The sequence below is a fragment of the Chenopodium album genome, chromosome 24 (assembly GCF_948465745.1).
Source record: "Chenopodium album chromosome 24, dcCheAlbu1.1, whole genome shotgun sequence".
Lineage (NCBI taxonomy): Eukaryota > Viridiplantae > Streptophyta > Magnoliopsida > Caryophyllales > Amaranthaceae > Chenopodium > Chenopodium album.
This window is the reverse complement of record NC_137857.1, coordinates 34,352,922-34,425,010: the sequence shown is the minus strand read 5'-3', so window position 1 is coordinate 34,425,010 and position 72,089 is coordinate 34,352,922. Positions and strand designations below refer to the sequence as shown.

The 72,089-nt window shown below is 35.7% G+C and overlaps 4 protein-coding genes across 4 annotated transcripts; 2 read left to right on the top strand and 2 right to left on the bottom strand.

Annotated features, from left to right (window-relative positions):
• The first annotated feature begins 25,075 nt into the window (after positions 1-25,075).
• On the top strand, positions 25,076-30,204 carry LOC145612156 (tryptophan synthase beta chain 1-like). Its single transcript, XM_081667529.1, has 5 exons — positions 25,076-25,441; positions 25,923-26,279; positions 28,077-28,510; positions 28,992-29,086; positions 29,533-30,204. The coding sequence occupies exons 1-5, from the start codon at positions 25,166-25,168 to the stop codon at positions 29,826-29,828; spliced, it is 1,458 nt and encodes a 485-aa protein (XP_081523655.1). The 5' UTR covers positions 25,076-25,165; the 3' UTR covers positions 29,829-30,204.
• Positions 30,205-33,325: 3,121 nt separating this feature from the next.
• On the bottom strand, positions 33,326-35,044 carry LOC145612031 (transcription termination factor MTERF8, chloroplastic-like). Its single transcript, XM_081667409.1, has one exon. The coding sequence runs from the start codon at positions 34,921-34,923 to the stop codon at positions 33,781-33,783; it is 1,143 nt and encodes a 380-aa protein (XP_081523535.1). The 5' UTR covers positions 34,924-35,044; the 3' UTR covers positions 33,326-33,780.
• A 10,697-nt stretch (positions 35,045-45,741) lies between these two features.
• On the bottom strand, positions 45,742-52,750 carry LOC145611712 (polyadenylation and cleavage factor homolog 4-like). Its single transcript, XM_081667064.1, has 7 exons — positions 52,231-52,750; positions 51,803-51,904; positions 51,031-51,294; positions 49,273-49,953; positions 47,730-48,641; positions 47,014-47,567; positions 45,742-46,464 (listed from the first exon to the last, which is right to left on the bottom strand). The coding sequence occupies exons 1-6, from the start codon at positions 52,519-52,521 to the stop codon at positions 47,040-47,042; spliced, it is 2,778 nt and encodes a 925-aa protein (XP_081523190.1). The 5' UTR covers positions 52,522-52,750; the 3' UTR covers positions 45,742-46,464; positions 47,014-47,039.
• A 5,492-nt stretch (positions 52,751-58,242) lies between these two features.
• LOC145610910 (uncharacterized) lies at positions 58,243-60,366 on the top strand. The gene has a single exon (XM_081666172.1). It carries the CDS (start codon positions 58,243-58,245, stop codon positions 60,364-60,366), a length of 2,124 nt encoding a protein of 707 aa, XP_081522298.1.
• Positions 60,367-72,089: the final 11,723 nt, after the last annotated feature.

Below are 72,089 nucleotides of genomic sequence, written 5' to 3'. Positions count from 1 at the left end.
CATACTCACCATTGTTTGACAAAAATACCATCATTCATAATTTTCTTGATCTCATTATTATAACTTCTGTAACATGTGTCATAAAATAGTAATTATGTTCCTTAAGAAATACTCTACTATAGTAGATAAATACTAATATAATGTGCACTTGGATTATTTATATGGACAGGCAGTGAATTTATTTGAATTATTTCTACCATTTGATCTAAGAAATTGCACCCATTATAAATCACAAGTTAATCCACAAATGATCTACTGTGCTGTTATGTACGAAGTGTAAGAGCGGCACTTCTAAGAATGAATTATTTAGTAATACACTTATGATTGGATTAATACATAAGATATACAATGGTTGGTAACAAACTACAATTGACAAATGCATTTAGTTCAAGCACAACATATAGCAACAAAAAAATAAACAAATTGAATTGAATTACATCAGAAAATCTCAGCTGAGTTAAATGTGTTGTGCTGAAAATGGTAAATCTTGTAGCTGTCTGGTAAGTTATCCCTAGGATGGTATCAAATTTGGTGGTAAATAAATTTGTATTGGAAATAACTAACATCATGTGGGTTGCAAGCTAAGTTAACGTAGTACAACAAATTTATGTTATCGTATACTACTAGTCTACTACTACTAAATTAAACATTGCATCATCTGAAATTTCGTTCTTAAAAAACTATGCTATATAGAGAAATTTCAACTATTTCATCCAAGAAGCATAATATTCATATCGTTTTTCATATTCAACTCATATAAGTCATGGAGAAATCTAATATGTACAAATATTAGAATAATTATATAAGATTAAATTCGCACAAGCACCTCAATTAATATAATAAGAGGGTAAAAAAATCAAAGTGAATAAAAAAATCAAGTCTTTCTAAGCTAGAATCCCAGTACAAGAGCTAGGGTTTGTTCAAGATCATGAAATCATTACTCAAAGTCAAACAAAAAGGCAAAAAAAACGCAAATTTCAAGACAAAAATCATGGTCCTACCAATTACCATACATTTCAAAACAAAAAAATTTTAAAAATAATGAAAGTAAAAAGGTGAAAAATGTACCTTAAGTTAAAAAAAAAATGTTGAATAGCTGGATAATGTATGTATGGAGCATGCAACGTAACCGCGTAGAATTAAATAGGGTAAGAAGAGAGAGAAAGTGAGTGTATTGTACAACTTACATACATAAACCTAGCAGACTGTCTCTTTGACAGACCTTTATAATTTGTTCAGTTCAGAGCAGCAGCCACCTTCCTACATTTACTTTTTATTTTTATTTTTAATTTTTTTTTTTGTAAAAAAAAAATAAAATAAGTTTGGACCAAAATATATGACAGCCAACCAATTGTAGTAGTTTTCATAAAGAAGTCATGAATATAATTAATACTACTAGTTTGTAATTTTTTTTTTTTATTTTATTTATTTGTTGTTATTGATTGTGCTTGACATTGATATATACTGCCATTAGGCTTACATTAGTTGCATACTACAATTTTGGGCTTACATTAGCTGCCCATAGGCTTAATTTTTTTTTTTTTTTTTTTTCGTCACAAAAAAATTTCACACAATTTCAGTTAATTTTCATATAAGTATATTTCCAGACTATTAAATTGTACTCATAATAAGGATTATCTTACTACAAATTATAACTAAAACAAGTTTGCATAACGTCTAATATATTTAGATAGGATAAGCGAAGTTCAAATAAGTAAAATTGAAGTAAATGGAACACACCCTGAATAATGCTTTTTTTTTTTTTTTTTTTTCTTTTCAACTTGTACTCCTCGTGTCTCAATTTGATTATTACATGAAGGTTTGCAAAAAGGTTTAGATGATAAGTTGTCATTTGCTTATCAATTGTATTTTAATTAAATCATATACGTAGTAGATGTGGTAAAATATAGTGGAAGATCATTTATCTAATGAGAAGATATTAAACACAACTTTTGGTAGTATTAGGAAGAAGAGAGTCTATATATACCCTATGCCATTAATTAAAGGGAGTGTGACAACTAAATTAGGACAAACAAAAAAGAAAGAGAAATTCTCAACGGTAACCCCCAATTTTTGCTACGCACCAATGGTAACCTCCCCTTTTTTTTATTATACAAAATGACCTTAGTTAAAAGTTTCATCTCACTCATAACCTTATTTCATTAAATATTAACTATGGTTAAATTTATAATTAAAAACTCAAAAAATTAACTCAACCACCAAAAATCAGCCGCCACCCTGCTCAGCCACCATCTCCCTTTCCGGCGACTACCCCAGATTCTTCCGACCAGGCTCCTCGACCGCCAGAGACGCCGCGCCAGCTCCACCTCGACCACCTCCAAGTCAGATTCCCAAACCTTCTCCCACGACCCACCCTCTCTCTCCTTCTCACCGCACCTCCCTCATAAGCCCACGCACAACCATTATCACCACCAGCCAGCCACGCTACCTCTACCATCGCAACCACATTCATCGCCCAACCCACCAATCAGTCACCTTGCCTCTAGTGCAGCCCGCAACAACCACCTTACACACCATCTTGGCTAATTGTTCAAATTCGTACAATGTAGAATGGAATTGGAAGAACCCTAGAAATTGGGGAAAATCTAATAATTGACAATTGTTTGATTTAAGGTTAGAAAAACACATTGTGATTGAAAATAAAGGACAATGGAACGAATTTAAGCTTTGATTGCTCAATTGCGAACTTAATTTGAGTGCTTTTCAAAAAAAAAAAAAAAAAACTTAATTTGAGTGAAAATGGTGGTTGCAGCGGGAAGAGGAGAGAGACGGAGGGTTGTCGATGGGGTTCGGGTTCTGGTAGGGCTGGGGTAGCGTCGCTGGCGGGGGGAAAGGGGAACCCTAGACGCTGGCAGAAGGTGGTGAACTGGTGGTGGGGCTGGCTGGGTTGGTAGTTTTTCTTTTTAGTTTTTTTTTCAAAGATAACCATAGTTAGTTTTTTTTTAATTAATTAACTCTCATTAATGTCATAAATGAGATGAAATTTTTAGTTAAGGTCATTTTGTATAATAAAAAAAAAGGGAGGTTACCATTGGTGCGTAGCAAAAGTTGGGGGTTACCGTTGAGAAATTGATAGTTCAATTATGGAGGGAGTGAAAATTTAGAATTTATTAAAAATCGTACATTGAGTAATGTTATTAATGCTATACGAAGTAAGGGCTTGTTCACATAAACTGAACTGAATTGAATTGATTGGAGCTGGACAGAACTGAATAGAGATGTAATGAATAATTTATTAGACAAGAAAATTGGGAACTGAATTGAATTGAACTAAACTGAAATTAAGCTAAAGTGAACAAGTCCTAACTCTTTATTATTATTATTATTTTTAATATTCTTATATACTTTGCAAAGTTGCAAATTTTGTTTTATTATTTGGAATTTAATTAATCTTGTTTTTGGTTTAATCTTTTGATCATGTAAAGTAAAAAGTTGAATATCAAAAAATTCTCGTGAGTTTGTAATTGTTGTAGACTCGTAGTGAATCACTAGTGATTTTCATTGTTTTTGGATAAGTGTAATGTTGGGTTGTAATTGATGAAATTACAGTTGAGATTTGACTTTTTTTGTTGTTGTTGTTGATTGCACGTACATTTGTATAACTTAATAAATGAATGATGAAATTATTTAACTAGAAGACAATGCTCCTAGAAAGCCCTATGTCATCCAATGACACCTTTTTTTTTTTTTTTTTTTTTTTTTTTTTTTTAAGTAAATGATGTAATTGCGAAATTACATGTCCCTGGCTAGATCATCTGATTCAAACTTGAACTACATCAAACATGATTATTATTTTACTGTATCTTATTTATAGAATATAAACAAAATATGTCGCGAGCCGGCTTGTAGTGATTAAATATATTATACAACTAAGATTATTGGAATTTAATAAAAATTACTCTTAAATAAAGTAGATTCCAATATAGCATATTTACAAATTTTGTATGCGGTTGAGCACATGATGTGGCAAGGATTACTTATAGGGTGTTACTGATGTGGTCAGGGGTTACTTGTAGGGTGTCACTGGTCAAGGGTTACTTGTAGGGTGTTATTAGTTTTGATCAGAGGTTACTTGTAGAGTGTTACTGGTTTGGTATGGTGGTTCTTTTGTAACCCCTACAAGTAACTCTTGAATAACTAACTCATACAAGTAACCCCTGAATAAGTAATTCATACAAGTAACTCCTAAATGAATAATACTTACAATTAACTCCTCACAAAACCAAAATTCCTATTATGCATCCTAGTGGCAAGTGCACCTAGAGAACGAAAATCTTCATCTGAAAAAATGTAACTATAGGTGCATTATTAGAGTTTCATGTAGCTAACAATGATCAAACTAAAACTTGGAGGAGATCGAGCCACTTCTAAGTGGTAGGCGCCCATCATCAACGAACTTAAGTCAGGGCCAACAACTTTGTTCAGACTACAAACGTGCAAGTTAATAAGCCCATATTGCGGCGATTGCTTTCTTTATTCATAACCTCGATCTATTATACTTCGTATATACATTAGATCCAAGGTTATTTCTTGCTCATTGAGAAAAATGTAATGTTTTTGTTTGCTCATTCGAACAAATTAAATCGGTAGAGGTAGAAAATTAGTCTTGTTTTAGACTTATGGGATTGCTAGTAGGATTGTTACGTTCAGCTAGCTCGTGTATAGTTTTAGGGATTATTACATTTTTTACTATAATTTACCCATATTGAAATTAGGTCACCCTATAACAATGTGTATTAATTCAAACTTGGCTAACTAAATTGTATGATACAAAAAATGTTAAATATTTTACAAAATACTACAGCTAGTTCTAACAAAGTTTTGGTTATAAAAAATCAACCAAGTAATTTATTAACTATAGCCTTTAGGCCACCATAATGTTACACTAGTATTTTAAATTTTAGCTAAGGTCATATATGTTTATAAATCTTAATATCTTAGAATGAATATTACCTAACCAAAACCATCCGAGATTCCGAGCAAAATCTGTAATATAGAGATGTTTGTAATATCCAAATTTCAATGTAAATCAGCTGTTTTTAGACAATTCAATTTTGTAAGATAAATTCACCAAATTTAAAATCAATTACTTAAACCAATAAGCTTAAGAAAAAAAAAAAAAAGGCTTAAAATTTGATCCATTCCTAGGCAGTAAACGTCACCTAGAATATACGAGTATTGTTCAATTTAATATTCCGATCCCTTGAATATATTGTAATCAATTATACATCAAAGTATGAAAAAATGTTTCTTGGTACACAATATTCCTTCAAAAAAAAAAAAAAAAAAAAAAAAAAAACACTTAACACAATAGACAAGATGTATAGTTAAACACTTAAACTTATTGGGCCTTCATATTTGATAATTTGGATTCATGTAAATAATATAATAAAGAAAAAAGCCCAATAATAGTAGTTGGACTAAATCATATATACTAGAAAACAACTTAGGCCCGGCCCACAACTCATAGTGTTACATATATAGTGTGCTATATTTGAGGCTAATTAGGTAAGACGTGAAGACATTTATTCCAAAGATGATCACTCCTATCATGCATTCTAGTATACGTCTTATTCATATCTAACTCATCAAGAATATCATCCACAATTAGATCGTTACAAGTCTTCCCCATCCGAACCAGCTGCTTACAACACTTGGCCTCGAAATGGACCTCGAAGAAATCGTTGCTTAAGATCTCTGCTGCGCAATCTAGGGTGATCTTAGACGCGCACATCATTAGTGCTGGATCCTTGGATGGCTCAGGGGCGTAGATGATATCTGAGTCGGGTGCTATGCCATCGTCAGGGGCAATGTCGAATTCTAGGATATCGGCTTGAGAAGCCGAGGGAATGGTCAGTAGGATTATGGTAATAGCTAGGAATACTAGCATAGTTGATCTTGTTGCTGCCATTTGTTGTTGTTCTTTTTTTTGAGGAAATTATTTTTTATCCTTATTATGTGGTTATGTATGTAGTGTACTATTATATATATAGGTGTAACGGTTACACTAAATTACTTAAATGTTCATACGTTACATTTAAATTGGCACTACATTATATAAAGACAGACAAATTCAGTGTCATTTATCAAGCTAGCACATCCTTTGTCCAACGTTTTGGGTACCAATATAGTACATGCTATTTATATTTCTATTTCTTGAAACAAGAAAAATGTTTTTGTTCATTTATTTATCAAAAATTAAAAATTAATTTGAATGTTGAAGAGCTATATATCGAAATAAATGTCATTTATGCTAGCCCGATTGTCATTTTCTACCTAAAAGTAGAGCTGATCACAATAAGCCCGGCCCGATTTGGGCAGAATTTTCCGGCCCGACCCGATTTTAAAACAAGTTTGGACGGATTTGGGAAATGGATTTTATGCATTTTTAGTTGATTTCATTGACCCGAAAAGCCTGCATGGCCCGACTAGTTTGGGCGGATTTGGGCACATATTTTCCGGCCTGAAGCTTGGCCCAACCCGAGAATTGGGCAAAAATTTTTGACATCGGCCGGCCCACTACCCATTGATCACCTCTACCTAAAAGTAAATGAAAAGGCACTCGATTTCCACCAAGTAAAAAATTTTATACTGTAAAATATTAGAGAATGAATAGATTACACTACGGATAGATTTAGGTCGACCCATGGGCTTGACCCGCAAGTCTAAAACCTTCATGTGCTCAACCCTATACAATGCATGGGTTGTGCTGGGTCGGGCCTGATATTGCAAAACCATGGCGTAGGGTGCTAAGCACGACTAGACCTAGTTATTGGGTGGGCTGGATCAAGTTTGGGGTAAGTCGATTGCGGGTCGGGTCAAACAAGGTCACATATTATATATAAAATCGATGGCGAGTCGGGCCAATGTAGGTCGCAGGTCAATAGTAGACGAGCCAACAATTGTTCATTAAGAGCCTTCAAGCTTAGTCATGACCCTATTATCATTGGATTACTCTACTACCCAATAACCAAGTCTAGGCACTACATGAGCTAATGGGCCTTTGTGAGCGTGTCAAGTCAACCCATGTGCTTATCCATGACAAAGCCCAGGCCACAGGCTATTCTCAACAAATCTTATACTTTGTGAATTATCTTGAGGATTAAAGTGAGGTTTCATTCTATAACTAATTGGCAGTATCGTATGTGACATAACCCGCTTGGATTATAAACGAAAAGCCAATGTGGAACAACAATGTCCACACTTGCTAGTGCTAATTATATATTACTATTTTATTAATTCTATTGCTTGCTAATACTAAATGAGGTAAATATAAATGCAAGACAATTAAATATCTTTTTCAATAAATGTTGCTATATTATTTTGATAATTAAACCTTTTATTTTCGATGTATCCGTATCTATAACATATTAACTGATAAATAGTCAACATATGTTAAATGTACTTGGATTAAAACTTACTTTATCCGTCCCTGAATAACTGACACGTTGGACTTCTTTTCATTATTCATATATTAACTTTGACAATAACTTTTTAATAACATAACAAAAAAAAAAAAAAAACATATTTAATCATTAGATATGCTACTAGATAGGTAAATATCAAGTTTCATAATATAATTTTTTTTAATATTTTTTTTAATATTTAATTAAATAATACGAAGTACATAAAGTCAAACTAGTGCATTATTGACATGTGTGCAAAGTTTAATTTGTCTGTTCTTTTAAGACCGGGGATACAAAATATTGATGAGTATATGAAGGATTTTATAGACCAAAAAAAAAAATTCCAAATTAAAAGAAAAGAGCTTAAGTACTCAATTTTCATATAATTTGCAAACCCATTCAACCAATAATTATAGGAGAAAAAACTGTGTGGACCTGCGACCTGGTTCATAATAATATAATTATAGACTTGAGATCTATATGCGTGCAACTGACGTTATGTTAACTATAGTGAGCCTAATATTATTATTATTATTATTATTATTATTATTATTATTATTATTATTATTATTATTATTATTATTATTATTATTATTATTATTATTATTATTATTATTTTGACGGTATAGTGAGCTAACTTTAACATAGTGACTTTTATTAAATATTTTGAGACCTTTAAAGTATAATACACGAAATCGGAGTGATTTAGGAGGTGTCAGGAGCTGGTGCTGAAATTCCACAGAACACTACGGGATGAATCCCGGGATCATATAATATTGTGTGGACCCATATATGACCATTATCCGGCAACGTAAAGGCCCTGTGAGAGCTTATAGCCAATACAAGAGGCATGTACGAAAACGGATAAAATGACCATTTAAAGTCAAATTGGATGGTTCCACCCACCCAATTAAACTCTCGGAGGGTATTAGGGACCATGGTAAACATCTCGACAATTTTTATTTCCAGACGAAAAAAAAGGTAAAAAATTACAAAATTGAAGGCCATATAATCCAAAGTTTTTTAGGAATTTTTGAGGTTTCGGGGCCCGGTGGCGAAAAGTATTGAGACCCTAAAGCTGTCAAAATATGACCTGACCCGAGGACCCGACCTTAACCAACAATGATCTGAACTAACCCATCTTGTACTCGAACAATAGGGTGGATTATAACCTTCAATTTTGCCACTTTTCGCCACCAGACCATATAACCTTAAAATTTCCTTGAAAAACGTGGATAATAGCCTTCAATTTTATAATTTCTTGATCTTTTTTCGCCCGGAAATAAAAATTGCCGAGATATTTACCATGGTCCCTAATACCCTCCAAGAGTCCAATTGGGTCGGTGGAACCATCCAATATGCCCTTAAACGACCATTTTGCCTGTTCACAACTTGAAGTGATTTCGTAAAATCAAGCCTACCACGGTGATAACTTGTATTTTGGTATGATTTTAGGGTGTCTTTGAACCTTGTCTACTTGATAAAATCAGTGTTTTGGTTCACTTTTGCTCTATTACTATGCAATTTTTGTGTACCCTATGCTTCACGGGTTGTTGGTGTTTTTGTTGAGTTGCTAGGCCTAAAGACGACCAAGTGAAGCCTATGGATGATGAATCAAGTTGGAAAGCAGGAAGATGATGAAAAGAAGCCAAAGCAAAGTAGCCAAGTGAAGAAGAAGAAGAAACTGCAGTGGAGCGGCCTCTCCAAATAGATGGCGCGGCCTCTCCTTAGGCGCGGCCTCTCCAGGTCAGTGGAGAGGCCTCTCCACCCTTTTGCTGTAGCTACTTCCAAAGTTGGCAGTTTCAAGGATTTTGAGAGGAGAGGCCTCTCCAACTTTGTGTCGCGGCTATTTGGAGAGGCCGCTCCACCTCGTTGCCAAACTTCCTGCCTCACTTGGCAGTTTTGGAAGAAAAAGTTAGGAGAGGCCTCTCCAACATTATGCCGCGGCCTCTCCACCTGGAGCGGCCTCTCCCCCTTTCTGGAGAGCCCTCTCCGCCCTGCTACGAAGCTTTCTGCCATTTTTGTCTCCAGTTTGGAGCGGCCTCTCCAAGACTTGGAGCGGCCTCTCCACTCGCAAGGAGCGGCCTCTCCAGGCCTTGGAGAGGCCGCGCCTAACGGGTTCTGCGAACTTTCTACTGCGGAGTTTACTAGGAAATTGGGGGTTATAAATAGCTTTAAGGTGCTCATTTGTGGGGATCTTCTTCTCTCTGAACTCCATTAGACTTATTATCTTAATTATTTCATAGTTTTCCTCTCCCTTAGTTTAGTTTCTCAAAAACTCAATCATTTGTAAGAATTATTGGAAGTTTGTTCCATCAATTTCAACAATTTTCCCAACTTTGAAGTTTACTAAGTAATCTCTTTCCTCTATCTCTTGCTCTTAATTTTTAATTTTAATTGCTTTGAGTTGATAATTTCTCCCTTAATCCTGTTTATTTGTTCTTGCATGTTTAATCCATCCTTCTTTCATCTCTTTCTTAGCTTATTTGAATTCATGAAAACCCTAGATTTAATTGTTAGAGTAATTTCCATCATGTTTAGTGAGTAGTCTCTTAGTTAGGGGTTGGGTGAAGACCCAACCAAACTATGGTTAATTGACTTGGAATTATTCATATGCTACCTTGGATTGATAGTTGTTTGTGCTTGAATTGATAATTGCATGTGTATTTTGTTGGCCACATTATGCCCATGTGTTCATCCCTTTTCTCACATCGAAAGATGGGGTTTTGGAGTGAGTCTTTTCTTGTGTAATTAGATTATGCTACTTTCATGATTTTGGATGTTTGGTTTCATCGACTAGGTTGCTTTAGTATGGTAATTAGGTGAGAAATCCCAATTATTCGAGCTTCATGCTAGTTCGGAGCGATCGAAGACAAACTCGAGCTAGAAACCTACTTCCTATCCTTGAGACTTAATCCTTATCGTGTTAGTGTTTAATCTAGGGAGTACTTATGTTGTGACTTTGAAAGAAGGCAATGTTAAATTCCTTTTCTATCCTCTATGTGTACTCATGATTTGTCCTTGTTATTGATTCCTTGGCTTTGGTTGGTGTTGAATCCCGTTTCCCCTAGCGTTCTTTTATATAGTAGCTTACCATTCAAAACCCAATTTGTGACCGAACTAGATTGCAACCGTTTCATACTCTCGGTGTACTTACCCATTCCCTGTGGATACGATCCTCTACTTGCCCTAGACTTGTCTTAGGTTGGTTTAGGTAGAATTATTGTTTGGTTTTAGGGTGATCGTCCAACGACCGATTATTCAACTACCAAAATGGCGCCGTTGCCGGGGATCGAACCTGGGTCACCCGCGTGACAGGCGGGAATACTTACCACTATACTACCCGAAGAGTAGGCACCTCTTTTACCATCCCCTACCCCTCTTTTCTTGTATAGCAACATCGAGGACGGTGTCAACAAACAAGCTTGGGGGGGTGCTTTAAATTTTTTTTACTTAGTTGGGGATGGTAAACGCTTAGCTTGGGGGTGTGGTTTGTGTGTGAGCTTTTAAGGTTGGTTGTCGATGTTGATTTTGTTATGCTTCTTGATTGTGCTTGCTTGGTTACTCTTTTAGACATATTTGCATGTTGTATGTGTTTTGAGAGGTTGAAGGTGGTATGTGAGATGTTTTGGTCTTGACTTAGAATACTGGCATTTTGATGTGGTTTCCCTCTTTGTTCTCATATGCATGTGTCTTTAAAGTACTTATCCTAGCCATAACTTTGATTTTTCGCTCTCTCTTGGCATGTCTTGTTTGATGGTGATGATGATGATTCCATGATATTGTGTTGGTAGATTGATTTGATGAGATTTTTGGTGATTCTTGCTCCCTTTTTAAAGCTTTTAAGGTTGGTTGTCGATGTTGATTTTGTTATGCTTCTTGATTGTGCTTGCTTGGTTACTCTTTTAGACATATTTGCATGTTGTATGAGTTTTGAGAGGTTGAAGGTGGTATGTGAGATGTTTTGGTCTTGACTTAGAATACTTGCATTTTGATGTGGTTTCCCTCTTTGTTCTCATATGCATGTGTCTTTAGAGTACTTATCCTAGCCATAACTTTGATTTTTCGCTCTCTCTTGGCATGTCTTGTTTGATGGTGATGATGATGATTCCATGATATTGTGTTGGTAGATTGATTTGATGAGATTTTTGGTGATTCTTGCTCCCTTTTTAATCCAAAGCCCTAAGATCCAAACTTGCTTCCTTAAAATCCAAATTTCTTGTCATGTAGATTTTAGTTTCCACTTATCTAGTTAATATTGTATTTTTCCCAAAAAAAAAAAAAAAAAAAAAATTGATGCCCAAGGATGAGACTCAAATGACGATTCTTATGTGATTCCTTTGTTTGACTCTATAGTGATGAGTAGTTGTAAAAAAAAAAAAAGAAAAAAAAAGAAAAAAAAAAAAAGAAAGATTTGTGTATATTAGAGTTGGGGTCATTTAGAAATTTATTAACCTTGATTGCACAAGTGTATATGAAATAAAAGCCGATGAATGCTCAATTGCACGTCTAGTCTAGGACATTGCTTAATTTGCTCAAAGTAGGATATGTTTGAGTTAATTTGCGGTCCCGTGTGCCCTTGAGGCATTTCCCACTCTCCCCGAAGCAAAGCTTTATTAGAGACTCAGTTATTTGTGTAATGTATGAAATAAGTGGCATAATAAGCCACAAGTTATCAATAAAAGAAAAAGCCGCTCACAGTTAAAAGAGGCGAGGGCATTGAATGAAATGAAAAAAAAAAGAGTAGAAAAATGAAATGAAAAAGGAAAAAAAAATGGGACTCTAAAAAAATTCCCGATAATTTCTTTCTTTAGAGGTCAATTTGTGGTTGCCTCCCACACCTTTTTTTTTCTTATGAAATGTAAAAGTCTCAAAATAGAGTGTAGTTAGGGGGTGTCTACGCGCATCTTGGAAGGTGGACTAGTATTTTGCAATTTTATAACTGAAAGAGAGCTTGTTAAAACCTTGAAATAGCTAGATGTGCTCTAATGAACTAGTAAGAAGCTTAAATAAGTGTCCTAGTGCAATCTTGTTTAATTTCTTTCTCTACCCCTAACTCTTGTGTACATTGGTTAGTTTTCGTGAATGAAAGTTGCTCTTTATCTTTACTTGTGTTTCACATCACGATGAGTTGACTTGGGCAAATGAACAAAAAAAAAAAAAAAAAAAAAAAAAGAGAGATACTTATAGTTTGATGGTTTTGTTGTGGTTTGTGTGAGTTGTGGGTTAAGCTCAAGGGAAACCCTCACGAGATAAAAACTCGTCCTCCATGGCGACTTAGGGGTTTAAATTGCTTTTCACTTGTGCTAAAAGTGATTATGGTTGTTACCATGCGGTTTTGTATTTATGTGCTTCCTCCTTGTTGCTTTCCCCTCGATACGTTGTAGCAAGTTGCTGTCCTTCTTTGGTTTGACATGTTTGTTTTGCTCGAGGACGAGCAAAGGCTTAGCTTGGGGGGATTTGATAACTTGTATTTTGGTATGATTTTAGGGTGTCTTTGAACCTTGTCTACTTGATAAAATCAGTGTTTTGGTTCACTTTTGCTCTATTACTATGCAATTTTTGTGTACCCTATGCTTCACGGGTTGTTGGTGTTTTTGTTGAGTTTCTAGGCCTAAAGACGACCAAGTGAAGCCTATGGATGATGAATCAAGTTGGAAAGCAGGAAGATGATGAAAAGAAGCCAAAGCAAAGTAGCCAAGTGAAGAAGAAGAAGAAACTGCAGTGGAGCGGCCTCTCCAAATAGATGGCGCGGCCTCTCCTTGGGCGCGGCCTCTCCAGGTCAGTGGAGAGGCCTCTCCACCCTTTTGCTGTAGCTACTGCCAAAGTTGGCAGTTTCAAGGATTTTGAGAGGAGAGGCCTCTCCAACTTTGTGTCGCGGCTATTTGGAGAGGCCGCTCCACCTCGTTGCCAAACTTCCTGCCTCACTTGGCAGTTTTGGAATAAAAAGTTAGGAGAGGCCTCTCCAACATTATGCCGCGGCCTCTCCACCTGGAGCGGCCTCTCCCCCTTTCTGGAGAGCCCTCTCCGCCCTGCTACGAAGCTTTCTGCCATTTTTGTCTCCAGTTTGGAGCGGCCTCTCCAAGACTTGGAGCGGCCTCTCCACTCGCAAGGAGCGGCCTCTCCAGGCCTTGGAGAGGCCGCGCCTAACGGGTTCTGCGAACTTTCTACTGCGGAGTTTACTAGGAAATTGGGGGTTATAAATAGCTTTAAGGTGCTCATTTGTGGGGATCTTCTTCTCTCTGAACTCCATTAGACTTATTATCTTAATTATTTCATAGTTTTCCTCTCCCTTAGTTTAGTTTCTCAAAAACTCAATCATTTGTAAGAATTATTGGAAGTTTGTTCCATCAATTTCAACAATTTTCCCAACTTTGAAGTTTACTAAGTAATCTCTTTCCTCTATCTCTTGCTCTTAATTTTTAATTTTAATTGCTTTGAGTTGATAATTTCTCCCTTAATCCTGTTTATTTGTTCTTGCATGTTTAATCCATCCTTGTTTCATCTCTTTCCTAGCTTATTTGAATTCATGAAAACCCTAGATTTAATTGTTAGAGTAATTTCCATCTTGTTTAGTGAGTAGTCTCTTAGTTAGGGGTTGGGTGAAGACCCAACCAAACTATGGTTAATTGACTTGGAATTATTCATGTGCTACCTTGGATTGATAGTTGTTTGTGCTTGAATTGATAATTGCATGTGTATTTTGTTGGCCACATTATGCCCATGTGTTCATCCCTTTTCTCACATCGAAAGATGGGGTTTTGGAGTGAGTCTTTTCTTGTGTAATTAGATTATGCTACTTTCATGATTTTGGATGTTTGGTTTCATCGACTAGGTTGCTTTAGTATGGTAATTAGGTGAGAAATCCCAATTATTCGAGCTTCATGCTAGTTCGGAGCGATCGAGAGACAAACTCGAGCTAGAAACCTACTTCCTATCCTTGAGACTTAATTCTTATCGTGTTAGTGTTTAATCTAGGGAGTACTTATGTTGTGACTTTGAAAGAAGGCAATGTTAAATTCCTTTTCTATCCTCTATGTGTACTCATGATTTGTCCTTGTTATTGATTCCTTGGCTTTGGTTGGTGTTGAATCCCGTTTCCCCTAGCGTTCTTTTATATAGTAGCTTACCATTCAAAACCCAATTTGTGACCGAACTAGATTGCAACCGTTTCATACTCTCGGTGTACTTACCCATTCCCTGTGGATACGATCCTCTACTTGCCCTAGACTTGTCTTAGGTTGGTTTAGGTAGAATTATTGTTTGGTTTTAGGGTGATCGTCCAACGACCGATTATTCAACTACCACACGGACGTTTATGAAAACATATAATGATCATATGTGGTTTCAAACGGAATTATATGACCCCCGAGATGTATCGTTTAAGGTCTCAAGGCTTTTCGCCACCGGGCCTCGAAACCTCAAAAGTTCCTAAAAAAGCGTGGATTATAGCTTTCAATTTTGTAATTTTTTTTATCTTCTTTTGCCCAGAACTAAAAATGTCCAAGATGTTTACCATGGTCCCTAATACCCTCCGGGAGTACAATTGAGTTGGTGGAACCATCCAATTAAACGGTCATTTACCTGTTCACAACTTGCATTGATTTTGTAAACTCATGCCTACCACGTACGTTTATGACAACATATAATGATCATATATGGTTTCAAACGGTATTATATGACCTCGAGATGTATCCCTTAGAGTTTCAAGGCTTTTCGCCACCGTGCCCCGAAACCTCAAAATTTCCTCAAAAAGCGTGGATAGCCTTCAATTTTTTTAATTTTTTGACCTTTTTCGCCCGTAAAAAAAAATTCTGAGATGTTAATCATGGTCCCTAATACCCTCCAAGAGTCTAATTGGGTCGGTGGAACAATCCAATATGCCCTTAAACGGTCATTATACCCGTTCACAACTTGAATTGGTTTCGTAAACTCAAGACTACCACAGACATTTATGACAACATATAATGATCATATGTGGTTTCAAACGGAATTATATGACCCTGAGATGTATCCCTAAGGGTCTCAAGGCTTTTCGCCACCGGGCCCCGAAACATCAAAATTCCTCAAAAAGCATGGATGATAGCCTTCAATTTTGTAAATTTTTGACCTTTTTTCGCCCAGAAATAAAAATTGTCGAAATGTTTACCATGGTCCCTAATATCCTCCGAGAGTCAAATTGGCTCGGTTGAACCGTCCAATAATATGCCCTTAAACGGTCATTTTACCCGTTCACAACTTGCATTGATTTCGTAAACTCAAGCCTACCACGGACATTTATGACAACATATAATGATCATACATGATTTCAAACGGCATTATATAACCCCGAGATGTATCCCTTATGGTTTCAAGGTTTTTCGCCACCGGACCCCGAAACCTCAAATTTTCCTAAAAAACCGTGGATTATAGCCTTCAATTTTGTAATTTTTTTTACCTTTTTCGATTGAAAATAAAAATTGACGAGTTGTTTACCATAGCTGGGAATGGCAATAGATCGGATTTGGTTCGGACCCTACAATGTCCGAATCCGATCCGATTAACAAGCGGATCCTATATTTACTTCCAAGTCCGCCTCCGAATCCGGATCATCTGCATCCGAATCCACTCCAATCGGAGTCTTTGAACTCTGAATCTGAATTCGAATCCTTGAAATTTCAAGGCATTTTGGTATTTTTTTTTTCAATATCTTTGAAGGTTTCATTCAACACAAGAAAATGGTGATTAATTAAACATGAAGAAACATTAAGATAAAAAAAAACATTAACTGAAATCATCTATAATCGGATTTGTTAAATTTACAAACAAATATATAACATTTATAATCAAACCTTCAAAATTCAGACCTAAAATTTGAGTACAAACTATATCTAGATCGAGACTTATGAAGATGTGCAAGCGTATATATTTGAGTATTATCTTCGGCAAGGCGAAAACTTCATAAATTGATGCTAATTGTATACGTTGATAACCTTGATGTAGTTTAGTCATGAGTAATGAGGGATGTTATCATGAGTATTGAGTAATGAGGGTATGTTTTCAATGAAAATTAAGGAGAGAGAAAGAGATGGCTAAGAGTCAGAGAGAGGAAATGAAAAAAAAATTGAGGAAATAGAGGAATGGGGCGGCTGTTAGGGTTTTAGAATTTCCATTTGGGCTTTTATAGTTAGCATATTACTAAAGCCCATGTACATAAAAAAAAACCGAACTCGGATCGGACTTTTCATAGAATCGAACTCTTCACAGGGTCTGAATCCGATCTGAATCCTATTAAGACTCGAACATTTTAATCGGATTCGAATTCGGATTTTTTTAATTTCGGATTCGGATCGAATAAGACTTTAATCGAACCCAGATTAAATTGTCATCCTTAACCATGGTCCCTAATATCATCTGAAAGTCAAATTGGGTCGGTGGATCCATCCAATATGCCCTTAAACGGTCATTTTACCCGTTCACAACTTGTAGTGATTTCGTAAACTCAAGCCTACAACGGACGTTTATGAAAACATATAATGAACATATATGGTTTCAAACGGTATTATATAACCTGAGATGTACCCCTTAAGGTTTCAAGGCTTTTCGCCACCGTGCCCCGAAACCTCAAAATTTCCTCAAAAAGCGTGGATTATAGTCTTCAATTTTGTAAATTTTTTTACCTTTTTTCGACTGGAAATAAAAATTACCGAGATGTTTAGTATGGTCCCTAATACCCTCCTATAGTCTAATTCGGCCGATGGAACGGTCCAATATGCCCTTAAATGGTTATTTTATCTGTTCACAACTTGTAGTAATTTTGTAAAGTCAAACCTACCACAGACGTTTATGACAACATACAATGATCATACATGGTTTCAAACGACATTTTATGACCCCGAGATGTATCCCTTAGACTTTCAAGGCTTTTTGCCACCGTGCCCCGAAACCTCAAAATTTCCTCAAAAAGCGTGGATTATAGTCTTCAATTTTGTAATTTTTTGACCTTTTTCGTCTGAAAATAAAAATTACTGAGATGTTTAACGTAACCCCTAATATTTTCCAGGAGTCAAATCGGGTCGGTAAAACTGTCAAATATGCCCTTAAACGACCATTTTACCAGTTCACAACTTGTAGTGATTTCGTAAACTCAAGCCTACCACAGACGTTTATGACAACATATAATGATCATACATGATTTCAAACGGCTTTATATGAACCCAAGATGTATCCTTTAAGGTTTCAAAACTTTTCGCCACCAGGCCCCGAAACATCAAATTTATCTAAAAAAGCGTGGATTTTTGCCTTCAATTTTGTAATTTTTTGACCTTTTTTCGCCCGGAAATAAAAATTGTTGAAAAGCTTACCATGGTCCCTAGTACCCTCCAAGAGTCCAATTGAGTCTGTGGAACAATCCAATATGCCCTTAAACAGTCATTTTACCCGTTCGCAATATGTACCGATTTTGTAAAAACTCATGCCCACCACGGACGTTTATAAAATGATCATATGTGGTTTCAAACGACATTATATGACCCCGAGATGCCCCTTAGGGTCTCAAGGCTTTTCTCCACAGGCCCCTAAACCTCAAAATTTCCTTAAAAAACGTGCATTATTATAGCCTTCAATTTTGTAAGTTTTTGACCTTTTTTCGCTTGGTAATAAAAATTACCAAGATGTTAATACCCTCCGGGAGTCCAATTGGGTTGGTGGAACCATCCAATATGCCCTTAAACGGCCATTTTACTCGTTCACAACTTGGAATGATTTCGTAAACTCAAGCCTACCATGGACGTTTATGATAACATATAATGATCATATGTGGTTTGAAACAGTATTATATGACCATGAGATGTATCCCTTAAGGTCTCAAGGTTGTTCGCCATCGGGCCTTGAAATTTCCAAATTTCCTTAATAAGCATGGATTAGCCTTCAATTTTGTAAATTTTTTACCTTTTTTAGCCCGGAAATAAATATTTTCGAGATTTTTACAATGGTCCCTTATATCCTCCGGGAGTCAAATTGGGTCGGTGGAACCATCCAAAATGGCCTTAAACGGTCATTTTACCGGTTCACAACTTGCTGTGATTTTGTAAACTCAAGCCTACCACGTACGTTTATGACAACCTATAATGATCATATATGGTTTCAAACGGCATTATATGACCCCGAGATGTATCCCTTAGGGTCTCAAGGCTTTTCGCTATCGGGCCCTTAAACCTCAAAATTTCCTCAAAAAGCTTGGATTGTAGCCTTCAATTTTGTAATTTTTTTTTTTTACCTTTTTCACCCGAAAATAAAAATTGCCAAGATGTTTACCATGGTCCCGAATACCCTCCGGGTGCTCAATTGGGTGGTGGAACCATCCAATATACCCTTAAACGGTCATTTTAGCCGTTCACAACTTGCATTGATTTCGTAAACTTAAGTCTAACACGTACGTTTATTACAACATATAATGATCATATATGGTTTCAAATGACATTATATGACCCCGAGATATCCTCTAGGGTCTGAACACTTTTTGTCACCGAGCCCTGAAACCCCAAAATTTCTCAAAAAGTGTGGATTATAGGTGCTAAAGCTGTCGAAAATTGACCCGACACGAGAACCTAACCTTAATAAACAAAGATCTGAACCCAGCCTGTACATGAACAATAGGGTGAAACTAGTGACCTGTAACTTAACTTGAACCTAAGCTGATCTTAACCGAAAACCCATTTGATCTAATATTTTATGACCTGAACCCAAACCTACCCCGACCTAATAGTAATCGTCAACTGATTTAATCCGACCCGAAAACAATCTGAACTTGAACTAGTACCTGACCCAACTAAAACATGAACCCAAGTCATGGAAGGTTTAATAAAATTTTATATACCTTTTATTCATCTTATATACTGGTATAATTCTGTAAACCCTCAATCCGATTTAATAAAGTCTTCTGTTCAGCTTTTACTGTATAACTTTTGTTCTCTATTACTCATATATAGGTTTAATAAAGTCTTGATGATGCTTGATCAAATTATGGAAGGCGTAATTATATAGTTCAATTTCGCCACATCGATATTTATTAGAATTGAACTTGAACCAAAACCCGACTCAACACTAACTCGAACTCGAATGTACCATCTTGTTAACCCATCCAAACCCGACTCAACACAACCCGAACCTGAAATTGAACTCGATCTGATTTTAACTCGAATTGAACCCGACCTATATCTGAAAAGGTCAATGACCCGTTATAACTTGAACTGAAATTGACCCAACCTGATCTGAAGCTAGATTGACCCGACATAACCTGATCCTGATTTAACCCGAGACCTAATTTGACCCAACCCAAACTCGACTTGAATACCCGAATTGTCAACTCTACCTTTAATATTATTGTGAACCCAAAATACATAGGTATCAACCATCATTATGTTGAACATAGTTATTCTAATTATAACATAGTAACCTTTGTTATTCATATTAACTAGTAAATTAAAATTTTCATTTACAAAAATATATAATCTCATATGACCTTTATGATCGATAAACAATGACTTCCAACGTAATATCTTTTATTTTAACATAGAGATTTTTTATATTAATAAAACAACGATTATCTCTTAAACTCTAATATTAGTGGTCCATATATATATTAGGGGAATTTTTTCCCGAGATTTTAGAGAGACACATAGGATTTAATTTTCCTAGCGCGCCATGTAACATTATAAATTTTAGTTGTAGCCAATTAAATAAGAGAAAAATTAATTAATTCAAATGTCACGCAACCAAAATTGACGAATAATATTTTTAAGTTTGAATTAATTAAATGTAAAATATTATCTTTCGATATTAGGAATTTTATCTAAATATGTAACAAATTTTAGCACAAAAAAAAAAACACTAAAACATTTAAACAAACTGTGTATCGCACGGGCTTCATATTATTTTCTTTTAGAATTAAATAATTCAAATGTCACGTAAGCAAAATTGGCGAATGTGATTTTTAAGTTTAAACTAATTAAATATAAAATATTATCGTTTGATATTAGGAATTTTATCTAAACATATAACAAATTTTAGCACATAAATAAAAAAAAAATGTTTTAAAAAATTCAAATAAACCGTGCACCGTACGGGCTTCATCTAGTAATAGATACTAGATGTAAGCCCGTGTGATGCACATATATATATATATATATATATATATATATATATATATGTATATATATATATATGTATATATATGTATGTATATATATATATGTATGTATATATATATATATATATGTATGTATATATATATATATATGTATGTATATATATATATATATATATATATATATATATATATATATATATATGTATGTATATATATATATATATGTATGTATGTATATATATATATATGTATGTATATATATATGTATATATATATATGTGTATATATATATATACATACATATATATATACATATATGTATATATATAACATATACATATATATATATATATATATATATATATATATATATTTGTAATTTCTGAATATTTTTTGTTTTTATTTTCTATTCTATTATTTTAACATTAATTTATGATAAAATATTTTGTTAAGTTTTAAATTATTCTTATTCAAATTTCACGTATATAGAACTTGAATTTATAAATCGAAATAAATATTATCTCATTTATTGGATAGTTAGATAAAATCATTAAATCAAAACATATTTTTTAATTTCTAATTATTTGTTAAAATAATATAAATCCTAATGTAAAAGATAATATAATAGATAATTTTTGTTTTTATTCATTATTTAAATTTTAAATTACTATTTTTTGTTTTCAATTCTCAAATTTCATTTGTTAACTTTTTTCTTAAATGACGACTAAAAATATAAATTCTAAATTAATAAATATATCTAATTTTTCATTGGTCGAAATATTACTTTTGCTTATGTGGAGTGCGATGCACAAATTTTCATATACATTTTGTAAATAAGTATTTTTTTGGTGATATCTTAATTGTTTTCTTGCATTATAAGTTTTAAAATTTTTGTACGAAAATATCATATCATCAGATATTTGCATAAAACCATTAACATCAAATGATAATTTCTATTTTTTAAATATCAAAATATATTAGTTTTTTCTTTTTAGTTTTGTAACAAATAAAAATGATAAAATTTAGTGTTTTTAAATAATTAAAATCCTAATAAATTACTATTCGTCGTTTTTACCTACGTGGCAAAAATTTAAAATTTCATTCGTCACTTTTGTTTAGGTGGCGAGTGATTTTTTTTAATTCTAAAATAAAATAGAAATCTAATTTTTAATTGGTCGAAAATATACCTTTTCTTATGTGGCGCTCCCAGTGCTCTCCAAAAATGCCTACTTTATTTATGTATATTAGATTTAACAGTTTGTAGCAAAGGTAGTTAGAAAATAACCAAATGATTGTGATGGGCAACGATAATGTCAGCAACGAAAGGGAGATATGCAACGGAAGATAAAGGTATTTGCACGCAACGTGTTGGTACCTTTTTAATTTCTAAATTCCATGCATCTTGACCAACATAAGAAAAACAAAACTTCCTCAAAAAAAAAAAAAAAAAAAAAAAAAAAAAAAAAATTAGAAAACAAATACAACGTAATAAAAGTGTATCTATCATTCTTTCCAGAGAAAAAAAAGTGTATCTATCATTGATCTGCATTTCTGCATTGAACTCTCTTATAAGCACTGTTGTACCCTGTATTGAGTATTTTAATTTCTTTTCACATGTATTACATTTTTCATACAAAAAGTTGGGAGATGCAACTAAATGATTAACCTCTCTTCATTAAATTTAAACGTTTTAATGTTTGATTTTGTCTGGTTCAACATTTTATGAATTAATTTGATCCAATTTGATCTCCTGATTTAATCGTATTCGTACATTAATAAAAAAATAAAGATCATATTACTTGGTCGTACATAAACACAATATGGGTCGAACTCATGAACAAGCCCATAATAAGTAAAAGTGTTGTTGCACATGAAACAAATGAGAGGGGAATAAGAAGGGATGGATTATTAGGATGTGTATTCAGCATCGAAAAAAAGAGAAAATTGTATCAGTTGTATAAGACTAAGGGGCAAATTCCATCATTGCTGTATGATTTTGAGGTGGAACTTTGATGGACTTATAAAGTGAACCTTCGTCATAAGTGTGGTCAAAAAAAGAAAAAGTTATGTACACTATATAAAATTAAGAAACTACTACCCTTGGGCTGTTCAATTTCGGATATCCGATCCGATCCAATCCGAAAATTCGGATATCCGAAATTTTCGGATCGGAGAAATTGCGATCCGAAATTTTCGGATCGGATATCCGGGTTTCGGATCGGATAGTTAAAATTTTTGGAAAAAATCCGATCCGTATCCGATCCAAAAATCTGAAATTTTTTTCGGATATCCGAAACCTTAAAAACCGGATCGGATATCTTAAATTTCGGATCGGATCATCGGATTTTCGGATCGGAAATTTCGGATCGGATATCTTAAAAACCTACTGTAATTGATATATGATTTTGAGATGAAACCCGAAAAGATTTCATTAATCCCATTTTATATCATATCTCCCTCTCTATTCATTTATACTCCCTTCATCCCATGTTCACATTCACCTACCTAACAAATATACCAACTTTCTTTCCTATTCCTACCATTATTATTGCATTTTAATGTGTGAAGAAAAAGTGCAACGAAAGTGATGGCCATAGGAAATAAGTCAAATAACCATCACACCGCAAAACAATTGCCAAGTGATAGATTAGAAAGAGAGGATAATCTTATCACTTGTTGAGGCACATTTAATTTGACTAAGTCAATACCGGTGTGTTATTTTTGTGAAAACTTATCGGGGATTTGGGGTATAATACTACATTGGTTGTTTTAATTAGAGGAAGTTCAATCTTTTTCAAGTTTGGGGCTAAAAAAAAATGGTCATTTTATGTGAATTTGAACTATGGTAAAACGGATATAAATTATTAGACAAATTATATATTTTTTAGACTCTTGAGTTTTGAAATTTATAAACTATCTATGTCTTATTATTTGCAACAAAGGAGTATTTTATGTAAAGATATAAAAAATTCAGTCAAACCTGTGTGATGATATTTTTTGTCTTTACATAAAATATATAGAAAGCAGTACACACAGAAATACTTGCGTGAATCTGGTCTACAATAATATTATTGTGGACCCGAGGTTTATACACACGGAACTGACATTATATTGAAAATAGTGACCCTTATTTTTAACATAGTAACCTTGTTTTTAACATAGTAACCTTTATTAAAAGTTGTATAACGTTTAATACTATTGTGAACTTGAAGTACGACGTTATAACCTTAATTTTAACATAGTCACCTTTTCCTATTTATATTGACCTTATAAAATATTTCATTGAAAAAATTAACCTCTTATAGCCTATATATTACCAAAATGACTTTTATTTTCAACATAGTGACCTTCATTTTATTATAGTGACCTTTTTTTTTATTAATAAAACAACCATAATTTCTCTAATGTTAGTGGTCCACAATAAATTAGTGTGAACCAGGTTCATTTAAGAATTTGTACAGTACACATATATAATTTATAATTTCTCTTTACCACTATTTTTAACCGACTATCAAATAACCACTAAATAGTGTTATACATCACCACGTTTTATCACAAGATGATAAGCTAAGCAAGGACAATCTTATCTCTAGTTAGCTCGAAGTAGTACTTATCACTTTCACCCATTAATGATTGACAACGGTAGAATTTCAATCTTATATCTGTAATGATGACATCACATGTTCCTGTGCCTCTCTAAACACCAAAACAATTAAAACGTGATGTAATAGATAAAGTAAAGGGTAATTTTGCCTGTATTCCACGAGCAAAAAAGTATTGACTTTGCATTGACTTTTTTCTTGCAAAGTTAAACTTTTGGTTAAAACTTGAAATTGGACAAGTAAAAAATAGGACAAAAGGAGTGATAATTTTGACTTACTACTAATTTTTATATGTAAATTGTTTTTTCTTAATCACTCAACAAATTCTTACTAACCAATAAAATTCAATTTAAAAAAATCTTAAGTCCTAACTTAATAAAGCTTCTCTTTTGTTGCAATCAAGTAGATAGTCATTTCTTTCAACTATGCAATAATTCACGTAATTTTATGAGATATGTATCCTCTTATCCATAAACCATTTCCACAAGCTATATTAGGAACAACAAATCAAAACTCCAACTTAAACTTAAGCTTAACTCGACTCATTATCACCCGTACAAGTATAACAGCTAAAACATCTATCGGCTTAAAATGCATGTACGTATGAATAATTGGACGTATATATAGGATGACAAGTTTCAAACTTGACTATGACTTTTCCATATAGTGCAAAAAATAGGTCGAATCAATATTGAGTGACCTCGCTCATTAAGCCCCCACACGGCCACACCGTACCCGACCATAAAAAGGACTCATTTTATCCTAGGAACGAATGTATGTATGTTGCATAGAACATTTTACATGTGCCGATGTACTGGCTGTTGTTGCATTATTCAACTTGCCAAAGGTATCTTTTTAGTACTATAAATAAAGCTTGCCCATATTCCAAATAATGTATGTAACCAAAAACCTCTCATTCAACAATATAGTTGATCAATTTAGTTTCAAGAGAGAGACAGAAAAAAAAAATAATAATTATCTCAATTTATTTTATTTTATTTTATTTTATGTTTTCTAAAATGAGCAAAGTTTGTAGTCTTCAGTCTTCTATTTTTTTGTTAAAAAATAAATTGTGTAACAATGAAAAAAAGGGAAGAAAATTGGTTAAATATACCACTCCTTTTAAATCACTTAATTGCTCATTATCAATGAACCATAGTAGTAGTACAAGTACTGGAAAATTTGGGAAATTTGGTGGGAAATATGTGCCTGAACTTTTAGTGACATGCTTGAATGACCTTGAAGATGAATTCAACAAAGCCCTCAATGATGTTGAGTTTCAGGTTAGTTGTTTAATTTGTTTAATTAGATAAAAGGGTGCATGGTATGTGCGTAATTACTAACCATCATACCATACCATACCATATCATTCGTACATGTTGGCCGTACATTTAGTGACGTAGACACACATATAGATGTTTCACTGGTATATATTTCATTTTAAGCCGCCATTATAACATCAACTGTTCAATACAAAAATAACGATTGATAATAATATTTTAGTTTTTGTATTCTAAATTTTAATATATATACTACACATATGTATACCAAAGTACTTATAGTAAAGGTCATGAACTACTTGATACTTAAAGTTCGAGTTTTAATTTGAGTATGTATATATATGTTGTAAACTTGTGATTATGTTGTTACTAATGTTCTCTTAAAAAAAATAATAAAGTTGTTACTAATGTTGTTTAGATTGTATTTTTTCGTGAATTTGACGGTAATATTATTCATACGTGCCTTCTATTTTTATCATTTCAGAATGAGCTAGGGACGGCTCTAAGGGACTATGTAGGACGTGAAACACCCTTATACCACGCACAAAGGCTATCGGAACACTACAAGGACAAAGACGGGCGTGGGCCGGAAATATACTTAAAAAGGGAGGATCTCAACCACGGAGGTGCTCACAAGATCAACAACGCCCTTGCGCAAGCCATGCTCGCTAAACGTATGGGACGTATGAGCATTGTGACGGCAACAGGCGCCGGGCAGCATGGTGTGGCCACTGCTGCCGTGTGCGCTAAGCTCGGCCTATCTTGTACCATAATCATGGGTAGATTGGATATAGAGAGGCAACCATCTAATGTACGCCTCATGAAGCTTCTAGGGGCACAGGTAAACATAACATTTCTCAATAACTTTGTTAAGTTTAATTAAGCATGCTCTTTAGTACAAGTTATTGATTGAAATTGTATATCAACAAATGTGATAAAAACTCATTAACCACAAAAGAACCAGAAAAAAAAAAAAGTATATTGTACGTAAATATTTTACGGTAGTCATTCTTAAAACGACTATCACTACATTTAATTTTTATCGACCGATTTCCTATTTTTTTGATTGGTCAAACTTATTAAAAATTATTTTTTATAAAAAAGATATCAATTCTTTTTCCTCAAAAATCATTTTAATTAATGTCTAAAAAAGTGAATTTCTAAAAATGATAATCATTTTTAATAGATTTGACCAAGAAATAAATTAATAATCAATCAATATAAATTAAGTACAATGATGGTCATTTTAAAGATAACTATAGTGTAAACATCAATTTTGTACGGAGTAATTTTGAACCTTATTTTCTTTCACGAACTCAACGGGGTACACGTAAAAGAACACTACAATCTGTCATAGATAAATTCGAAGTTGACCTTACTGTGCACTAACAATTATCAATTATGGGGTAGCGATACAATAACTTATGATGTCAACAAGACTAGTGTACGTGATGTCATGCACTCAAGACCCGTATCTGCAATCTATAATTCTATAATATTATTAAAATTTAAAAGGGACAACATGGTATTGTCATCAGGTGTCACCCTTATCTCAAGATAGTTTGGCACTACATGAATTTTACGTGTCATCCTATGTGTCATTGCTCTTTGCCTATACATATTGTATTAATGTACAATTTCCTATAAATACTCTTTATAGATATAACCTCCTTATAGTAATTATGTTAGTCTACTTGAAAAACTCTTCATAAGTGTAACTTCTCTACTTAATTTTCGTCTTTAATAATATCATGTAATTCCTTAGTAAGTTACACGATAATCTACCATCTAATTTGTATGAAAATACTTTTTATTTTTAAGTGTAAAGTACATGGTATTCACTCATGATGTTTTATACAAAAAATTGAGTCAAATTTAATTATTCATTGAATACTTATTACTATATTTTCATTTACTTATAAATACGGTTGAACATTAACCTTCTAAATTTAATATTGATCAAATTTACAAATTTATAACGATCCGGATTCGGGGCATCGCCTGCACCAATAACTAGTTAACTAATTATATTATTACGACGTAAATAACCGTCTATTCAAGATAGCATGTGACTAGAATCGCATCATAGATATTATTCTGTACTCAGTATTCGTATTAGTTAACTAATACCAAATTTTTTAGAATGTAAGTCAATTATTGTTAGATATATGAAATATCGGAAAATTATGTTATTTTCAGCCAGTGACATCATCAACCACGTGATTCGAAGACACATTTTAAGTTGTCATCTGGCCCTAATGCCCTATAGCATTTTTTTGACCAAAACCTTAAGTTTGTTATGAAATATATAGAAATTAGAGGATTAAGAGAAGAAGGTAATAAGAGAAGTATTACTACTTGTATGTATTACTCTTGGTAATATATTTGTGTACATCATACAAGTGAAATTGCGTGGTTATTCATAGTAGTAAGAATCACTATTACATTGTGGGCTATAACCTTAGAGAATGGCAATTAGGGTTGGCTACTACATTAAATGCAATGAAAAAATTGGAGTGTGGACATTCACACCTTGACTAAATTAATTAACTCTTAACAAAGGGATTTTTTTTTTTTTTTTTTTTTGACCAAGTCCATAATTGATATGCTTATACTAATGAATACATGTTAAATGAAGGTCAAATCGGTAGATGGGAACTACAAAGACGCAAGTTCAGAAGCAGTCCGAGAATGGGTGGCAAACTTAGAGACCAGTTATCACTTGCCGGGGTCGGTTATCGGACCACACCCATGCCCGACGATGGTTCGGGAGTTCCAATCAGTCATAGGGAAGGAGGTGAGGAAACAAGCAATGGAGAAATGGGGTGGGAAACCAGACGTTCTGGTGGCGTGTGTAGGAGGTGGATCGAATGCAATGGGTTTGTTCCACGAATTCATAGAAGACGAAGGGGTGCGTTTGGTTGGAGTAGAGGCTGCCGGACATGGATTAGAAAGTGGATGGCACTCGGCTACCTTATCTAAAGGAGAAGTTGGTGTTTATCATGGAGCTATGAGCTACTTGTTACAAGATGACTATGGTCAGATCGTAGGTCCGTATTCAATTGGTGTTGGGTGAGTATACATGCACTACTACATATAATTTGAATCGATTTAACCGTCGTTTATGGTTATACACAAGTCTTTTGACAGACAATGCTGTCGGGAAAAAAAAAATGACAAACATTGACTGATCCTTGAACCAACATAAACTGTACCCGAATGACAAGATTATAATGGAAAGACAAGAAGTTTGCGATATATTGGCAACATTAAGGAGGTTCAAATGTCAGCATCATTACTACAAGTATTTAAAAAAAAAAATTGTCAGCATCATTACTATTAAAAAAAAAAAAAAAAAAAAAGTCTGCATCATTACAAGTTAAATGGAATAGACAGCACTAATAGGGTGACTATACCATAAACCTTGACAAATTTACATATAATCTAAATATCTAATGATCTACCAAATACTCGTTACATCCACATAGACTGGACATACTAATTGAGTACAAAGCTTTAACATATCTAAATTATGATTTACATGAACTTGCAGGTTAGAGTGTCCAGGGGTTGGACCAGAGCTCAGCTACCTGAAGGACAGTGGGCGAGCAGAGTTCCATGCGGTCAGAGATGAAGAGGCCCTTAATGGTAAGCAACACCTCAAAGCATAATGGGGAGGGAGGGACCATACCCTTGTTAGAATGCTTTCTACAACGGGAGAGAGGACGTGGATCTCCTAGTTCCTCTCTTGCTTTGGACATCTATATACTTTTCCTTCATTTATTAGGTTCTGCAACTTTCAGACTACCAACTGCAATTAGCTCATTCATCATGATAAGAATATACATACATTTAGTGGACATGGAGTATTCCCTTTCACACAATTTAATTGTTCTAACCAAATCTTAACCAAATCTTTTCTCTAAAAATAGTTTTCAAATTTACTCGACAAGCTTTGGATAAGACAGGGAATACTTCATGTACACTAAAAAGTATTATGGTCCCAATTGGCTTTTTCCAAGGAAATGGCAAGTTAATACAGTTTAAGAGGGTAGATCCTCTAACCTGAATAAAATGTGCTGTTTCTTTTGCAGCATACAAGAGGTTGTGCAGGTTTGAAGGAATTTTCCCGGCCCTGGAAGCCTCGCATGCAATAGCTGCCCTGGAGAAATTGTGCCCTACTCTGCCTCATGGCACCAAGGTTGTGGTCAACTGCAGTGGGCGGGGTGACAAGGATGCCGCCACTGTTCAGAAGCTTGACCAACTTCTCTTATTCAATGCTATGGTAGGAAAAAATAATCCATCAAACAGTTCTCACTATGACTGCAAGGATATTCCATCTGAACAACATATAAGTTTTGGCACAGAGAGTACAAAGGTCTTGCACTAGAAGAAAAGGCTACACATGCAACCAATAAATATAAGTACGAAGAGATTATCAGGAAGATAAGACTAGTTCTACCTCTTTGGAGATTAAAGCCCTCAGGAGTCGGGCCAATAAAATAATCATATTCTGTATATATGTAATCACGTCACAACGACGGTCTTCTCTTTGCTGGAGCCATAATATATACATTAATAGATAACAAAAATTTAAATAGGTGTAGTGGTGAAAGAAAGTATAGGCTAGAAGAGAAAGCCATTCTCATAACTTAGTGTGGCTAGCTACTGTAATTCCAAAATATGCAATGTTGAAGCCTTTTGCAGATTAATGACATGACACCGGGGATAGCTGTAACCAGCTGCGTCCCTTTCAAGCCTGCAAATTCATATTTTGAGCAGTAGCCTTCTCTTCATATCAAATACGAAGTAACTGATTAATGAGTTCAAAGGGCAGCTCTTCATGGGATATTTATTTCATCTCAAATAACACCAAACTAGTTGCAAGTTTGCTTTCTCCCCACGCATTATGAATTATGGCCACTATGCTCGAGACACTCAACCACGAATCTTCAGAATTTGTTTCATTGCCAGACAGAACAATTTCACAACCCAATTACCCAACAATTCACAACATTTGGCATTTAGAATCCAAACATCAGCATTTAAGAATCCTAAGTTCCCCCCGCATAATCAGTAGCATCCACATACCGAACACAAATGTCTTGCAAGTTGCAAGGAAAACCTAGTCTCCCTAAACATTATGGATTAGGCCACTACGTTTGAGCCTTGAGGCGCTTGAACACGAATCTTTGGAATTTGTTTATTGCAGGGAAGAAGAAATCACAGCTCATGTTGAGCAATATATTTGTGATACCATCAGCAAAATATAACACAGTGAACTCTATAACTTTGTGAGCTTGTGGCAATCAATATATTTTTTGAACCAACGTGTAATAAATAGCATAAAAGTAGATACTAAGGCTTCATTCTTTTTACCTTACAAGAAAAATAAGTCAAATTAAGGCCAATAAATTCAGATAAAGGCTATCACATTCTGTTTACAATTGAAATATATCTTATATATGTGTAGCACTTCAGATAAGTTTTAGTAAGTAAGTTATAAAGTTTTCAAGTAAGCAGAATGAAGCCTAAATCTCTATTTCGGACACACAAAAAACAGTCAAAGCAGAAGCTCATATGCCTAAAAAGCACCAAACGTAGGGGAAGATAAAGTGCTTAGAAGAAAAAGTTTGATCTCAGTCAATCAGATTCTTAAACAACTTCTTTATGAATTGAAGGATATTGATGTGTTGCTTGGGAGTGAATCACTTCATGACCCAATACTATAACAGATAAATAGCTAGCTAAGAAATTCGGGTTGTCATATAAAGCTTATAAGAATCCTCCTTTCACCAATCACTCGTCTAAATTTCATCAGAATTAAGTGTAAATTGACTAAATTCTAGTTTGATTTTGTCTAGGCCACAGAAGACAATGTTACCACTTGCTCCCACTAAATGAAGAAACAATAGTAGGGAGAACTGACAGTAAAATGATAATATTAGGGGAAATCAGGTGATTAACCAGAATGTTTTAGCCAAAACACACATCCTGGAGACTCATAATTATAGCCTAATTACATTCTAAAATATATGTACCTGTTTGGTAAGTAGTTGTTGGAACCCAATGTGTATCACTTGTGAGTGTCCCACATTGGAGAAAGAGGAGAGGTGGTTCCACTTTATAAGGTAGAGGAGTACCTCTTACTATTGCCAATTGGTTTTAGTATGGAAGCTCCAAAGCCTTGTTTGTGGCCCAAACTCTCCTCCTCCTTGTTCGGGTTGCCCAGGCCCATTTCATATTGTTTCGAAATTTATCATGATATCAGAGCCCAGGTTTGTTGGGCCGTTTATAACTGGGTATTTGTCAAGCCACTGGTTAAGGGGCCTCTAGACACTCACAAGTGAGGGGGAGTGTTGGAACCCAATGTGTATCACTTGTGAGTGTCCCACATTGGAGAAAAAGGAGAGGTGGTTCCACTTTATAAGGTAGAGGAGTACCTCCTACTATTGCCAATTGGTTTTAGTATGGAAGCTCCAAAGCCTTGTTATATTGTTTCAAAATTTATCAGTAGTTAGTAATGAAAAAAAATTTGTAAAGACATTTGAAAGGAAATTTCTATACCAATGCTCATGGAATGTTAGATCATCTCAGAGTATCTATATTTTTCATAATTGATTACCATACATCACCAGGGAGTGGTACTGAGTGGTAATAGATATTTATGAAAATATAAACACATGTTTGGGGATGAGGAAACATACTTACATTATCATGGTTATTTGCACGATAGATTCATTGCAAAATTACAAATTAATTCATAACCTCCCTTTATAACCTCCTACTAAATGGGCTGTTTTTGGTAAGGGGAATTCATTATTCAAAGACTGCCTATATCCCAATAATCAGCTAGGCGTTCCAGAATTTATAAAACTATGTACTGCAGTCTACAGCAAATGCAAGTATTTAGTACTCCCTCCGGCTCAATTTACTTGCCCCATTTGACCTAAAAAGCAGTCAAATGAGGCAAGAAAAATGAGATGAAGAGAGTATAAATTATACTTCGTATTAACAGCTAATAACAAATTAGTAAGCCAACAATATTGATCAAGAATAATCAAAGAAAGTACACAACCTTAAACATAACTATCATCTCAAGTCATAAGCAAATTATACAAGCAACTATCAAGCTCCGTTACCTGAAGAACAACGACCATGTAGAATCTGTCAGAAACATAATTCCAGCACTAAGCAGCACACAAACTGTCAATTTAACAAAACACAATATTAAACAACAGGCTAAGTACATAATAAAGGAGCTAAGAAAGAAAAAACACTGATCCAAGTAACAAATTCTCTCATGGCATTTACAACACAACTTAAACTAACTTCCCTATGGACAAATAGAGAAATCAAGTTATGCACATAGCATCTTTATAATCAGTAGACAAGATGTGAAAGAATGCCTCTTACATCTTAACTTTGAATTTCTCAGACCCTTTCCAAAAGTATCTCCATGAAATGCATCAAAGAAACATATAGTTCTAGTAAATAAACTAGAATTGCATGATTGAGGAATGTTATCAAATTTCTACCAGAGAGAGAGAGTATTGAATGATAATGAAAACACCAAAAATAGCACCATAGCATGTTAAAGCATGGTGGAAATGAGTTTGGGCATTTGGGGTTTACAGTTCACTATTCTTTAATCTTCTCTTCATAGAATCAAACACAAAGTATGTTGTATAATATCTTAGAAAATTCTATGACAAAAGTTTCAGCAAAAATAATTTTATTTTTCAGCTCGCCCTGAAGAAATACATGATAGACCATGTTAATATCATAAATCAGCAGGGAAGAATCTAGGGTACCTGACCCCTGGTCTTCTTCTGGATAATCCTAACTATTACACAGTAATTAATTAGGTTCTCAATCCTCAATCAATATGACAATACTTTTGCATACCTTTAGAGAGAAGTTTAATCAAGTAATTTCTTAAAACAGTCACTCTGTTACTCAGTTACATAGAGTAAAAATTTACTGATCACAAAAATGTTCAAAAATGTTCAAAAATGTTCCTCTAATCACTACCAGCTGACAGATTGCAACACTACCACTAACCAGAATGGAGGTTCACTCCACCTCATATACCATTTGCTAAATGTGTCTTCAATCTTCATGATAGCCACTGCTACCACACCTTTCTGGCATGAATATTATTTTGATGAAGCTTCTAACATAAGCCACCCTAGCTTGAAAATCAAACAGAATTTTTCATATTTCTGTTCTACTCGTAACTATGAAGAATAGAGCCACATTCATTCTTTGTTATCTTCATCTCCTAAGAAAATGATGACAGCTCTTAAAGAATGTCACTTGTTCAGTCAAAATTCCCTCATCTAAGTAGTAGAAGTCCCTTTTACCCTACAAATATAAGCTGTACAGAGCTCAGGTAACTCATCTTTGTAGGGTACCACAAACTTGTTTAAGAAAAAAGACTCGCAGCTGCATACAGCCGTCAACATTCCCACTTTAACAGTGATAAGTTTCCTCTCTTCCAAGACCTTTAATATAGTATAGCGCGGCAAAACCCTATCAGTCATACTATATGACATCACATAAGAACGATTTGCTAAGTACCCTGGTTGGCATCCCAACTCATTGATGAAAAAATTCAACCGCTCACGAATTGTTTTCTCCGACAACACCAAACACCGCGGTGTCTTCCTCATCATAACCTTAATATCAGAATCAGTCCATCCAAAGCTCCTAAAAATCCCATACTTAGTTTCCAGGGTTTTCTCACTCAACGAAGCTAGCAATACAACAGCATCAGAAAACTGAATCAACTTGGGAGGAATCCCAAACTCCTCATGGACCTTCTTTAAAATCTCTTCAACCCTTTTAGGATCATGCCCAAAAACCTCAGTATATTGAACTAAAAGATACAGAATTCTTTCATTACTGAAACCATACTTTCTAAACAGCTCTATATTAGGCTGTAATCCTGCAGCAATATCAACACTCATCAACCAGTATGATCTCTTCAAAAGTTTGAAGAATTTTTTGTCATCACCCACAATTGATTTCACATAACTTATCATGGGTATAATCCGATTGGTAAAACCCCTTCTTAAAATTGAAGAATTTGTAGCAACAATATCAGCTAAATCAGAACCAGAAATACCCAATTCTTCTAAAGCTTTAAATTTGGGAATTAGGGTTCTATCAACACTACATTTCAGCAAAATTGGCAAAGAAAATATAAGTCTTTTCATCTGGGTATTGCTAAATCCTCGTTGTTTCAAGAAATCAACAACTAAACAAGGGTTTTGAGTGGATTTAATGCTATTTGATTTACTGACCTTACTCCAGGAAATAGCTGCTTCTTTTCTTGAAAAACCTAGAGAGTTAACCATGAAATCCACCATAGAAGAGGGAGATTTTTCAGTTGCAGAAGATGTTGAGTATAGAAACAAGCGATTGAGGTGGAGAGAAAAATAGGTCCGGAATTGGACGCCATTAGAGCACAGTTTCAGCATTTGAGATTCAATTCAAAGTTTTTTTTTAGACAAAATCAAGAAAGAAAAGACTAAATTGTGCTAATTGGACATGAAGAGTACTCCATAAGTCCATTGTCAAATTAATCTTAACTAGGTTTTGAGCCTGTTCTACCCACGAGGCCACGAGCATTACATTTTACACCAAATACTTGTATGAAATTTGATAAATGCGGGCCTGGGCCGCACCCGCAAACAAAGAGAGAGAGTCCACTTCACAAGTTCAAGGAGGTTCCATCCCAAAACCATATGGCAATAGGAGGAGTAGCCCTTTAGCCTTATAAAGTGTTTAACTCTCTCTTCTTAAACCAATGTGGGACACTTACATGTGGTGACACTTGAGAGGTTTATTCTTCAACACTCCCCCTCACATGTAAGGTCCCTTTTAACTTAAGGATCACTTGATCCAATTCAATTTGGCCCAGAATACTTAATGTCATTAGAGGTCCCAAACCGTGAACCTGGCTCTGATACCATGATAAACGCGGGTCTGGGCCGCACCCGCAAACAAAGAGAGAGAGTCCACTTCACAAGTCCAAGGAGGTTCCATCCCAAAACCATATGGCAATAGGAGGAGTAGCCCCTTAGCCTTATAAAGTGTTTAACTCTCTCTTCTTAAACCAATGTGGGACACTTACATGTGGTGACACTTGAAAGGTTTATTCTTCAACAAAATTGAAATCTATTTTTAAAAAAGAACACTAGTGTTAGGCCCGGATGATGTCCCGAGGTATTGCATTATTTCCATGATAAAAACAGCAATCAAGAAATAAAAACAGAAAGACTTTTTGCCACCGAGCCCCATAACATCAAAAATTCCTCAAAAAGCGTGGATAATAGCCTTCAATTTTAAAATTTTTTGACTTTTTTTTCGCCCGGAAATAAAAATTGCCGAGATGTTAACCATGGTCCCTAATACCCTCCGAGATTCCAATTGGGTGGGTGGAACCATCCAATTTGCCTTAAAACGGTCAATTTACCCATTTTCAAACTTGCACCGATTTCGTGAACTCAAGCCTACCACGGACATTTTTGACAACATATAATGGCCATATATGGTTCCAAAAGTCATTATATGACTCTAAGATGTATCCCCTAGGATCTCAAGACTTTTCGCCACCGAGCCCCGTAACATCAAAAATTCCTCAAAAAGCGTGGATAATAGCCTTCAATTTTGGAATTTTTTGACCATTCTTCGCCCGGAAATAAAAATTGTCGAGATGTTAACTATGGTCCCTAATACCCATTTGCAGTCCAATTGGGTGGGTGGATCATTCAATTTGCCTTAAAACGGTCAATTTACCCGTTTTCGTATTTGCACCGATTTCGTGAACTCAAGCCTACCACAGACATTTTTGACAACATATAATGGTCATATATGGTTCCAAACGTCATTATGTGACCCTAAGATGTATCGCCTAGGATCTCAAGACTTTCGCCACCGAGCCCGGTAACATAAAAAATTCCTCAAAAGCATGGATAATAGCCTTTAATTTTGGAAGTTTTTGACCTTTTTTCGCCCCGAAAATAAAAATTACCGAGATGTTAACCATGGCCCCTAATACCCTCCGTGAGTCTAATTGGGTGGGTGGAACCATCCTATTTTCCTTAAAACGGTCAATTTACCCGTTTTCGTATTTGCACCGATTTCGTGAACTGAAGTCTACCACGGACATTTTTGACAACATATAATGGTTATATATGGTTCCAAACGTCATTATATGACCTTAAGATGTATCCCCTAAGATCTCAAGACTTTTCGCCTATCCCGTAACATAAAAAATTCCTCAAAAAGCGTAGATAATAGCATTCAATTTTGGAATTTTTTGACCTTTTTTCGCCCGAAAATAAAAATTTTCGAGATGTTAGCCATGTTCACTAATACCCTCCAAGACAACAATGCCAAGGTAATTGTGGCTGGTCAGTGGTCACACCGTGTGATTGAAGTTACTCAAAGATTAACATGAACTCCCTCTTAATATAATGCCTAGAGATATTTTTTGTCAATTTTATTAGGGGAAGGGTAATAAAATCCTCACCCCAAAGTGCCTCTAGTGGGGTTTGTGATGGAGTTATGTCTTCGATAAGTGCAATTACTAGATATATTAAGGATCACGATTATGGATCGGAGATAATTAGTTCATTCTATAGGGTCGTCAATGTTTGTTGCTAGATGTGACAATTGATCTTTGGGCTAGTTAAATGACCCAAAGCCTTATAGAATGGATCCTACAAGGTCACACACAAGAGTATTGGGTTAAACAAGTTAGAGGCCCATTATTGGGCCTCATGAGTTTATGACATACCATATTGATAATTGGGCTTGGGTAGTTAGAAAAATATAATAGGTTTTGGGCTTGACATGGTTTAATTTCTAGATATTATCTATAAATATAATTTATGCCTAGGGTTGCTAGATACATCAATTAACAGTTAATTGAATCAAGCAACAAAAGTCCCAAAACCCTAACTCTCTCTCTCCACTCGTCCCTCTCTCTCTCTCCTACCCTGTCCGTACGACCCTCCCTTGGGTGGCGCGTGTAGTGGTGACGTGGGTAGTTCGTGGTGTGCTCGTGACTCAAATCTCCGTAGAAGGTTGATTGAAGTGTTTGGTCACAACTAACTAGCATAAGTGAAGGTTTAATCCGTGCTCGTGGACTTAGTAGAGGAATCACACGTGGGGTTCTTTGTCTCCCTTGTTCTTGCTCGATCACTAGTGGAATCACGCTTCAAAGGTATAAATTCTTGCTCTTTATGTGTTATGCATGAGATCCTTGGTTTGGTGCTTTATGAATATGATTCCTGTTTATTCCGTAATTAGTATCTATAATTCCCTACAGTTTGATCCTACTGCCTCAAGGTTGAGAGATACAAATCTTACCACTAGACCAAGCTTTGCTTTATATACAATAGAATAACATACATACTCATGTACAAGCTATTGTTACAAGACTAATAATAAGAGAAGTGATGCAATTAAACACTTAAATGAATTTTATCAAGGGCGACTTTACGTCGATTTGAGGAGGTGACTTAGCACTGAAATTTACAAACAATGAAGTAAAAAAGAAGCGAGTCAAAACTACAAGGATTACTAGGGAGTACAAGAAATTCTAAAGTCCTTCAATTATTAATCTATCCATTAGAGATTAATAATTAAATAACTACAAGGTGTTTAGAGGTTCTCAAGAGTTCTCTTAAACAAAGTAATGTCAAGAGCATAAGTGTCAAGGCCACATTTAAATTATTATTCTAATTTGTCAAGCAAATGTACAAATCTAAAGTTCTCAACATTTAGGAAAAGAAGAAAAGAGTAGAAAATGATGACGATTTTTGACAAATCCAATTGTAATTCTTCTCTCTCACTTTTTGGTGTAGGCTAATAAATGTATAATCTTAAATTGGGGTTCACCACCCATCGGTCCTTTAACTAAAACAAAGTATATATCGTAGTATTTTTTTTGGTTAAAGAGAGCGATTAAATTAGATTACTAAGCGGAAATAGGTCATTACATGCCAGATACATATGTAATTAGGTGACAGGCCACCCTTGATTAGATGACCATAGAGGTCCAAATATAACACTACCAAGTTCATTAACATTGTTATGATCTAGGGTACTAACTAAATTAGAGCTATTCTGCCACAACAGAGAAGTAAAGGACATAAGCCAGTTCTGATCCAAGATAGGACTGTGATTAGAGAGAGTTAGACCCCTTGCTTTCCTGGCCACCATATCCACTTGATTCAGCCTTAGCCTCGGCACCTTGATTAGCTTCGAATTGCTTCCAAGAAGGAGCTCCCTGCAAAGAGTATACATAAATGATGCTTCATCAGTAGCAGTATTAGGATTATTGATCCCTAGAACTGCTCTTTGGCAATCAGACATAATGACAACATTGCTATAGCTTCTCTCTTTAACCAGCAAAAGTGCAGCAACAATAGCTAGGATCTCAGCCTGGAAGGCACTCATAGCAGAAATATGATTAGCAATCCCTTCAACCCAGTCCCCAGATGCCAACTTACAGATGCAGGCAATACCAGCAGAGGAAGGAAAGATGGTATAAGAGGCATCCACATAAATAAACATGGAAGAAGACAGAAGATTCAACTCAACAGGAGAAGTAGAAGGGGTTGGTAATGGGCCGGGCCTGACGGGGCAATATAGGAGAGCTCAGCAATCAGCCATCTAACAGAATTGTACCAGGAAGGTAGGGGGGCTGATTTCTTCTGGAACACCCAGAGATTCCTCCTGTGCCAAATTTTCCAAGCACAGATTGCAAAGGTAACCTTCCAAGGTTGGCCTGAAGGAGTATGAGGATCTGAATTTGTTATGTTTGCTTTCAACCAATTTCTCAAGGGGGGTTGGGAAAGGAGAGAGTCTGGTGGAGAGAAACAACCCCAAGCTTCCACAGCTCTTGGGCAGTCTCTTAGAACATGTAGGATTGTTTCAGGTTGATGTGGGCAAAAAGGGCAGTTGGGGGATATGGGTAAATCTCTTGAGTGAAGGAGAAGGGCAGTGGGAAGTCTCTCCCAAGCTACTTGCCAGAGGAAAAAGCAGTTTGCAGGTTGACAAGGAATGCTCCAGATGCAATTCCATAACTCATCAGAAGAGACAGATGGATTTTTCTGGGTCCAGAGATAATCATAGGCTAGAGCAGAATCAAAGAAATTCCCCTTACCAAGAGAGCAGAAAGGAGTGTCCTCCTTATCAGGAAATAAGTGGAGAGCAGTGAGATTAGAGATTAGACAGGGAGGGAGGTAGAAGGACATATCATTCAGGCACCAACCATTATGGGATAGGAAAGAACTGAGAGTGGCATTCTCTTCTTGGTAGGGAAGAGGACCAGAGATTTGGTTCCGAAGAGAGCCTCTACCAGACCAGTTATCTAGCCAGAATAGACAAGTGTTCCCATTGCCTATTAGCCATTGGGTAAAGTGACTGAAAATGTCCCACCCTTTACCCATAGCCTGCCATATATGAGAGCCATTTTTGAAGGCAGTTGGAAGAGTTCTTCTGCAATATTTTTCTTTGATAATCTTGGAAGCAAGATTAGTCCCATTGTGAATCTTCCAGCAAAGCTTGGCTAGAAGGACAAGATTCTGGAGATGAGAATTCCTAAACCCAAGGCCACCTTTGACTTTTGGGCCACACAAGTAGTTCCAGCCCAGATAGGGAGATTTTTTACTTTCTTGATCAGCACCCCAGAAAAATTTATTGCAAGTTTGATCAATCTGATTGCAAGTATTGATGGGGAGATATAGGGCTTGCATAGAGTACGGAGGGAATTGCAGAGGATTTGTTAGATGGAGAAGAGTCCTGATTGTTTGACATTTTTATTCATCACTATTCATAATGGTTTTCTAATGATATATATCCATGGGTTATTTATCAAGATCATAAACTTATACTCATATTTTTTTCTTAGCTTATTACGTAGTTGCATTGTGATTAGAAAAATCAATGAAATAATTATAAGTGCCTCGCCTACGTACTCCATAGAAATCATTCAATTATGCATGTATGTCATTTACAATATAATTGAAATTTAAAACTTTGTATTCGAATTGTATCAGTAATTAATTGATTCATTTTTTCCATGGATATTGTACGAGTTCCTTCTTAAGCCAATATCCCTTTTGATTCCCTTTTTTTTTTTCACAATTATCAACATAATATCATAATTTAAATAAATCTCAAGTTATATGTTTATAAAAAATTCTATAAATTACATATTTAGAATTTAAAAATTAAATCAAGATGAATATCCTCCTTTCCCACTTTGTAGGACTCCTTTCTCTCTAAATTGCATTCACTTTCCTATATTTCAAAAACAAAAAGAAATTCACTTTTCCACTCCTCGGTTCCTTACCTTGAAACTAAATTTATATGCATGTTATTAGTGCATTAGGTTTCTTAAATTAATTGATATACACCAACCATATTTATTAATCGAGCTGAGTATCTAAAAATTAGAAGCATTTTTAGGTAGAGAAGATCTCCTTCAAAAAAAATAAAAATAAATAAATAATAGAGAAGATCTAAAAATGCAAAACATATCCAAGTAGAAGGCTTTGAACAAAATAACAATTCAAATGCAAGTCAAAGAAAAGGGGATATCTATCAATTTTACAACACAAAGAATATTACTGTTAAACGCGGGCCTGGGCCGCACCCGCAAACCGAGAGAGAGTCCACTTCACAAGTCCAAGAAGGTTCCATCCCAAAACCATATGGCAATGAGAGGAGTAGCCCCTTAGCCTTATAAAGTGCTTAACTCTCTCTTCTTCAACCAATGTGGGACTCTTACATGTGTTACTTGGTGGGATATACTTCAACAATTACTCATAACAATTTTTATGGGTACACAAATTATTTGGGCAACGCCCTCACTAGACCTAATGAATGTCACATACGTACACCACTCACACGTAACATAATTTATCACCCAAAAATCCTCTAAACGAGAATTTGATAGATCTTAGACGCCGTCCCTCTTATATTATCAATGAGAAGTACCACCCTTAGGTCACCTCCTCTAGCTCATACGAGACACAACAAAGCTCTTAAAAATACAAGTTTTGATTGAAATTAATGATGAACTAATCGGAACCATCGTGAATTCGCTCGTGCACCCACAACAAAGTTGAAGAACAACACCAAGGCAGGACTAGTCAGCAAGTAATCTTCACTCCAACCATCTCAATTTGACCATTATCACTAGTTGTGCTTGTCTCCGTAGAAGTGATGCTATCTGTATTGGCAATTTGGCATGTAATAATAAATGAGTGACAACTATGTACTAATTTACGGATTAATTTTCTAAGTTTTTTCTAATAAATTCCATACAATAAGAATTTTAAGAGTAATTGATATATATTACTATTAAGATACTAGAGAATCATTATTTCTAAACAAAATTCAAGATTATTACACGTTACTTATAGTTACTAGTGTACAAATTTATCAATCATCCCCCAATTAAATAAATAAATAAATATATATCCTAAGTTTGTTACTTGTTAGCTAGTGTTACTACACCTTGCTAAATAAATAAAGTTTAGTGCAAGTGCAAGCATGCATATACCTTCCAATTCGGTATTATTGTTGCAGCATCTCCAGACCTTATAAGCCACAAAAATCAGCATGATAAACGACGAAGGCCACACGATCTTCCCAACATTACTCCATTGTAAAATGACCAAGGTATCATCTTGACCATCTCTATTATTCTTCGCGATTTCTGAATAATAACTTGGTGGTTCACTGCGAATAGCAAGCACCGAGCTCGAGGGAGAGACGATCTGTAGGATAACAAGAAGAGAAATTGCATAGGAGATTATTTGCATAGCTAACAACTTTGACATTTTTGCAATAAAAAATGATAAATAAATAAAAGATAGGAAGAGCTTATTTGCAAAAGAATGTTGGAAGAAGTAAGGAAAATGGTAGTTTAAAATGTATGAAGTTGTTAAGTTTTTTAGCTTGATATGTGTGTGTATATATACTTATTGTCTCTATTTGAAATGTTGGGATATTCATATTAGTCAAATTAGCGCCAATTTTACGTGTGTATAGTGTATGAAGTGCCCACATATATAAAAATAAATAAATAAATAAAGTTTATTTGGACCTTTAAATAATATATTAGGCAAGGCCCATATAAATGGCTGATCTCTTCAAAAAAATAAATACGTACTCCGTAGTAAATAAAAATAAAAAGGTTCATATGGCTGGTCAGATTATTATGTAGACAACGTAGTACATAATAAAACAAAAGCTTGATAAGATTGATATGTACTCCGTAGAGACTAGAGAGGCATTAGATGATTGTGCCTTGACCATTATACTATTCTATTAATATTGCAAGGAGGATATTACACATCCTAAAATATATTTTATATGCTAAATATTTATAATTGTGTAAGAATAAAAATTATTAAAAGTTGATATTGTGAAAGTACTTTATGAGACGAATCCAACAAGATCCCACATAACTATATTTTGCTTAATGTATAAATCATATTACATGGTCAAACAAGAGTGATGAATAGTGCAATATTAATAGAACGGAGGAAGTATGTGTCAATTTAAAAGTCATCTTCAGATGTTTGTAAACCCATAATTTAAATTTGCAAAATATAGATTCAAAATAAATACAACAAAATGTTAATTTAATTAATTTGATGATTTATGGGTACAGTCTCTAATTTGCTCCTCCGATTTGATCTCCACTTTGACTTTGACATAGTTCACGGATTGACTTGATTCTTGATTAAGGGTCGTCGAGGCTTAATCTCGATCGAATACTTGATGTAGATCTTTGAATTGAATTATTGATTGAGGGTCGTAGAGGCTTGATCTCGATCAATGACTATTTGATTTAGAGGACCGAAATTATGATGTGTTTGATATTTTGAAGTTCTTCTTTCCTTCGTGTTAAGGGCCGTCGAGGCTTGAGCTCTTCCACGGATGATCTTCTAGAGTAGAACAGCACGTCGAATGATTGTTATTATTCTTCTAGGTTTTGAGTGGATTTATTTGGAGAAGTTTAGAGTATTTGATGAATGGTTTTCTCTAAAGAGGTTTTGAACATCTACTAGTAATAATGGTATTGTGGTAATAATGATAATATGGTATCTGTAATACCATTGTTGCTTAAATATATGCAATATATGCTTATTTTGTAAATAAAATAAAATAAAATAAGTTTTACAATCTTAAAGTTGCTACAAAATAATATTACATCATTGTCTAGCTGATAAAAAAACAAACCAATAATATTACATCATTGTGTAGCTGATAAAAAAAACAAACCAATAATATTACATCATTGTCTAGCTGATAAAGAAACAAACCAATAATATTAAAGTTGCTATTCTTATGACTAGTAGCTGATAAAGAAACAAACCAATAATATTACATCATTTTCTCTTTCTCTCTGATATTTTGACCTTTGAAGTTTTGAGGACCAAACCTGTATTAATTACGAGTAGCATAAGAAACTTTGCTCAATTTATTAAACTAGAAAAAGATAAAATAGAGGGGAAAAAAAGGGGGTCACAAAAAGGTCCAGGTCCAATTTTTGTTTTAAATGAACGATCTTACTACTCCGTATCATCTCGACCCAATGACCCCACGCATACTATTATGAAGAAATATTGCAATTCTCTTCGTGTAGTTTCTTTGAAAATTACTACGGTATTGCTTATATCTTAGCTTCATAATCCCTAATCTTACCTCTCATTTAGTGGCTATATAATAGATGCGAATAACATCTAAACATGTAAACTTAATGTTAGAACTTTATAGCTCGGGAAATGTAGTGATATTACCTCTGTTTCGGATTATTAAAACATGTTGGCTTATAGACAGAAGTATTTATTAAGGTAGCTTTGATTAGTAATCATATAAAATACCAATGTCGTCATGAAATTGTTGTTGAATTAATTTTAATGTATAATTCGTACTTTTAAATTATAATTTTTAATAATCGGTAAATATAAACATCTATACTTATCTATTAAAAAGCGTTCCTAATACAAGATATGTGCCACGTGGCACCCTTCACATGTATTAGAAGTATGCCACATCACCGTATATGCCACATCATCCATTGTAATATGAATGAACATGTTTCAATTGCAATAAAAATGTTTATCACAAGGTTTGAACACAAGACCAATAACAAATAAAGTAATGTTATTACCAACTTTGCTATCTTTTTATTGTGCTTCATATTCAATAATAATACACTAAATACTTTAATTTGTAGTTTACAAGACATCAATTTGAGAGCGTTTATTTAATTTTATTAGTTATTATTGTCCACTTATTTTTTGTAATTATATAGTATATGATTTTATAGCCCAAATAATATATGTATTGATATTCAAAGCAAAACCCGGTGCATCGCCCGGGGCCACACACTAGTTAATAATTAAAATTGTGTGATGGCAAACGTAAAAGTCAAAGTATTGCGATTCACCTAATATGGGAAGGATATTAAATTATCAACGTGAATAAATTTGATGAGATACTAAATGTAGAACTCTTGATAATAGAATATTTTAACCACACAAGCGAGTTTAGTATTCCGGCATTTAAAAGAAATTACGTTTTATTCATTATACCTCACTAGAATCCATTTATTTTACATGGGGTGGTGCCCGGAGAATATGATCCAAGGAGACTTGGGAGTTGTGTGAGGAGCTTCCTTTGGGTTGTGTCTCAATCAGGCAATCAGCGTTACATGATGAGATGAATGCTTGTTTGGAAGGTCTTCGATGGGTAATCTGGGGATCCTTGAGGACGATTACTATTTAGTATTTACACATATTCAATCTCAACAGTTCAGGCTCTCAAGGAATTGAGGGTTACAAAAATTAATCTAATATGGACAGCAGGACAGTGGAACATATCCTTAGGTTAAATTAATAGCGCGTTTGATTGCTACATTTACCAACTTCTATTGTAGCCAGTAGTTTATCTTCCTTAAGTACTCTTATATAATTCCTGTTTTGAGCTCATGTCGAAAAAAAAAAAAAAAAAAAAAAAAAAAAAAAAAAACTAGAAAGATAATGTCTTTTCATTTTATTTTAACTATGAAATTATGCATTTTGTGTAAAAAAAATGTATGAATGTGTGTGTCCCGGATAAATTGATACGTAGTCAAAAGTGATTATAGATTTTGGTAAAATGACTAGGAGGTTGTCAACAAAAAACCAAACTGGAACAAGTCAATAACTATTAACTAGCAAGTTAAATAAAAATATAAGTAAAAATAAAACATTGCTTACTGAAATTAATAGCAGTTTTAACCAATTAACAAACGAAGAATCTTCAAGAGTTCAAACATTTGATATAGCAAAATGTTTCGGTGAAGTAATTACAAGCCACAATGTTTTGTACTCCGTAGAACATTTTGCATGAATAATAGGGCACTCTTCCATTTCAGTAAGCTGCACATATCCTAGCAAGATGAGCTCTGAATACATTGAAGGAATCTGCTATGCGCTGATTGCCATGAACCTTCCCTGCAATCGACGTACAAGACAGCAGTATTTGCAGATAATTTTCGACGTACAAAATAATTTGCAGATAGTTCAACCTGAATAAATGTAGAGAATGATACGGAAAAGGGAAAGGGGAGAAACATTTTTTCAGAAGGGGCGGGGGTGGGGTGGGGTGGGGAAGGGAGGGGGGTAAAAAAATATCAGGGATCTCCTCCAAATATTCATCAGTAAAGCTGAAAAAGTACGCCAAAGATGTAAATTCTCGAGCCAATGCATTTTGCTGCAACTGCAGGGGACTATGGATGGGTATATCTCCACTGTATGTACATAATTCTGGCATGATGTCACCACTTGAGCACCAAGGTAAAATAAGGAGGGGAAGGGGAAAAGTTAAATGTAAGATCCTATCACTAACAAGAAGAAACTCATATTAATGTTACAGGGAAAACAGAAAACTGGGTTGATGATTACTCCGCAATTGTTTCATTTGTCTAGCCTCCTCAATTCCTGCACAATATGCAAAAAATGTATTCAAATACAAGGCACCTGGAATATACATATTATGAGCAAGTTCATGCAAAGCAGCAACCTACTAGAACCAGGATAATTAGATGAGGGACAAATATCTTAAACATCTTAGTAAGCAAGCAAACTGTATTAACACTTGGGATGGGGTTTGGGCAAGTTAATCATTTCGTCCCAAATCTACATTTCACCCATGCTAATTTCCTAAATGAACGCAAGAAGATAGCCCTACCATGCTCCATATGATAAAAAAAATATACTTGTATATATATATTGACTCATAGGTCGTAGCAACAAAGAACATATAGCAATATCCAATTATCCATGACTAAATGTTCAAAACATGATTTTGAGCCAAGCTTCATATCTTGCTTCATAGATAGATGCATCCCCTATAGGGATAAATCTGAAAGGACTAAATCTGAAATTCTCATGCAATCGCAATTAAAGATCCATTAGTCATAATGCCATCATAGCGATAAGTGACCACAACACCAATATAAGATGATTACAATGAAACAAGAGGCTTACCATAAAGCAAGATGCTTATCTGTTCTTCATGTCGGAGCAACACTAGAATCAGACCTACATTTTGCATGCACAATAGGGCCCAACTGTGATCTGTCCACACCTACAGTAGACCCAGAAGATGCATTCAAGTACACAGCTCCTCTATACATCCATTCTTCAGCTTCATCACTGTAAAAATCTTCAAAAGGCTCCCCACACAAAGCACATGTACTCTGATCCTCATCTGCTGGAACTGCCATCTCTTCATCATCCTTCTTTTCGACAACACTCTCAGTTGGCAAAAATCCAGGAGCTGCATCAGTACCCAATGCTTCTGCACCACTGAGCCACATATTCACACTGACAAACCATTTACGAGATGGGTTGTGCTTACGGTTCTTCGAAATTCTATTTTTAGTCACATGCCAATCCATGTGCTTACTGTGTTCATCTTGGGTCTTAAACCGAAGGCCACAGGTGGTGCACTGCCTGGGTAAATCCTCATACAAAGCCCTTATGGCTGACTCGTGACGCACTTTAAGAAGATCAGGGTTAAACTCTACTCCAAGAGAATCCTGATTTATTACAAAAAGAAAATCAATAAGGAGCAAGAGAAAGGTAATATGACTATGTAAGGGAGACAGTTGCTGATACATTAATCATTAACACCAATTCTAAGAGACTCATAAATCAATAGGCAACAAACTTAGCCTAATTTAGAATTACTGCTACCTTACCTGTACGGGATTTTGTTTCAATGGGAATAAGCCTTGAGCAACAAGAGAATTAAGTAAACCAGGATTGAGTAAACCAGCTATACCAGCAGTTGGTGGTTGGTTAGCAAGGGGACCAGAGCTCTGGGGAAGAGGTAAAAATTGAGGATGGGGACGAGGGGCTAAAGGGAGTGGTGCCATTGGTGCTTGAAAATGCATATAACCATTGGACATATTTTGGAAGGGTGGATAAGGATGAGAACCAGGTATTGGATTGCGCACATTATTAGTAGCAGCAACCCCATGACCTAGTGGTGTATATCCAATACTAGATGGCAGTATTGTCTGCGGTGGCAATGATACCGCATTCTGCCGAGATTCTTGTGGTGGATGCAACTGCTGCAACGATCCTGGTTGTTGTGTGGGATATTGCATAGGGGTGAAGCTAAGCTGAGGCCGTTGTCCTGGCTTCGCAGGAATCGGATTTCTTTTGTCATCAGTATCAAATTGTTGATTGCCTTGACCAAGAACACTGTAACTATGATTTCTATAATCAAAGGAAGCTCTAGGATGTTTTGGCTGCATATACAAAGGTGGTGAAGGCACCATATTATGTGAACTTGTAGACGGCCATGAGCTAGTTGGCACTTGCCCCACAGCAGGTGAAGGAGCTCTTGCTTCAAAAGAATTAAAACCTGAAGAAACACCTCTAGACATAACATTCTGCATAGGGACTGCAGCATAGTGGTCTATTGACATAGGCTTTCCATCAGGCAATGATGACAACACTCCATTCACAGGTAATGTCGACTGAGAGCTATTCTCTCTTCCAGCAACAGGTACAGGCACAGAGATACTGCCAGGCAACTTCCAAGCTCCTTGAGAATGATTCATCTCATTTCTAGAAAACGGCCTGTTGGATGATATATGAGCACCCTGCAGGTAGATAGAAAGATAAATCAAAATTTGTTGTTTTTATCATAGGAACTGAGAAGAATAGGGAGATCATGATTCCATTTGCAATTTAAAATTGATGGCAAGCAATAGCAATCCTAATGAGTGATGAGTAATAATACAAACACCTAAATTAAATAATAATAATAAATGATACGCCAGGCTCCAAGACAAGAAAGGATATGGTAATATATTTGACTTACTAAATTGAAAATAAATAAAATAAACTTCCTCCGTTTTCTTTTACTTGCAACACTTCCCTAAAAAGGAAATGTCACAATGCTTGCAACACATTATAAAAGGAAAGCTATTTACCTTATTTAAAGCACATGACCCACTAAATTACACTCCTAACAACCACTCATCCCATTTTAAAGTGTATTATATCATGTGAACCCCACATTTCTTAAATACCGTGAAAAAGTGTGTTGCATCTAAAAGAAAACGGAGGAAGTACAAAATAAATAAAAAGTGGCGAAAACAAGATAGGATATAGGCACTAAAAAGGTAATAATGAATTCCCACCATTTGGAATCATAGCACTTCTGGGCACAAAAATACAAAAATAACCACAGACAACAAAGGCGCTCGTAATTGAGTTGTGAGAACATACATCTTCAACAGAATTTTGGGGATCAAAAGGTCTGGAGCCAAGAGTACCAACACCAGGTATGGCTTTAAAGCCTCTGGATAGCAAAGAAGATGCAGTGACATTGCTGGTCTTTCCATCAGCTAATGTTGGGCTCATATCTTCCCAATCAAATTCCTCTTCTTCGGTATTTTGCCATGAGCTTTCAGCAAGCTTACTCACTGAACCATTTACAATTAGACGATCCATACCAGGAAGTTTGTCATTCAAAGGTCTTTGTCCGTCATCATGTCCATACGCATCAATTAAAGCCCTTGGTCTGTCATGTTCAAAACCATTACCTAAACCATAGTTTGCAGCATTTTCAAAACCGCGATAGGAATCATCAGAGCGAAGTCTTTTCTGCCAATCACCAGTCTCCTCATCTCTTCCTCTCCTACGTCCATGATTAAATCCTGGGCGAGATGGAGATGCCCCTTCAAATACCCTACCTGGTGAGCTGGATACCATAAACTCGTCAGCTGATGGTGATAAGGGTATAGCTGGAAACGATGAACGTCCACCATAAGCAGAGGAGTAAAATCTTTGAGCATCAATGTGGGAGGCTGTGCTTTCTCCTTGGTATAAATCATATTCTTCATATCCAACACAATGTTTCTGACCCAGTGACTTCAAGGTAGATGCTCCTCTCCCAAGTTGAATTTTCTGCATAGGATAAACAGATCAATGCAACAATCAACTGCCAGTGTCACACCATAAGAATGCACAATGCTTCTCTCGTTAGAAAGTTTTAGCCAAACACAAGCAAAGAAATTGAAAAACAACTAAAGCATGACCAAGCACCATTTCTCTCCAGCAATGAAAAATGGAAAGAGAAGAAAACTAATGGATCAAAAGAAGGGAGATCTAGCAAACCCAATAGACCAAACAAGATCAGGGGTAAAGTGAGAACAAGATGTGGGGGAGAAGGAACACATGTACCAGTAGCCTTACCAAATGATAATTAATAGAATAGCATCATAAGCTAGTAGTGTTTATGGGGGCAAATGAGTTGCAAATTCAAATTGTGAAGGAAGAAAAATACGTAGTACATGAAAAAGAGGAGGGGTGGAAAAGAAGGGGAATAATCAGCACTGAATAAAATAATTGGAGAATTCTCATTAATTTTTTTAAAAAATAAGTTTTTTTTTTTTTTAAATGAAACAAAATAATTTAAAAATCGCAAACAAAACTGTTAACAGCAAATTAGAATATAGGTTAATTTTAATTCTATTATGGTGGGGGCATAGGTAGATAATTGAAAATGCAGTACATTATATCATACCCAGCGAGATTTTTACAGAACAAACATTCACATGCTGATTCTTAAGGACTACCAGAGGCAACACAACATATACTAAAAGTTTATTTTTTTAAGTTAAGGTTGTTAAAAAGCAATACCTTCTAGGTACCTTAACAAATAAGTTGGTTCATGTAAGAGGTTTCAAAGCAAGTCCAAATCCCTTTCTATATATTATAGTGGATTCAATCCATTAGATGTGATTTTGAATTCTATCACTTCAACACATGTAGAATCGAAGAGGACAGGGGAAATAACAGTCACATTGCATCATTTTGTTACTTTCCATTAATTGAAAGCAGAAACTCTTCAAAGAAAACCGCAATTCAACATATAGTGTAGGTTCACAAAAATATTTTTGTCAATCCTAGCATCAATGACTAAGGCAAATAGAATACCCGGAGAAAGAAAGGGAAGAGAAGGGTGTTTGATTTGAAACTTACATTATTAAGTGATGAATTATCAAATTGTCGTCTGGCTTCCAAATACTTGGGATTGACGTGTATGCCATGAGAGGGTCGAGGGGATTCAGAAGCCCTCATACTGGCTAAGTTGGAAGATGGTTGGTTTAGCCTTGGAGAGAACTGCAATTCATCCTCGATCGTGCTAAGAACCGATGATGGGAAGACGGTAGACCAGGTTCTAAACAAGTGGCGCATTGAAGGATACAAATTTGGAGGGACTTGTCTATAAACTTCACAGAACACCTTAAACCGGAAATAAAATATGAATATTAATTTGTCAATGAAACACTCAAATCAGGGCTATTAGCTATAAGCTCAATAATACGTGAACAAATCTAAAAGCACATAACCATTGAAACATGTCATATTGTAACACTTTTCCACAATATTTGCATCCTTTTGGACGAATCGAAATGTTCCCGAGCACACTGAGTATCAAATATTGAATACAGGGTCCTAGTCCAACGCTCCCACATCTCACAATTAAGGTGGTAACCAATTGATTTGGAAGTGTAGTTACTTATTTGTCATGAGATGTGACAGCATTGGCATTGACTCTTTAAAAAATCACTAATCAAACACCCTCCCCCCCTTTCCCCAAATCATGCCATAGCTGGAAAGTCCTCCACAAAGTTTGCATCTTTTAAGCCAAACCCAAGTAATTACAAGCACACCAGAAACTTCAGTATCAAAGACTACAACAATGAATGTACTCTCTCAAAATCGACCCAAGAACTAAAGCATAGCTCACCTCCGGCAAACGAGAAGCAAAGTGCCTAGCGTATTCGCGACCGATATTCTTGACAATGCTGTCCAATAAATACAAAGAGGGCATCTTTTGATCAACTGGAACCTGCATAAATATGCATAACCAGCAATGTAACACCACAAAATCAAACCCGGGAACACTATTATAGCTTAAATTCGAGTACAAAACCTAACAAATAAGCACAAAATCTTTAAAAGCATAACTAAATTAAAAAAAGAGGAGAAATCATTGAAGTCCAAAATCTTGCTATGCACTAGTAAATTTTGATACACTGTACAAAATCAATCATCAACAACAACAAAATTGAACTCAAAACTCAACTAAAATTGATTACACCTTACAAATTACAGTATCCCCTTATAAAACCCTAACCCTAAAAAAACTTCCGATTTGAATTTGGAGAGCGGTACCTCTAAAACCCTAGCACAAATAGCATCAGCAATACCCTCAGCATGTTCTCTCTGTTCACCAGCAATAATCGTAAGATCTGTAATTATTGGCTTCGAATTAAACGTTAATTCCGACAAAACATCCTCGTAAAAAGTGACAATCTCCGCCATAGAAGGCGGCGGAATACAAACGAGTTCATCTTCATCATCTTCGGAAACCCTAAATTGGGCTTCTCTTTCACTGAGAAGAAACCGAAATCGATCGAGAATCGGCGACGGAGCTGCCGGCTTCGGAACGACGTCGCTCGGCATGAGGTTTAAGCTGCGGTGGTGGAACGAATTTGTCGATGAGAAAAAACCCCAAATTGAGAAATTAATTGAGAAAATTTAGGGTTAGGGTTAGGGTTTTGGTTGAAACTCTCATCATCTTCCATTGATGAGGTTTCTTGCTCGCCATCGAACCACCATTGTGACAGGAGAGAGAAAGAAGGGAAGTGTAAGATAGAGAGAGTATGAATGAATGAAAGGGGGGAAAAGGAAAACCAAGATTCTACTTTTCTCGAATATTTTTTTTAATTATTTTTACTTCAAAAAATATAATATGGAAAGTATATTTCAAACCAATAATAGTATAATACGGAATACGGAGTAAAATACAATTGATGAAACATTGATAAGGATTTATTTTTTTTGAAAAAATTGATAAGGATTTATTAAATGTTCGTTTCTTATTTATTGTTTGCAATATGAAATACGAGTATACAATAAGAAACGGAGGATAGGATGTCATACTTTAGGCAGTATTACAAATTTGATCAAATTTATAACCTAATCTTTTGAGTATACAAAGCGAAAAGTTTAAAACTCTCTTTACATTTAATAATTTTCTAGTGCAATCTATACTACACTGTATTGATTTAAAGAATTAGGGTATGTTCTCATTGACTGAACTGAACTGAACTGAGCTGAACTGAATTGAACTTAGCTGAACTGAACTGAACTAAAATGAATATTTTATAAGAGAAGAAAATTAGGAGCTGAACTGAACTGAACTGAACTGAATTGAGCTGAAATGAACTGAATTTCAACGTAAGAGAACAGTCCCTAAGTGGTGAGAGTTTAGCAAATGTTTTTAACAATCTGATGTATATTTTGCACAATTTGTAATATGGACAAGTTATCTTAAAACATTGATAATATGTATTATCGTAAATTGTGACGATCCAAACTTGCATTTATCGATTTGCATAAAGCATGCTCATTCGATGACAAATTGTCAATTTATAGAAGAGTGCTTAAGAGAAACTACATAAATAAGAGGAAAGCTAAGAGAAGTCTAAAGGGAATTTTATTTTCTTCCAATACTTGAGTTTCTTGTGTCTATGAACATATATGAACATTTTTCTTTTCTTTTCTTTTCTTTATTTTTTTTTCTTTTTTTCTTTTTATTTTATTTTATTTTATTTATTTATTTATTTATTTTTTAATGATCCTTTGTCTCTTTGCCTTACTGAATATCAATTGCTTTTTAGTTTTTGGTTAGATAGAGTGACGACTGATGAGAGAAAATTAGTTTACCCAAATGTCTTTTTTTTTTTTTTTTTTTTTTTTTTTTTTTTATAAAGAGATTTACCCAAATGCTTATTCAACAACGAAGCCAATTTCTCATCATTATTTTTTATTTATTAAAAAGAAAAGACACTCAGCCCAAGCCCAGGGATATAGGTATCTTGGTTTTGTGCAAAAAGATGGCCCAATATTCCTAGGAAAAGCCATACAAAAAAAAAAAAAAAAAGATAGTTCATGGCCCGATAAAATCACACAATGCAAATAGCTCTGCTAATTTTGGGAAAGTGTCGTTTGGTTATATTTATAGGTAATGATATATGTAATTCTTAGGGGTATGTATAAGCATTTAATATACTTTTCAAAATAAAACTAAATTAAAAATTCATAACAAAATCACGCGCAAGTTAGTGTTTCACTTTTTGTGTCAACCAAACAAGAGGGAGAAAATGAAATTCATGGGAATTTTGACTTCCCACAAAACATGGGAATTCACTTACCTTCCCCCTTTGGTAAGTTGAAATTCCCATGGGACTTTACTTCCTCCATTATTAACCAAACAAATTTGTTGAATTCCCATGATTTTGATGATGGAATTTATTTCCCGTAAATTGAAATTTCATGGGAATTTACACTTTCCTAATGAACCAAACGACCCCTTATTATCTTATACATAGCCCTAAGGGTTATGTTTATCATTTTCCATATTTTATAAAGGAAATTCTTTATTCTTACTGTTCAAAAAATTTAAAACTAGTGATCTTTGATACGGCTTCAGAGGATCTTCATACTATTTTATTGGAGGAAATGGGTGGTATTGCTTTGGCTAGGAAGATACCGTTGCTTCTGAGCTGCCAAGTGCCAACATAGTACTATAGCTACTTTGCTAGCTTTGGTAGTATGTAGTTAGGAGGTTAGCTGTTTTTCCTTTTCTTTCTTGCATTTTGTTCTGCTCTTCTATTTCTCTTTGGGGCTTTGTCTTTCTCTTGCACCAAAAAGGAAAAAAACCCCTACTTTAACATATCAAATCTATATTCGGACTATATACATACACTAGGTTAAGTCCCGTGCCATGCACGGTAATTTTTAATAATTATCATTAGTTTAAGAATGCTATTTAATTATAAAAAAAATTATACCTAATTGCAAAATATTATAGGATGAAAGTTCTGTAATTATAAAAAAAAAAAAAAAAAATAGAAAAAATAATCAAAAAATTTATCACCCTATAAAGAAAACAGAGAGAATAATATATGCACGACTAATAAAAATAACTATGAATTACATTATAAAGTTATAGATAGAAAACTATTATTGCATATATTTGTTTTTTTTGAAGACACTATTGTTGCATATATAAATAAGATATACTTATCAAATAGGAAATGAATTATTATTGTATAGTTTGTATTAAAAACTTCTCTAAGAAGCTTTGGCCAAAAAATAAAAAAAGAAAAAAAGAAAACTTTTGGAGGGAAAATTTTTAACCAGAAAATGACATGTGTCATTCCATGTTTCGCTTTTAGTATAAAGTTATAGATAGATTAACTATATGGATATGTAAGGTACAAAATGTCTAATTGAATCGCTTGAATTGAATTTGAGATGAGTCATTTTATAGCTAGTAATTTAGTGTTGACAAAATTATACCAATTGAAGTAAAATATAACTCAATTATCATCATATAGACGTGTACTTATTTGCATAATTAAATCAATAAGTAATTAACATTACATACAATGATACAATACACTCATTGACATGAACTAGACAAATAAAGCTTATTAACTACATCATCAGAATGGTCTTTAAAGACATATATAGTTCATTTAATGATCAAGTTCATGTTAAAATTGCTAATTGCAGCCCAAAAGGTTTCATAAATTGTAAATTGCAGCCCGATTCATTTTTTTTATCGGTTTACGTGTCAAAAAAATATTCGATTAAGGGTTTAGGGGCCATTTTTGTCCAAAAGATCTAAAGGAACATAATTGAGTTCGGAATTAGCAAAAAAATAACTTAAGTGCCTCATTCAACAAATCGGTATATTTTTATTACGCAAAACGAGGCACTTACGTTAGTTTTTTGCTAATTCCGAGCTTAATTCGGATCCTTAAGATCTTAAATAGGTATGTATATTAGTTTGACTTTTGCACTATTCAGAGTCTTACATAACAAGTTTGACTTTATTTTATGCTATTACGAGTAAGACAAATGTTATATTGTAAATTTTAGTAGATTTGTCACGAATATCTTGTATGTTTTCATAATAACAACAAATTCGGGTCGGGCCCGACCCAGCCTGAATTTCATTTATTAACGGGTTTGAGAATGTGTTTTTATGCACTTTTTTTTAGATGCTTTTATTGGCCCGGCCCGAAAAACCCGCACAACCCGGCCATTTTGGGTGGGTTTGGGTACCAAAAATCTAGCCCAAATCTTTGCCCGACCCGGTTCGACCCGAGAAGTGAACTTTTTGCTCTCGGTCTGCTCAATGATCACCTCTAACACTTTATGTTCTTTGTAATGCCATGATGTTCTTTGTCAAACACAAACATGTTCTTTTGTCAAACATTGAGTTTTTTTCAAATACATTCAATCACCTGAGTAACCACGAAAAAGAACATGTTCATTTTCTATAGACTTTATGTTCTTTGTAATACCATGTTCTTTATCAAACACAATCATGTTCTTTTGTTAAACACTAGTATGTTCTTTTGTCAAATACTAGTATGTTCTTTGTAATGTCATGCTCTTTGTCAAAAACAAACATGTTCTTTTATCAACAATAGCTAGTATATTCTGTTTCAAACACTAACATGTCCTTTTTTTTGTCCATATTCTTTAAAATATTTCTAATATTTTTTTCCGGGACTACTTTCATTCCCAAGCTCATCTATGCATCTCCGTTAATCATAACCAACAAATTGAAAGATCGTTATCAAACAAATATCGTTGCTAGGATTCCCCACTTCAATGGTACATATTTTATAACCGTGAAATATTCAATTGCACATTTTTGTACATCGTTTTTTTTAATCAATTAAAGCAACTGCCTACCACAAGAAACACAAGACTTAATTTTGGACCGTTATTTGCATTTTAAGTGGGGTTTACAATTCAATTATAAAGTGTGATAGTTACTCGTACGTTGCTAGGAAACTCCTGCAGTCCTGTGCTCAACATATACCTAATGTACTTGACATGCTGATGAATGCTAATATTATTTGTAACCTTTTTCACGAACGAGGTGAATGCACGAGTCTATTCTTTGCCTTTGGCCGGATTAGCGAAGGCTTCTCTTATACTTGCAACAGGTTTAGGCAAAGGTTGTTTATTGCGTTAAATTATTGCAGGACAACATGAAATTCAGTTAGCTTAGTTGGTGAAGGTTTAAAAGTAGTACTTATTTTAAACTTAAAATGCATAGACTTTTGTTGAAATCCGGCCATATTGTAATCCACTTGTGAGCTGAGATTTCCTACATTAGAGATAAAAGAAGAGATTGTACCACTTTATAATTAAGGCATATGAATTACTCCTATTTTTACCAATTGAGTTTAGTATAGAACCGTCTTGAACTTTGTTTGTAAATCAAAATCTACTACTCCTACGTACAATCTTCAATAATTTATTATTAAGGTTCATTAAACGACTCTTTTAACACCTATTTTTTATTTTGATTTTCCTCGAGATCTTTAGGACATAAAGAATAAATTTACGGTTCAAAACATGCACCCGATGTTCATGCATGGGCAGCATGGTACTGCAATAATTGAAGAGATATACATTTTAATAATCCTAAAAAACCATGAACAGAAAACCAAGGCATACCCTGTTGGGCCCGTATTGTAATACGACCCATAAGGTCTAGGGCACTAGTCCAAGAAGCAAGACATCAACAAAATAAGCAAAACGGCCTGATTGGAGTAAACAAGGAAATCAGCATCAAGGATATCAATCAAAGATACTTGCCAAAGATACACCTACAGAACAGGGAAGGAGATAAACCACGAAGATCTTCCCCATTTTGAATAGATCTCGAATATCTTTGTAAACCCTAGAGTTCCCTAGGTATAAATAAGCATAAGTTAGACATTTTAAGCACTCATGTACGCACTAATACTCTAAATACAATAGAATTATTCATCATTTATCTACGGAGCTTCATCCCTACTGAGGAAGGAGGCTAGTCCTTATTCAGTATTGTATCTCTAAACTTACTCTTTTCATTATAGAATTCATTCTGTTTACTTATTGCTATTTCATTGCTTATTTATTACTTTATCATTGTTTTATTGCTATTTTATATGCCTTTGGTAGTATGATTGTTATTACCCCTCAAACCTAGCAGATTCTCATATGTCCTTGTTGAGATTTGCCTAAACAATTTGGCGCCCACCGTGGGGCTGATAATCAATTAACCTACCAATTCACCAAAAAGAAACCAAAATCCATACAGACACCATGTCTGGGCACCAAGTACCCTTTACAATAGCCGAAATCAATGAGGGAATGAACGCATTCCGTCAAACCCTTGACCAACAAAAAAGCCAAATTGAAACACTGTTAGCCCAAAAAGTCCAAACTGAAGCCAAGCTTACCAGCCTCACCAAGCAAAATGAAGCCCTCCGCAACCAAATACAATCAGTCGCTTCCAAAACCATTAATACCAGGAAGAACACTGAAAGTATAGCCATGCAGCTTGACATGTCAGGTGTCTTTTATACCCCTAACGGGGAAAAAGGATCTAACTCTAGGGAAACAATCCTAGATCTGGACTGTATGAATGCAGGAACCCAAAAGCAGGGTAGTCAAGAAGGATCTGAGGAAGGAAAGATAGAAAAGGTGGTCAAAGAGTACCTCAAAGCAATTGAAGCCAAGATTGCCAAGGTCCCTGGAATGCCAAAACCCATGGAGGAAGAAGCATCAGACGACTATATAGAATCCCCTTTCTCAGAAGAAATTGCCATGGTGGAAGTGCCAAAGAGGTTCAGCACACCCAATATGGCCATGTACGATGGAACAACAGACCCTGATGAGCACGTGTCCTTGTACAAACAAAAGATGATGACCAGTTCAATCCCTAGAGACATCAGAGAGGCCATCATGTGCAAAGGTTTTGGAGCCACATTATCAGGTCCAGCTTTAACTTGGTTCATTAATTTAGATAATGGGACAATTCGATCTTTTGTAGGAATGGTGAACTTGTTCAAGATCCAGTTCGCTAGCAGCAGGAAGATAGAAAAACAGTCATCAGATCTGTACCGCATTGTGCAAAGACGCGGTGAATCCTTGAGAGATTACCTTAACAGGTTCAGCAGGGAAAAGATTGGAATACACAAGTGCGATGCTCCCACAACTATTGAAGCATTCAGAAGAGGATTGCTAGATCACAGTGAGCTCTACAAGGAACTGACCAAATACCCATGCACAACCTTTGAAGATGTACAAGCTAAGGCAATGGCTCAAGTCAGATTCGAAGAAGATGCATATGCAAGAAAGACTCCAGAGCTCAGAAAGGATGAAGATCGTCCCTCAAGAAGGAATAACAACTTCCCCAGGAGAGATCACCGATTCAAGCCGTATCAGCGTCCCCGTTTTGATGAAGGATCAATCAATGCTGTTGAAGGAGAATTCTCTGATTGGAGGGAAGATCCTGAGCTCCCACCAAAGTTGCACGAGTATTGCTTCAACGTCAACCCTGCAGGAGTAATAAGAACCTTGAACAAGATGGGAGATACTGTTCAATGGCCAAGAAGGAGTGATAGGCCTGGAGAGAAAAAGGATCCATCAAGATGGTGTGATTTTCACTCAGATATAGGTCACACTACTGACGAATGTGTCGCGCTCAGAAAGGAAGTTGCATACCTATTAAAGAAGGGCTACCTCAAAGAACTCCTGTCAGATAGATCTAAAGCTGCAGGGAAGGATAGAGAATCCAAGCAAGGAGGACCTCCACCCCCACCTCCAATTGTCAAAACCATCTGTTTCATATCAGGAGGGTCAGAAGTATGCGGCCTAACATATTCAGCAGCGAAACGGCACGCAAAAGAAAGTAACAAAGAGCAACCAGACAAGAGGGAAAAATCGAAGATAGACATCCCTATCATGTTTGAAGAAAGTAACGCAGTGGAAGGTCATCATGACGGCTTAGTAATCTCACTCCCGGTTGGAAACTGCATGATCAAGCGAATCCTAGTTGATAATGGAAGTTCTGCAAACATCATCATGCTGGATACCCTGAAGCACATGAACATAGATGAGAAGAATATCGTTAACAAGTCAACAATGTTAGTGGGATTCAGTGGGGAAACCAAGAAGACAAGTGGAGAGATTACATTGGCAACATACGCAAAAGGGATCAACCTACAAGTCAAATTTTTAGTGATCGACACCTTGTCCTCATACAATATGATTTTGGGGAGACCTTGGATACACGAAATGAAAGCCATCCCTTCTACGTACCATCAGGTCATCAAGTTTCCTACTAGGTGGGGAATTCAAGAAATTAGAGGAGACCCCAGGGAAGCTAAAGAATGCTACAAGATAGCACTAAAAGCAACATCTGCAGAAAAGAGTTCAGCATAGCAATCAGAGGATCAGCTGGGCCAAGAAAAGTTGAGCATATCAGAAGAACAAGAAGCTACTGAAGTCCAGCTGAATCCCTTACATCCAGATCAGAAAGTCAGAATAGGATCAGAGCTCAGAACGGAACTCAAACAACAAATTTACGACTTCCTAGAAGAAGAGAAGGACGTGTTTGCTTGGACACACGAAGACATGAAAGGCATTCCCCTAGAGGTCATCACTCACAAGCTAAACGTAGACCCAATGCACACACCAGTGAAACAAAAAAGGAGAAAATTCGCGCCAGAAAGGAACAAGCTAAGATTATCAACGAAGAAATTCAAAACTTATTGAAGACAGGAAAAATCAGAGAAGTAAAGTATCTAGAGTGGCTTGCCAACGTGGTAGTAGTAAGGAAAAAGAATGGGAAATGGCGAATCTGCATAGACTTCACAGACATAAACAAGGCTTGCCCAAAGGACCCATTCCCGTTACCTCATATTGATGCCATGGTGGATGCTACAGCAGGACACGAGTTGTTATCCTTTATGGACGCCTACAGTGGTTACAACCAGATCCTCATGCATAGGGACGACCAAGAAAAGACAGCCTTCATCACAAGTCAAGGAATATATTGCTACAAGGTAATGCCTTTCGGATTGAAGAACGCAGGAGCAACGTACCAAAGGTTGGTAAATAAGATGTTTGAAAAGCAAATCGGGAGCACGATGGAAGTCTACATAGACGACATGGTAGTAAAATCCAAGAAGGCAGAAGATCACGTTAGAGACCTCAGAGAAGCATTCACCATCCTAAAGCAATACGGTATGAAGCTGAACCCCACAAAGTGCACATTCGGAGTACAGTCAGGAAAATTTTTAGGATACATGGTTACGCAAAGAGGAATAGAAGCCAATCCAGAACAAGTCAAAGCTATTTTAGACTTAGAACGACCAAAGTCCAAAAAGGATGTACAGAGCCTAACAGGAAAAATCGCGGCACTGAATAGGTTCATCTCAAAGTCTTCAGAAAAGAACAGAGCCTTCTACGAGGTATTGAAAAAGAACAAGGAGTTTAAATGGGAACAAGAGCACGATGAAGCATTCCAGAAGCTCAAAGAATACTTAGCCAACCCGCTGATTCTTTCCAAACCCAAAGAAGGAGAACCGCTCCAACTATACCTTGCAGTATCTGAAGGGACGATCAGCGCAGTCCTTACAAGAGAGGAAGAAAAGGAACAATTTCCAATTTACTACATCAGCAAGACCCTACTCAGTGCGGAAACAAGATACGCCTCACTGGAGAAAATCATTCTAGCCTTGTTCGTTGCTTCAGTAAAGCTACGTCCATACTTCGAAAGCCATACCATACAAGTACGGACCAACTATCCTATCAGAGCCATCATGCGAAAACCAGAAATGTCAGGAAGAATGGAAAAATGGGCCCTACATCTAAGCAGGTATGACATACAGTACGAGCCCAGGACGGCGGTCAAGTCTCAAGCTTTAGCAGATTTTGTAGCAGACTTCAGTCCTACACTTGAAGAAGAAGCGCAAAAAGAAGTACTAGCCCTACAGGAACCAAAAGCTACACAGAAATGGATACTCCATACAGATGGTGCAGCAAACATACGAGGAGTGGGCTTAGGAGTAGTACTGACATCACCCCAAGGAGACAAGATAGCACAGGCGATAAGGTGTAACTTCAAGGCTACCAATAATGAAGCCGAATATGAAGCACTCATTACAGGACTAACCGTCGCAAGAGACATGAAGATACAACACTTGGAAGTAATTTCCGATTCCCTACTCATGGTGAACCAAATCAACGGACAGTATGCAGCAAAAGACGCCAGAATGATTGCTTACCTAGAAGTCACAAAGAAACTCATCAAGGAATTCAAGGAGTTCAAGATAGAACAAGTACCCCGAAACTTGAACACCGAAGCAGATGCATTGGCAAATCTAGGGTCAAACATCAATCCAGAAGAATTTGGAACAATCCCATTAGTACATGTACTCTCACCAGCCATAGAGAAAGGATCAACTATGAATGTCTGCGAAACTCAAATAGGCCCTACAGAAGAAGAAGACAATAGTTGGATAACACCCCTGAAAGAATATCTCCTAGGCAACACGAAACCAACAGGGAAGGTCGCAGCTCAAGCATTCGCCCAGAAAGCTTCCAAGTATTGTCTAATCAGCAATGTACTCTTCAAGAAATCTGCAGCAGGACCTTTTTTAAGATGTCTAGAGAAAAAAGAAGCTCAACAAGTCCTACAATCTTTACACACGGAGAATGCGGAAACCACTCCGGAGGGAGAAATTTGGCCAACAGGGCACTCAGAATGGGATATTACTGGCCCAGTATGAGAAAGGACGCAGTTGAGTTCTCCAAGAAATGCTTAGCATGCCAAAAACATGCGCCTTTGACACACAAGCCATCAGAAGAGTTACATCCAACATTGACACCATGGCCATTTATGAAGTGGGGAATGGATATAGTATAATTATCACCATCCTCAGGACAGAGAGTGTACTTCTTAGCAATGACAGACTACTTTTCCAAATGGATTGAAGCAGAAGCGTACAAAGAGATCAAAGATAAACACGTCATTTCATTTATAAAGAGGAACATTCTAAGCAGATTCGGAGTGCCAGCAGAGATCATTACATACAACGAATCTCAATTCATCAGCAACAAAACCACCAAGTTCTGTAAGGAATGGAACATCTCCCTTATCACATCTACACCAAGATACCCACAAGCGAATGGGCAAGCAGAGTCAAGCAACAAAGTCCTCATAGCCAACATGAAGAAAAGGCTGGAAGGAGCCAAAGGGAAGTGGGCAGACGAACTACCCAACATACTGTGGGCAGACAGAACAACCCCTAAAGGCGCTACAGATCATACCCCTTTCTCACTGGTATACGGATGTGAGGCAGTGATCCCAACAGAGGTAGAAGTGCCAACAGCAAGGTACGGGCTGATGACAGAAGAAAGAAATCAAGCAGAACTGATTCACAATTTAGACACAGTAGAGGAGCTAAGGGGAGACGCACAAATGAGAATGGCAGCATACCAACAGGAAGTAGCAAGATCCTTCAACAAGAACGTTAGAGTCAAAACCTTCAAGCTAGGAGATTGGGTCCTTAGAAAGGTATACGAAAACACCAAGGAAGTCAACGCAGGAAAGCTAGCACCCAACTGGGAAGGACCCTACGAAATCACTAAGGTAGTAGGAAATGGAGCATACAGACTCAGGAATGCAGAAGGGAAGGAAGTACAACGAAGCTGGAATGCAACACATTTAAAACTATATCATTTCTGAAGAAGGTACGCAATTGCTATCCCTATTTTGTCTTTTAAATTACAAAAAAAAAAGAAAACACAAAAAAATCAGAAAACAGAAAAACACAAAAATCTCCAACAGCCAGATTCAGCACGAAAGGTATTCATCTATCCTTATCTTTTGTCAATTTACTTTATGATCATTACGAGTACTGACTTTGGCATCGGAGGGCCGTTGGGGAAACCCACGGCCACCCCTCACCTTCTTCTATTTTGCAAGGATACAACAAGTCCCTTCATTACAGAACAAAGACAAGGCATTCCTGCAAGGAACAGACATACCACCCTCATAGAGCTTACAAACACATGTAAGTGTAATACAACTGTAATACAACTGTAATACAACTGTAATACAACAGTAATGCATTCGTGATACAATTGTAAACATACCACACTACGCAGAAACAAGAATCGCACAACAAGAAAGACAGAAATACTTAAATTGCACTTCAACAAAGTTAAACAAAGCATCCAGCTACAAACACGTAGCACAAAAGAAGAACAAATTATCCAAACTGCACTAAGGCAGTAAACAAAAACAGCATCCAAAGTTGTACATTTTTTAAAAAAGGTGACGCAGCACCAGCTAAACTAATTCTCTCCCATATTGTCAGCAGGGATCACCTCTTCGGCTACAGGCCTCATAACCTCTGGGGCATCCTTGACTTCTTCATTATGAGGAGAATTCACCTCCTCATCAGCAAAGCTCAACAGTAGGGTACCAGGAGCAGCAGTCCCTTCAGGAAACGTCCTCTCAAAAGAAGCCTTGTCACCATCATAATCCCAAGCCTCATGCTTTCCTTGCTGAAACTCCTCCATCATCTCAAGACGTGCTTTCCCATAATAGTACGTAGCAGCATCAATGGCTTCATTAGCAGCTTCCTTCAGGGTACTTTTCAGCCCATCCCGCTCAGAAATGCAGTCCCGATGCTTAGCTCGTTCAGACTTCAAAGCTTCAGTAGCAGCCTTGTACTTATCAGACAAAGCATCACGTTCCTTCTTCATAGCTTCATACACCCGAGAAAATTCTGACACCTTGCCTAAAACACCAAGGCAGGACTGGAGACTCTGCACAGCAAAGACGAAGGGTAAAGAAGCATATTTCAATAAGGTCGATTTTTATGCGAAAATTTTTTGGAGTACACCATACCTGGAAGGACTGAACAGCCGCTTCTTGGGAAAGATCAGCAAAAGTCATCGAAGACTGGCGATCCTTGAAGGAGGGAAACAACAAGGTATCCACATGTGGAGCAAGAGAGTCAAAGGAAAATTCAACAGCGTCAACATCAATGGGCATCTCCAATTTCCTCTTGAGACCAGCACGAGGCGGAGGCGGAGGTGCAGCACCCCTAGGAGCAACCATCTTGATGGGAGCAGCTTCAGAAGTCTGGGGGGACGAACGAGATTTAAGACGACCCAAGATGGAAGATGAGCTAAGGAGATCATGAGACCTCAGTGACCTTGTTGTATCTACGGGGAATACATTTGGGTCAATAAACATACAACTAGGAATACAACAAATGTACACAACAAGGATCACATTAAACATATACAGCAAGGATGTCAATAACAAACAACTAAGAATAAAGAATACGCGCAGATGTGTTCAACAAAGAAACGACCAAATTCAAAACTAAAAACACCAAAGCAAACCAACCACGTGTTCACAAAGCATAAGCACAATACAACATCAAAATTCACAAGGGAGAAAGAAAACAAACCTTGAGACATGGCTGGAGCACCTTTTTGCTCAGAATCAGACTCGTCCAAAGACTTAATTTGAACAACTACCTCAGGCTGTGTCAATTTGATGAAAGACCTCTCGTCTGCACTCAACTCGTATAACTTGTCTATCAAGGATGGAGACTGAGAGCGCTGCTTCAATTTACTCACTGCAATCAACAGGCAAATAAGCCCAAATCAACAAAGAAGGAAAGAAGAATGTAAAAGAATAGGAAACAAAATACCTTCAGCCTCAACAGTGTCAATCAAAAAATCACAATCATCACCCAACGAATCAATCCTCACAAAAAAGATCTTGTGATACCACTTTTTGTCAAACGCCTTCTCCAGATCAGTCACCAAAGGACCAACGCCATCCTTCAGGCGAAGACCAACCCGACCTTTACCACTGGTCCTGATAGTGTAAGGGTAACACAAATCCCTCACATCAAGTTCTATACCCAATTTCGCACTCAGCAAATCCAAAATTCTCAATACCCTCCAAGTTTGGGGCAATAACTGACAAGGCGAAACCCTAACTCTAGAAAGAAATTGACGAACAAGAGCAGAAAAAGGAAACGTATGCCCAATTACAAAGGGATACTCAAAGAAGCACACCCAACCAGGAGCAATCCAGTCAGCCCTCTCCCTGGGTGATGGAATTTTCACCACAACCCCATCAGGAAAACGCGCAAGTGCAGCAATGTTCTGGACCTCCTCCTTCGTAACAGTGGAAGGATAAGTATCCTTGACAGGAAAGACGTTCTGCGCCACCAAGTACGGCTTTTTCACACCCTCATCCACCCCAGCAAACACCACTTTCACACGATCATCCATCACAAAAACAAGAAAAAGAAAATACAAACCAAAACAGAGCAAACAGAGAGGAGAGAGAAAATACCTGATGAAATTGAAATTAGGGGCAAAACAATTGAAGTGATTAGACAACAGCCTGCACCCCCAATAAATACCAAAGACGAAAATAAAACCGTCCTTCACAGTTATCGAGGAAGTTGCCTTAAAACCGCCACCACTTTCTATTTTGTTAACCGTTGAAGCAATTTCTGAAATTCAAAATAGTTTCCAGAATTTTCTTTAAGTAATTTTCACTTCCAAATACTTGGAAATAAAAATTAGGGGCAATTGTTGGGCCCGTATTGTAATACGACCCATAAGGTCTAGGGCACTAGTCCAAGAAGCAAGACATCAACAAAATAAGCAAAACGGCCTGATTGGAGTAAACAAGGAAATCAGCATCAAGGATATCAATCAAAGATACTTGCCAAAGATACACCTACAGAACAGGGAAGGAGATAAACCACGAAGATCTTCCCCATTTTGAATAGATCTCGAATATCTTTGTAAACCCTAGAGTTCCCTAGGTATAAATAAGCATAAGTTAGACATTTTAAGCACTCATGTACGCACTAATACTCTAAATACAATAGAATTATTCATCATTTATCTACGGAGCTTCATCCCTACTGAGGAAGGAGGCTAGTCCTTATTCAGTATTGTATCTCTAAACTTACTCTTTTCATTATAGAATTCATTCTGTTTACTTATTGCTATTTCATTGCTTATTTATTACTTTATCATTGTTTTATTGCTATTTTATATGCCTTTGGTAGTATGATTGTTATTACCCCTCAAACCTAGCAGATTCTCATATGTCCTTGTTGAGATTTGCCTAAACATACCCTATGAATCTAACATCAATAATTTTACATACTTTGGCCTTTCTTGATCAACCTGGCTACGTAGTATGGGCTAAGGCAGAGGTGGATTTGGACCATTTGTTGTTCTTCTCAAAAATGTTGTCATTTCTCTGCTTATTTTTATATTTGCTATGCAAATCTCAAACATTGCACGATATTTTACGAGTATTTATATGCAGATTATCATTAGCATAAAACACTTAAACACCACCTATTCACCTAATGTATGACCATTACTGTGACAAACCTCCAAACCTATGTCATCACATTTAGAACAATTTCCGGAGTCCATCCACTACTAGATCGACAATATTATTATACGTACCCTGTAATCTATACTCCCTCTATTTTTCTTTTAAGTGACAATATAAGCATCTTTGTGATCGATATGACATAGGAGTTTAAATCCGAGCTATTAATCTTGCCGTTGTCAAAAGCCATTAGTGAATAATGCCTAATAAATCATTTCTTTGTAGCTTCCAAATAAAAAGAAAACAAAAAAATTAAACTTTTGTAACAAACTTGGCCATTTGGGTTCTTGTAGGACCCAACACTTTATGCATGTTGAGCTAATGAAAATGACCATAGCACTTCAAAATTGAATTCAAGCCGTCAATTTGTGGTGGGTATGTACGGTCCATCGTTCAACTACGAGTGCATTCTTAGGAGAAATAGAGGAGAAAGAGGGGAGAGATCAAAGATTCAAAGGACAGGGGAGGTAGGTATCTTAGAGGGTCTAGTTGGTACTGTCGTGTAGTTTAAGGTGTTGTCCATCTACTAACAAGATTGCGGTGAATTTAATTTGTTAACTAGGTTAAACTACTACTCGTACAAGCTAAGTACGAAGTATTACATATAAGTATCAAGTATGTAAGAGAAATTCTTATGCGCAATCTAACATCTAAGTGCACATAGAAATAATGAATTGATATGCCTAAGGCCGGGTGATTTTTACTCATTTAAAGAATTTAAAATGACACGTGAGTGTATATGCTTTAAGAAATTTAAGGATACAACTCGAGTATTTACTGAGTTGTATTACTTGATGTATTTCCTCTATATCTAAATTAGCGCATTAGTTTGTCTGGTAAACGTGTCAATGCACAAAGTTGAGTAAAAATATCTTAATTGTACGTTTTTTGAAAAAGTAATAAATAATTGTTATTATGAAAACATACAAGATATTCGTGACAAATCTACTAAAATTTACAATATAACATTTGTCTTACTCGTAATAGCATAAAATAAAGTCAAACTTGTTATGTAAGACTCTGAATAGTGCAAAAGTCAAACTAATATACATACCTATTTAGAAATATAGGGAGTTTAACATATATGTTCTTAAGATTTTGATCCTACTAGCTGCAATTCTTGAAAGTGTTGTTATTATTATTATTATTATTATTATTATTATTATTATTATTATTATTATTATTATTATTATTACTACTATTATTATTTATTATTATTACCCTAGCCTCTTCTCTCTCTTCTCTCTCCTAAATAGGGATGGCAGTGGGTCGGGCTAAATGGGAGACCCACCTCATCCCAGGGAGCTTTGGCGGGTAGGGGTGTCCATAATTCGGATAAAAACCGAAATCCAATTCAATCCAAACCGAATTATCAATTCGGATCGGATCCGAACTTTAAATCGGATTGGATCGGATTGAGATTTTTTGGAAATTCGGATTTTCGGATTGGATCGGATTTACCCTAATTGGATCCAATCCAAACCGAAAACCGAATTGTAAAATTAAGCTTGTATAAATATGAATTTCTTTATTTTTTTTTAAGTTTAGCACAAATACTTACTAATACAAAACATAAATTAGGGAGACTTTGTATTAATTAATTAATGACTTGACGTTGAACTATTTATTTTACTCATTATTTTAAAGACTTTTATTGTATTAAAGCTTTATTTTTATAATTGTATTAGGAGCTAAAAAATAATGTATTATAATTCGGATTTTCGGATCGGATCCAAATAACCGAATTTTAATTCGGATTGGATCGGATTGGATCAAGGGAGAAATTCGGATCGGATTGGATTGAAAAATTGAAAACCGAATTATATTTCGGATTGGATCGGATTTGGACTAAATCCAAACCGAAAACCGAACGGACACCCCTATTGGCGGGTGGTGGGGCGGAGATGGGTATAAAATGTGTACCCGCCATGGGTGATAGGTCGGGTATGGATTTTAGAGTAGACTCACCCCCATATCCGCCCCGCCCCGTACCCGCCTTATACCCGCACCATATTTCCTTTAGAAGAGTTTAGAATTTATGAAACTTGATACCCCCTAAGATCCAAAAAGCTTGAATTGTGAAAGTCGTCCCAAATTTTTTTAACCTAATTTGATATAATTGTCATTAATGTGATACAATAGAGCATCATGGCAACGGTTTTGGGACGGGTATGAGGTGGGTTGGATATTTAACTAGGTGATGGGGCGGGGATGGATCCTATCTTGTGCCTGGTGGGGCGGGTATGAATGTGGATATTATATCCGCCACAGGTGATGGGGTGGGGATGGGTATAAGATTTTTAGGTGGGTATGGGTATGAAGGTACCATCATCCGTATCCGATCCGCCCCATTGTCATCCCTACTCCTAAACTCTAGCTTCCATTGTCAATTTGAAGGGGCTTCCATCGGAGTTCACCGGTGGAAAACCTCAATCTTTATTTTCTTTTAAGTTTTTTGTTCCTTAAGTTACAAAAATGTTTACCTCAAAAGAAAGGGTTTATCTCCTTCGAAAGATAAGATTAATTTTGATCTTTCTCGAAAGACAATGTTTTATTTGTGTTTAATTTGGTCTTCGGTTCTACGGAGCTACGATTGAGTATGGATCGAATTCGGGTTGAAACAAAATAAAATAAAAAAACCAGCAAGTTGCACCGGCAGACAGCCAAGCACCACAACGTCCACAAACCGTGAGCCCAGATCTAGTGGTTGCTTGTCTGCTGGAATCACAAGATTTGGTGGCCAAGGTCGCTAGGTCACGCGATGTATTGGTTGCAGTCATTGGAGTTGCACGATCTAGTGACTGTGATCGCTAGAGATACGCGATGAGGGAGACTGAGCTGAGGTAAGAAGGAGACCATGAGAGAGAGAGATAGAGGAGAAGATTAAGAGTGAGAATTATGGTTGAAAGTTACTACTACTATTGATATTTTACAGAAAAAAGCATCTTCCCGGTTTTCAGGTTCGCACCTGAAATCCCCGGTTTTAGACTGGACCTAGACAGGAGACTGGAATCACTCAATTTCAAGGACCAGGATCGGACTTGAAACTGCCGCTCCTTTTCTGGTCCGGTCTCAACAGGTTTGGTTCCGATCGGTTTTTAAGTCTAGGTCAACATAATTACAGGTAAAGATCAAAGTTCATAAAATCCCATTGATTATTTTAGGGAACATGCGACACATACGCACATTACATTAGTCTACTAATAAATCACAAGTAATAACTGTACTTGATGCTATCTCTCAATAGTCAATTCCAATGTCTAAGGGGAATCCTATCATCAATCATCAAAAGTTTTTAGAAGCAATTCTACCAGTAAACCAAGATGAAATTACATTCAATTATATCAATTAAACGATTATCATACGTCCATATTCATTCAATCAATATACTTTTACAACAACCCCGTGTAATTTTTAACACAAACGCAAAGTAATAGCACAAATGAACACTTTAACCCCCATAAATATCAACTAAACGTGTTAACATGAGTCATACATACGCACATACGTACATAGGTACATTACCAAAGACTTTAGAGAATGTGACCTTAGATTTGGCTCAACAGCTGTTCGAATTGCCGACCTTTTCGAACCTTCGATGAGCCGACTTAAACCCCCCATAATATACATCATAAATAAAAACAAAAATACATGTATACTATTTTACAAGTATTTCCCTAATTTTCCACATTTCACAATATTTACCACTACTTTTTTTGAGGGAATATTTACCACTACTTTTCAAACTAAAAAAGTCCAAATTCCCATTTTTCCATAGTCAAAATTAACACTTACCCCCATAATTCCATCTATATAAACCCGCTTCCCAAAAATATTTCTCATCAAAACTATTCTCAAAAACCAATCTTTATTAAGCCCCATCTCAAATTTGTAGAAAATCTCAAGAACCCACAAAAATTAACCCATTAATTAACCAAATTTTGAAACTTTATAGTTTATATTGCTCAATTCTTTGATTCAAATTTAATTTTTGCATAAAATTAGCTTAAATTATACTTCAAATTTAGATTGTACACAAGATGTTTGCTACATTGCGTCAACCAACTACACAATCTTCACTAATCACTTACTCTCTCCCAAAACCAGCATTTCCTAAAGCAGAGCAACTCCACTTTCTTCCATGTTTACCTTCTACAAAAAACCCAGAAATTCCCACCATTTTTTCAATCAAAAAACCTTTGCATGTTTCTTCAATTTCACAAAGAAAATCACTAGGAGTTGAATGCAAAGCATATTATTGGGGATATTCTAGTATATCTAGGATATTATTGTTATGATATTATTGTTCATATTTTAGGAAACATATCTTGTGAAAAGATATGATAGAATATTTAGGGTATTATTATCCTAGTATTATATATACATGTATTGAGGCAGCCATTGTGAATGAATGAAATACACAGAAAGTATTATTGAATGATTTGTGCTTGGTTTAACATGGTATCAAGAGCCTAGTTAAGGTCTAATTTTTTCTTTTGTACGTTAAATTTTCATAATTAACGCACGATTTGTGAGAATTTGTGAGAATATCTTCTCGTTCAACAAATTTTTTTTTTCTCCACTGTAATTGAGTCGTGAGTGATGGCGGGTGACTCCGGTGCTGGCGGCTCTGGTGGTGATGGTGGTGGAAAAGTTAAGATGGACATTGTTGGGAGTGGATTCCAAGCAAGCTACAAATTAG

Coding starts and splice junctions, on each gene's coding strand:
- LOC145612156 (XM_081667529.1), top strand. CDS start 25,166: ATGTTTTCTAAAATGAGCAAAGTTTGTAGTCTTCAGTCTTCTATTTTT. Junction 25,442..25,922: donor TCAATGATGTTGAGTTTCAG/GTTAGTTGTTTA, acceptor TTATCATTTCAG/AATGAGCTAGGGACGGCTCT. Junction 29,087..29,532: donor AGATGAAGAGGCCCTTAATG/GTAAGCAACACC, acceptor TTTCTTTTGCAG/CATACAAGAGGTTGTGCAGG.
- LOC145612031 (XM_081667409.1), bottom strand. CDS start 34,923: ATGCTGAAACTGTGCTCTAATGGCGTCCAATTCCGGACCTATTTTTCT.
- LOC145611712 (XM_081667064.1), bottom strand. CDS start 52,521: ATGCCGAGCGACGTCGTTCCGAAGCCGGCAGCTCCGTCGCCGATTCTC. Junction 51,905..52,230: donor TTTGTGCTAGGGTTTTAGAG/GTACCGCTCTCC, acceptor ATATTTATGCAG/GTTCCAGTTGATCAAAAGAT. Junction 49,954..51,030: donor ATAATTCATCACTTAATAAT/GTAAGTTTCAAA, acceptor TATCCTATGCAG/AAAATTCAACTTGGGAGAGG.
- LOC145610910 (XM_081666172.1), top strand. CDS start 58,243: ATGTCTGGGCACCAAGTACCCTTTACAATAGCCGAAATCAATGAGGGA.